At 36.9% G+C, this 72,089-nt stretch overlaps 2 non-coding genes and 3 pseudogenes across 2 annotated transcripts; all 5 read right to left on the reverse strand.

Moving 5' to 3' along the window:
• Positions 1-32,535: 32,535 nt before the first annotated feature.
• On the reverse strand, positions 32,536-32,637 carry LOC127676153 (U6 spliceosomal RNA). The gene has a single exon (XR_007975686.1). It is a non-coding gene; the product is annotated as a U6 spliceosomal RNA (small nuclear RNA).
• A 4-nt stretch (positions 32,638-32,641) lies between these two features.
• LOC127676150 (uncharacterized) lies at positions 32,642-32,741 on the reverse strand (annotated as a pseudogene).
• Positions 32,742-32,797: 56 nt separating this feature from the next.
• Positions 32,798-32,897, reverse strand: LOC127676151 (uncharacterized; annotated as a pseudogene).
• Positions 32,898-32,901: 4 nt separating this feature from the next.
• Positions 32,902-33,001, reverse strand: LOC127676149 (uncharacterized; annotated as a pseudogene).
• A 4-nt stretch (positions 33,002-33,005) lies between these two features.
• Positions 33,006-33,114, reverse strand: LOC127676152 (U6 spliceosomal RNA). The gene has a single exon (XR_007975685.1). It is a non-coding gene; the product is annotated as a U6 spliceosomal RNA (small nuclear RNA).
• Between the last annotated feature and the right edge of the window lie 38,975 nt (positions 33,115-72,089).

The raw sequence follows: 72,089 nt of genomic DNA on the forward strand, positions 1-72,089 counted from the left end.
AAAGGCAAACGCAGGAACGTCACTAACAGAAATCAAGGCAATATGGCAACATCTGAACCCAATTCTCCTCTACCAACATGTCCTGGATACCCCATCACACCAGTAAAACAAGATTTGGATTTAAAATCACTGGTCATGATGCTGGTACAGGAACACATGAAGGACATACTTAAAGAAATTCAGGAGAAAATGGATCAAAAGTTAGAAGCCCTTGCAAGGGAAACACAAAAATCATTGAAAGAAATCCAGGAGAATACAAAAGCCAACAAGGAGGAAATGCAAAAAACACTTAAAGAAATACAGGAGAACTTTGGTCAACAGGCTGAGGTCATGAAAGACGAAACACAAAAATCTCTTAATGAAATGCAGGAGAACTTTGGTCAACAGGCTGAGCTCATGAAAGAGGAAACACAAAAATCTCTTAAAGAATTACAGGAAAACACAAACATGCAAGTGAAGGAGCTAAGCAAAACCATCCAGGATCTAAAATCAGAAGTAGAAACAACTAAGAAAACTCAAAGGGAGACAACTTTGGAGATAGAAAGCCTTGGGAAGAAATCAGGGGACAGAGATGCAAATATCAACAACAGAATACACGAGATAGAAGAAAGAATCTCAGATGCTGAAGATTCCATAGAAACCATGGACTCAACAGTTAAAGAAAATGCAAAATGCAAAAAGCTTGTAACCCAAAATATCCAGGAAATCCAGGACACAATGAGAAGACCAAACCTAAGGATTATAGGCATAGATGAGAGTGAAGATTTACAACTTAAAGGGCCAGCAAATATCTTCAATAAAATTATGGAAGAAAACTTCCCTAACCTAAAGAGAGAGATGCCCATGAATATACAAGAAGCCTACAGAACTCCAAACAGACTTGACCAGAAGAGAAATACTTCCCGTCACATAATAATCAAAACACCAAATGTTCTAAACAAAGAAAGAATACTAAAGGCAGTAAGAGAAAAAGGCCAAGTAACATGTAAAGGAAGACCTATCAGAATCACAGCAGACTTTTCACCGGAGACTATGAAGGCTAGAAGGTCCTGGGCAGATCTCATGCAGACTCTAAGAGAACACAAATGCCAACAAAAACAACTATATCCAGCAAAACTCTCAATCACCATAGATGGAGAAACTAAGATATTTCATGACAAAACCAAGTTTACCCAATATCTATCCACAAACCCGGCCCTAAAAAGGATAATAGGAAGACAACACCAATACAAGGAGGGAAACTTCACCCTGGAAAAAGCAAGATAGTAACCTTTCATCAAACCCAAAAGAAGTTAAGCATTAAAATTTAAAAAATAACGTCAAAAATGATAGGAAGTAACAATCACTATTCCTTAATATCTCTTAACATCAATGGACTTAATGCCCCAACAAAAAGACACAGACTAACTGAATGGATACGTAAACAGGACCCTACATTTTGCTGCTTACAGGAAACACACCTCAGGTTCAAAGACAATCACTACCTTAGAGTAAAAGGCTGGAAGACAATTTTACAAGCAAATGGTCTCAGGAAACAAGCTGGAGTAGCCATTTTAATATCAGATAAAATTGACTTTCAACCCAAAGTCATCAAAAGAGACCCTGAGGGACACTTCTTGCTGGTCAAAGGAAAAATACAAAAAGAAGAACTGTCAATCCTGAACATCTATGCCCCAAATGCAAGGGCACCCTCTTTCGTAAAAGAAACTGTATTAAAACTAAAAGCACACATTGTACCTAACACAATAATTGTGGGTGACTTCAACACTGCACTTTCCTCAATGGACCGATCAGGAAAACAGAAACTAAACAGGGACACAATGAAACTAATTGAAGCTTTGGACCAATTAGATTTAACAGATATATATAGAACATTCTATCCTAAAACAAAAGAATATACCTTTTTCTCAGCACCTCATGGTACCTTCTCCAAAATCGACCATATAATTGGTCACAAGACAGACCTCAACAAATATAAGAAGATAGAACTAATACCATGCCTCCTATCTGATCACTATGGAGTAAAAGTAGTCTTCAATAGCAACAGAAACAACAGAAAACCCACATACACGTGGAAACTGAACAATACTCTACTCAATGATACCTTGGTCAAGGAAGAAATAAAGAAAGAAATTAAAGACTTTTTAGAACACAATAAAAATGAAAACACAACATACCCAAATCAATGGGACACAATGAAAGCAGTGCTAAGAGGAAAACTCATAGCCCTGAGTGCCTCCAAAAAGAAAATGGAGAGAGCATACATTACCAGCTTAATGACACACCTGAAAGCCCTAGAACAAAAAGAAGCTATTTCACCCAGGAGGAGTAGAAGGCAGGAAATCATCAAACTCAGGGCCGAAATCAATCAAGTAGAAACAAAGAGAACCATACAAAAAATCAACAAAACCAGGAGCTGGTTCTTTGAGAAAATCAACAAGAGAGATAAACCCTTAGCCAGACTGACCAAAGGGCACAGAGAAAGTATCCAAATTAACAAACTTAGAAATGAAAAGGGAGATATAACAACGGAAACTGAGGAAATCCAAAAAATCATCAGATCCTACTACAAGAGCCTGTACTCAACACAACTGGAGAATCTGGAGGAAATGGACAATTTCCTTGACAGATACCAAATACCAAAATTAAATCAGGACCAACTAGACCATCTAAACAGTCCCATAATGCCTAAAGATATAGAAGGAGTCATAGAAAGTCTTCCAACCAAAAAAAGCACAGGACCAGATGGCTTCTGTACAGAATTCTACAAGACCTTCAAAGAAGAGTTAACACCAATACTCTTCAAACTATTCCACAAAATAGAAACAGAAGGAACACTACCCAATTCCTTCTACGAAGCCACAATTACGCTGACACCAAAGCCACAAAAAGATCCAACAAAGAAAGAGAACTTCAGACCAATTTCCCTTATGAACATCGATGCAAAAATACTCAATAAAATTCTTGCTAACCGAATCCAAGAACACATCAAAACGATCATCCACCATGATCAAGTAGGCTTTATCCCGGGAATGCAGGGTTGGTTCAATATACGGAAATCCATCAATACAATCCACTACATAAACAAACTCAAATAACAAAACCACATGGTCATTTCATTGGATGCTGAAAAAGCATTTGACAAAATTCAGCATCCCTTCATGCTTAAAGTCTTGGAGAGAACAGGAATTCAAGGCCCATACCTAAACATAGTAAAAGCAGTATACAGCAAACCGGTAGCCAGCATCAAACTAAATGGAGAGAAACTTGAAGCAATCCCACTGAAATCAAGGACCAGACAAGGCTGCCCCCTTTCTCCTTATCTTTTCAATATTGTACTTGAGGTACTAGATCGGGCAATTCGACAACATAAGGAGGTCAAAGGGATACAAATTGGAAAGGAAGAAGTCAAACTATCATTATTTACAGACGACATGATCGTCTACCTAAGTGACCCAAAGAACTCCACTAGAGAGCTCCTACAGCTGATAAACAACTTCAGCAAAGTGGCAGGTTATAAAATCAACTCAAGCAAATCAGTGGCCTTCCTATACTCAAAGGATAAGCAGGCTGAGAAAGAAATTAGGGAAATGACCCCCTTCACTATAGCCTCAAACAGTATAAAGTATCTTGGGGTGACCCTTACCAAACATGTGAAAGATCTGTATGACAAGAACTTCAAGACTCTGAAGAAGGAAATGGAAGAAGACCTCAAAAAATGGGAAAACCTCCCATGCTCATGGATCGGTAGAACCAATATAGTTAAAATGGCCATTCTGCCTAAAGCACTATACAGATTCAATGCAATACCCATCAAAATCCCAACTCAATTCTTCACAGAGTTAGAAAGAGCAATTATCAAATTCATCTGGAACAACAAAAAACCCAGGATAGCTAAAACTATTCTCAGCACAAAAGAAAATCTGGGGGAATCAGTATCCCTGACCTCAAGCAATACTACAGAGCAATAGTGTTAAAAACTGCATGGTGTTGGTACAGTGACAGACAGGAGGATCAATGGAACAGGATTGAAGATCTAGAAATGAACCCACACACCTATGGCCACTTGATCCTTGACAAAGAGGCTGAAAACATCCAATGGAAAAAAGATAGCCTTTTCAACAAATGGTGCTGGTTCAACTGGAGGTCAGCATGCAGAAGAATGCGAATTGATCCATCCTTGTCTCCTTGTACTAAGCTCAAATCCAAATGGATCAAGGACCTCCACATAAAGCCAGACACTCTGAAGCTAATAGAAAAGAAACTGGGGAAGAACCTTGAGGACATCGGTACAGGGAGAAAGTTTCTGAACAGAACACCAATAGCGTATGCTCTAAGAGCAAGAATTGACAAATGGGACCTCATGAAATTACAAAGTTTCTGTAAGGCAAAGGACACCATCAAGAGGAAAAATCGGCAACCAACAAATTGGGAAAAGATCTTCACCAATCCTACATCATATAGAGGGCTAATATCCAATATATATAAAGAACTCAAGAAGTTAGACTCCAGAAAACCAAACAACCCTATTAAAAAATGGGGTACAGAGTTAAACAAAGAATTCTCACCTGAAGAACTTCGGATGGCGGAGAAGCATCTTAAAAAATGCTCAACTTCATTAGTCATCAGGGAAATGCAAATCAAAACAACCCTAAGATTTCATCTTACACCAGTCAGAATGGCTAAGATTAAAAATTCAGGAGACAGCAGGTGTTGGAGAGGGTGTGGAGAAAGAGGAACACTCCTCCACTGCTGGTGGGGTTGCAAATTGGTACAACCACTCTGGAAATCAGTCTGGCGGTTCCTCCGAAAACTGGGCACCTCACTTCCAGAAGATCCTGCTATACCACTCCTGGGCATATACCCAGAAGACTCCCCTCCATGTAATAAGGATACATGTTCTACTATGTTCATAGCAGCCCTATTTATAATTGCCAGATGCTGGAAAGAACCCAGGTATCCCTCAACAGAAGAGTGGATGCAAAAAATGTGGTATATCTACACAATGTAGCACTATTCTGCCATTAGAAACAATGAATTCATGAAATTCTTAGGCAAATGGATGGAGCTAGACAATATCATACTAAGTGAGGTAACCCAGACTCAAAAGGTGAATCATGGTATGCACTCACTAATAAGTGGATATTAACCTAGAAAACTGGAATACCCAAAACATAATCCACACATCAAATGAGGAACAAGAAGAAAGGAGGAGTGGCCCCTGGTTCTGGAAAGACTCAGTGAAACAGTATTTAGCAAAACCAGAACGGGGAAGTGGGAAGGGGTGGATGGGAGGACAGGGGAAGAGAAGGGGGCTTTCGGGACTTTCGGGGAGTGGGGGGGCTAGAAAAGGGGAAATCATTTGAAATGTAAATAAATTATATCGAATAAAAAAAAGTTAACACTAAAAAAAAATAAGACAAAAAAAAAAAAGGAGTGGGAGTGGATGGGTTGGTGAGCAGGGAGAAGGGGTTATGGGATAGTGTGTTTTCAGAGGGGAAACCAGGAATGCAGATAATATTTAAAATGTAAATAAAGAAAATATTTAATTTAAAAAACGTAAAACAAAAAAAAAAGAAAGAAAGAAAATTCTCCTGTGGGTTCTCTTTTGAGGCTACACGTTTAGACGTACACGTCACACCAAATCTTTTCGAGTTACAACATGTTGTTTAGGAGATACAAGCTAATTTTTTACGATGCATTCTTTCTTCTCGTAAAGTGTTTCCACTCTGTACTTATTTGTCTTTAATCTGCAAAATTGTATTTCCTTATAACGTGGGATTCTTACATATTCTTTCGAGAGAAAACTCTCCTGTGCCTTCTCTTTTGAGGCTCCACGCTTACACATACACGCAACACCAAAGCTTTTCGAGTTACAACATGTTGTTTAGGAAAAAGAAGATGATTTCGCACGATGGGGGATTTCCTTAAAACGTGGTTTTCTGAAAAATTTGGACGAAAGAAAATTCTCCTGTGGGTTCTCTTTTGAGGCTACATGTTTAGAAGTACACGCCACGCCAAACCTTTTCGAGTTACAACGTGTTGTTTAGGAGATACAAGCTAATTTTGTACGATGCTTTAATTCTTCTCGTAAAGTGTTTCCAAAACGTACGTATTTGTCTTTACTCTGCAACACTGTATTTCCTTATAACATGGTATTCTTACATATTCTTTCGAGAGAAAACTATCCTTTGCATTCCCTTTTGAGGCTACACATTTAGACATACAGGCAACACCAATGCTTTTCGAATTACAACGTGTTGTTTATGAAAAACAAGATAATTTCGCACAATGCGGGATTTCCTTAAACCATTGTGTTCTGACAAATTTTGAGGAAAGAAAATTCTCCTGTGGGTTCTCTTTTGATGCTACACGTTTAGACGTGCACGCCACACCAAATCCTTTCCAGTTACCAAGTGTTTAGGAGATACAAGCTAATTTTGTACTATGTGTTATTTCTTCTCTTAAAGTGTTTCCAATAAGTACGCATTTGTCTTTACTCTGCAACACTCTATTTCCTTATAACATTGTATTCTTACATGTTCTTTCAAGAGAAAACTCTCCTGGGAGTTCTCTTTAGAGGCTACACGCTTAGACATACACGCAACACCAAAGCTTTTCGAGTTACAACGTGTTGTTTAGGAAAAACAAGATAATTTCGCACGATGCGGGATTTCCTTAAAACGTGGTTTTCTGACAAATTTTGACGAAAGAAAATTCTACTGTGTCTTCTCTTTTGAGGCTACAGGTTTAGACGTACACGCCACACTGAATCTTTTCGAGTTACCACGTGTTGTTTAGGAGATACAAGCTAATTTTTTACGATGTGTTATTTCTTCTCGTAAAGTGTTTCCCATACATACGTATTTGTCTTTACTCTGCAACACTGTATTTCCTTATAACGTGGTATTCTTATATATTCTTTCGAGAGAAAACTCTCCTGTCCATTCTCTTTTGAGGCCACACGTTTAGACATACACGCAACACCAAAACTTTTCGAGTTATAACGTGTTGTTTAGGAAAAACAAGATAATTTCGCACAATGCGGGATTTCCTTAAAACGTGGTTTTCTGACAAATATTGACAAAAGAAAATTCTCCTGTGGGTTCTCTTTTGAGGCTACAAGTTTCAAATTACATGCCACACCAAATCCTTCGAGTTACAACGTGTTGTTTAGGAAATACAAGCTAATTTTGTACTATGTATTATTCCTTCTCGTAAAGTGTTTCCAATAAGTAAGTATCTGTCTTTACTCTGCAACACTGTATTTCCTTATAACGTGGTATTCTTACATATTCTTTCGAGAGAATACACTACTGTGCCTTCTCTTTTGAGGCTACACGCTTAGACATACACGCAACACCAAAGCTTTTCGAGTTACAGCGTGTTGTTTAGGAAAAACAAGATGATTTCGCACGATGCAGGACTTCCTTAAAACGTGGTTTTCTGAAAAAAATTTGACGAAAGAAAATTCTCTTGTGGGTTTTCTTTTGAGGCTACACGTTTAGATGTAAACATCACACCAAATCTTTTCGAGTTACAACGTGTTGTTTAGGAGATACAAGCTAATTTTGTACCATGCGTTATTTCTTCTCATTAAGTGTTTCCAATACATAAGTATTTGTCTTTTCTCTGCAACACCGTATCCTTATTACGTGGTATTCTTACATATTCTTTCGAGAGAAAACTCTCCTGTGGGTTCTCTTTTGAGGCTACATGCTTAGACATACAAGTAACACCAAAGCTTTTCGAGTTACAACGTGTTGTTTAGGAAAAACAAGATAATTTCGCACAATGCGGGATTTCCTAAAAACGTGATTTCTGAAAAATTTTGACGAAAGAAAATTCTCCTGTGGGTTCTCTTTTGAGGCTACACATTTAGACGTACACGCCACACCAAATCTTTTCGAGTTACAAAGTGTTGTTTAGGAGATACAAGCTAATTTTGAACGATGCGTTATTTCAACTCTAAAAGTGTTTCCAATAAGTACCTATTTGTCTTTAGTCTGCAACGCTGTATTTCCTTAGAACGTGGTATTCTTACATCTTATTTCGAGAGAAAACACTCCTGTACGTTCGCTTTTGAGGATACACGCTTAGACATACACGCAACACCAAAGCTTTTCAAGTTACAACGTGTTGTTTAGGAAAAACAAGATAATTTCACACGATGCGGGATTACCGTAAAACGTGGTTTTCTGACATATTTTGACGAAAGAAAATTCTCCTGTGGGTTCTCTTTTGAGGCTACACATTTAGACGTACATGCCACACCAACTCTTTTCGAGTTACAATGTGTTGTTTAGGAGATACAAGCTAATTTTGTACGATGCGTTATTTCTTCTCATAAAGTGTTTCCAATATGTACGTATTTGTCTTTATTCTGCAACACTGTATTTCCTTATAACGTGGTATTCTTAAATATTCTTTCGAGAGAAAACTCTCCTGTGCGTTCTCTTTTGAGGCTACACCCTTAGACATACACGCCACACCAAATCTTTTCGAGTTACAACGTGTTGTTTAGGAGATACAAACTAATTTTGAACGATGTTTTATTTCTTCTCGTAAAGTGTTTCCAATACATACGTATTTGTCTTTATTCCGCAATACTGTATTTCCTTATAACGTGGTGTTCTTACATATTCTTTCGAGAGATAACTCTCCTCTGCGTTCTCTTTTGAGACTACACGCTTAGACATACACGTAACACCAAAGCTTTTCGAGTTACAACGTGTTGTTTAGGAAAATCAAGATAATTTCGCACAATGCAGGATTTCCTAAAAACGTGATTTCTGAAACATTTTGAAGAAAGAAAATTCTCCTCTGGGTTCTCTTTTGAGACTACACGTTTAGTCGTACACGCCACACCAAATCGTTTCGAGTTACAACGTGTTGTTAAGGAGATACAAGCTAATTTTGAACGATGCATTATTTCATCTCTAAAAGTGTTTCCAATACGTACGTATTTGTCTTTAGTCTACAACACTGTATTTCCTAGAACGTGGTATTCTTACATCTTCTTTCGAGAGAAAACTCTCCTGTGCATTCGCTTTTGAGGCTACATGCTTAGACATACACGCAACACCAAATCTTTTCAAGTTACAACGTGTTGTTTAAGAAAAACAAGATAATTTCACACGATGCGGGATTTCCTTAAAACGTGGTTTTCTGACATATTTTGACGAACAAAAATTCTCCTGTGGGTTCTCTTTTGAGGCTACACATTTAGACGTACATGCCACACCAAATCTTTTCGAGTTACAACGTGTTGTTTAGGAGATACAAGCTAATTTTGTATGATGCGTTATTTCTTCTCGTAAAGTGTTTACAATGTGTACATATTTGTCTTTATTCTGCAACACTGTATTTCCTTATAACGTGGTATTCTTACATGTTCTCTCGAGAGAAAACTCTCCTGTGGGTTCTCTTTTGAGGCTACACGTTTAGATGTACACGCCACACCAAATCTTTTTGAGTTACAACGTGTTGTTTAGGAGATACAAGCTAATTTTGAACGATGCATTATTTCTTCGTGTAGCCTCAAAAGAGAACCCACAGGAGAATTTTCTTTCATCAAAATTTGTCAGAAACCACGTTTTAAGGAAATCTCGCATCCTGCGAAATTATCTTGTTTTTCACAAACAAAATGTTGTAACACGAAAAGCTTTGGTGTGGCGTGTATATCTACGCGTGTAGCCTCAAAAGAGAATGCAGAGGAGAGTTTTCTCTCGAAAGAATATGTAAGAATACCACGTTATAAGTAAATACAGTGTTGCAGAGTAAAGATAAATAGGTACAGATTGTAAATACTTTATGAGAAGAATTAATGCATGTTACAAAATTAGCTTGTATCTCCTAAACCACACCTTGTAACTCGAAAGGATTTGGTGTGGCGTGTAGGTCTAAATGCTTAGCTTCATAAGAGAACCCACAGGAGAATTTTCTTTCCTTAAAACTTGTCAGAAAACCACGTCTTAAGGAAATCCCGCATCGTACGAATAAAAAAAATAACAATAAAAAAAAATTCTAAAGAAAAGCAAATAAATTGTATCAAGCCTAAAAAAAAAAGAAAAAGAAAAAAAAAAGAAAAAAAAAGAAAGAATATGTAAGAATACCACGTTATAAGGAAATAAAGTGTTGCAGATTAAAGATAAATAGGTACGTATTGTAAATACTTTATGAGAAGAAATAACGCATGGTACAAAATTAGCTTGTATCTCCTAAACAACACCTGGTAACTCAAAAGAATTTGGTGTGGCGTGTACGTGTAAACGTGTAGCCTCATAAGAGAACCCACAGGAGAACTTTCTTACGGCAAAATTTTTTCAGAAAACCACGTTTTATGGACATCTCGCATCCTGAGAAATTATCTTGTTTTTCCTAAACAGCACGTTGTAACTCGAAAAGATTTGGTGTGGCTCGTACGTCTAAACGTGTAGCCTCCAAAGTGAACCCACAGGAGAATTTTCTTTCATCAAAATTTGTCAGAAACCACGTTTTAAGGAAATCTCACATCGTGTGAAATTATCTTGTTTTTCCTAAACAACACGTTGTAATTCGAAAAGCTTTGGTGTTGCGTGTTTGTCTAAGCATGTAGCCTCAAAAGAGAATGCACAGGAGAGTTTTCTCTCAAAAGAATATGTAAGAATACCACGTTATAAGGAAATACAGTGTTGCAGAGTAAAGACAAATAAGTACGTATTGGAAACACTTTACAAGAAGAAATAATGCATCGTACAAAATTTTTCCTAAACTACATGTTGTAACTTGAATAGCTTTGGTGTTGCCTGTATGTCTAAGTGTGTAGCCACAAAAGGGAATGCACAGGACAGTTTTCTATCGAAAGAATATGTAAGAATACCACGTTATAAGGAAATACAATGTTGCAGAGTAAAGACAAATACGTACGTATTGGAAACACTTTATGAGAAGAATTAACACATTGTAAAATATTAGCTTGTATCTCCTAAACAACACGTTGTAACTCGAACAGATTTGGTGTGGCGTGTACGTCTAAACATTTAGCCTCAAAAGAGAACCCACAGGAGAACTTTCTATTGTCAAATTTTTCAGAAAACCACGTTTATGGAAATCTCGCATCCTGCGAAATCATCTAGTTTTTCCTAAACAACACGGTGTAACTCGAAAAGCTTTGGTGTTGCTTGTATGTCTAAACATGTAGCCTCAAAAGAGAACGCTCAGGAGAGTTTTCCCTCGAAAGAATATGTAAGAATACCACGTTATAAGGAAATACAGTGTTGCAGAGAAAGACAAATACGTACGTATTGGAAACAATTTACGAGAAGAAATAACACATCGTACAAAATTAGCCTGTATCTCCTAAACAACACGTGGTAACTCGAAAGGATTTGGTGTGGCGTGCATGTCTAAACGTGTAGCATCATAAGAGAACCCACAGGAGAATTTTCTTTCGTCAAAATTTGTCAGAACACAACGGTTTAAGGAAATCCGAGAACGCACAGGAGAGTTTTCTCTCGAAATAATATGTAAGAATACCACGTTATAAGGAAATACAGTGTTGCAGAGTAGAGGCAAATACATACTTATTGGAAAAACTTAAACTTTACAAGAAGAAATAATGCATCGTAAAAAAATTAGTTTGTATCTCCTAAACAACATGTTGTAACTTAAAAAGATTTGGTGTGGCCTGTACGTCTAAAGGTGTAGTCTCAAATGAGAACCCATAGGAGAATTTTCTTTGGTCAAAATTTGTCAGAAAATCACGTATTAAGGAAATCCCTCTTCGTGCGAAATTATCTTGTTTTTCCTAAACAACACGTTGTAACGTGAAAATCTTTGGTATTACGTGTATGTCTAAGCGTGTAGCCTCAAAAGAGGACGCACAGGAAAGTTTTCTCTCGAAAGAATATGTAAGAATACCACGTTATAAGGAAATACAGTGTTGCAGACTAAAGGCAAATACGTACCTATTGGAAACACCTTACAAGAAGAAATAAAGCATCGTAAAAAATTAGCTTGTATCTCCTAAACAACAGTTTGTAACTCGAAAAGATTTGGTGTGGCATGCACGTCTAAACGTGTAGCCTCAAAAGATAACCCACAGGAGAATTTTTTTTCGTTAATATTTCTCAGAAAACCATGTTTTAAGGAAGTCACTCATCGTGCGAAATTATCTTGCTTTTCCTAAACAACACGTTGTAACTCGAAAAGCTTTGATGTTGCGTTTCCAATACATATGTATTTTCCTTTACTCTGCAACACTGTATTTCCTTACAACGTGGTATTCTTACATATTCTTTCGAGAGAAAACTCTCCTGTGCGTTCTCTTTTGGGGCTACACGCTTAGACACACACGCAACACCAAAGCTTTTCGAGTTAAAACGTTTTGTTTAGGAAAAACAAGATAATTTCGCATGATGCGGTATTTCCTTCATACGTGGTTTTCTGACAAATTTTGACCAAAGAAAATTCTCCTATGGTTTCTCTTTTGAGGCTACACGATTAGACGTACAGGCCACACCAAATCTTTTTAAGTTACAACGTGTTGTTTAGGAGATACAAGCTAATTTTGTAAGATGCGTTATTTCTTCTCGTAAAGTTTTTCCAATACGTAAATATTTGTCTTTACTCTGCAACACTGTATTTCCTAATAACGTGGTATTCTTATATATTCTTTCGAGAAAAAAACTCTCCTTTGCCTTCTCTTTTGAGGCTACACGCTTAGACATACACGCAACACCAAAGGTTTTCGCGTTACAATGTGTTGCTTAGGAAAAACAAGATAATTTCGCACGATGCAGGATTTCCTTAAAACGTGGTTTTCTGACAAATTTTGATGAACGAAAATTCTCCTGTGGGTTCTCGATTGAGGCTACACGTTTAGACGTACACACCACACCAAATCTTTTCGAGTTATAACGTGATGTTTAGGAGATACATACTAATTTTTTACGATGCCTTATTTCTTCTCGTAAAGTTTAAGGGTTTCCAATAAGTACGTATTTGTCTTTACTCTGCAACACTGTATTTCCTTATAACGTGGTATTCTTACATATTCTTTCGAGAGAAAACTCTCCTGTGCGTTCTCTTTTGAGGCTACATGCTTTGACATACACGCAACACCAAAGCTTTTCGAGTTACAATGTGTTGTTTAGGAAAAACAAGATAATTTAGCAAGATGCGGGATTTCCTTAAAACGTGGTTTTCTGACAAATTTTGACGAAAGAAAATACTCCTGTGGGTTCTCTTTGGAGGCTACACATTTAGACGTACACACCACATCAAATCATTTCGAGTTACATCGTGTTGTTTAGGAGATACAAGCTAATTTTTTTACGAAGCGTTATTTCTTCTCATAAAGTTTAAGTGTTTCCATTACGTAAATATTTGCCTTTACTCTGCAACACTGTATTTCCTTATAACGTGGCATTCTTGCATATTCTTTCGAGAGAAAACTCACCTGTGCATTCTCCTTTGAGGCTACGTGCTTAGATATACACACAACACCAAAGCTTTTCGAGTTACAACGTGTTATTTAGGAAAAACAACATAATTTCGCACGATGCGGGATTTCCTTAAAACGTGGTTTTCTGACAAATTTTGAAGAAATAAAACTCTCCTGTGGGTACTCTTTTGAGGCTACACGTTTAGACGTACATGCCACACCAAATCTTTTCGAGTTCCAACGTGTTGTTTAGGACATACAAGCTAATTTTGCAAGATGCGTTATTTCTCTCATAAAGTGTTTCCAATACATATGTATTAGTCTTTACTCTGCAACACTGTATTTCCTTGTAATGTGGTATCCTTACATATTCTTTCGAGAGAAAACTCTACTGTGCGTTCTCTTTTGAGGCTACACGCAGGGAAAACTCTCCTGTTCCTTCTCTTTTGAGGCTCCATCCTTACACATACACGCAACACCAAAGCTTTTCGAGTTACAACATGTTGTTTAGGAAAAAGGAGATGATTTTGCACGATGCGGGATTAGCTTAAAACGTGGTTTTCTGAAAAATTTTGACGAAAGAAAATTCTCCTGTGTGTTCTCTTTTGAGGCTACATATTTAGACGTACATGCCACACCAAATCTTTTCGAATTACAACGTGTTGTTTAGGAGATACAAGCTAATTTTGTACAATGCGTTAATTCTTCTTGTAAAGTGTTTCCGATATGTACGTATTTGTCTTTACTCTGCAACACTGTATTTCCTTAAAACGTGGTTTTCTTACATATTCTTTCGAGAGAAAACTATCCAGTGCGTTCCCTTTTGAGGCTACACACTTAGACATACAGGTAACACCAAAGCTTTTCGAGTTACAATGTGTTGTTTATGAAAAACAAGATAATTTCGCACGATGCGGGATTTCCTTAAAACGTGGTTTTCTGACAAATTTTGTCGAAAGAAAATTCTCCTGTGGGTTATCTTTTGAGGCTTCACGTTTAGACGTGCACACCACACCAAATAAGACAAATAAGTACATATTGGAAACACTTTACAAAAAGAAATAATGCATCCTACAAAATTAGCTTGTATCTCCTAAACAACAGGTTATAATTCGAAAAGATTTGGTGTGGCTCGTACCTCTACACGTGTTGCCTCAAAAGAGAACCCACAGGAGAACTTTCTTTCGTCAAAATTTGTCAGAAAACCATGTTTTATGGAAATCTCGCATCCTGCGAAATTATCTTGTTTTTCCTAAACAACACGTTGTAACTCGAAAAGCTTTGGCGTTCCTTGTTTGTCTAAGCGTGTAGCCTCAAAAGAGAATGCACAGGAGAGTTTTCCCTAGAAAGAATATGTAAGAATACCACGTTATAAGAAAATACAGTGTTGCAGAGTAAAGACAAATAAGTACATATTGGAAACACTTTAGGGAAGAAATAATGCATCGTACAATATTTGCTTGTATCTCCTAAACAACACGTTCTAACTCGAAAATATTTGGTGTGGCTCGTACGTCTACACGTGTAGCCTCAAAACAGAAACCACAGGAGCATTTTCTTTCGTCAAAATGTGTCAAAAAACCACGTTTTAAGGAAATCCCGCATCGTGCAAAATTATCTTGTTTTTCCTAAACAACACGTTTTAACTCGAAAAGCTTTGGTGTTGCGTGTATGTCTGAGCATGTTGCCTCTAAAGACAATGCACAAGAGAGTTTTCTCTCGAAAGAACATGTAAGAATACAACGTTATAAGGAAATACAGTGTTGCAGAGTAAAGACAAATACGTACATATTGGAAACACTTTACGAGAAGAAATAACGCATTGTACAAAATTAGCGTGTATCTCCTAAACAACACGTGGTAACTCGAAAGGATTTGGTGTGTCGTGTATGTCTAAACGTGTAGCCTCAAAAGAGAACCGACAGGAGAATTTTCTTTCTTCAAAATTTGTCAGAAAACCACGTTTTAAGGAAATCCTGCATCGTGCGAAATTATCTTGTTTTTCATAAACAACAGGTTGTAACTCGAAAAGCTTTGGTGTTGCCTGTATGTCTCAGTGTGTAGGCTCAAAAGGGAACGCACAGGATAGTTTTCTCTCTAAAGAATATTTAAAAATACCACGTTATAAGGAAATACAATGTTGCAGAGTAAAGACAAATATGTACGTATTGGAAACACTTTATGAAAAGAACACATCGTAGAAAATTAGCTTGTATCTCCTAAACAAAAGGTTGTACCTAGAAAAGATTTGGTGTGGCATGTACGTCTAAATGTGTTGCATCAAAAGAGAACCCACAGGAGAATTTTCTTCCTTCAAAATGTTTCAGAAAACCACGTTTTAAGGAAATCCCTCATCGTACGAAATCATCTTTTTCCTAAACAACATGTTGTAACTCGAAAAGCTTTGGTGTTGCGTGTATGTGTAAGCGTGGAGCCTCCAAAGAGAAGGCACAGGAGAGTTTTCTTTCGAAAGAATATGTAAGAATACCACGTTAAAAGGAAATACAATTTTGCAGAGTAAAGACAAATAAGTACATATTGGAAACACTTTACGAGAAGAAATAACGCATCTTAAAAAAGTAGCTTGTATCTCCTAAACAACATGTTGTAACTCGAAAAGATTTGGTGTGACATGTACGTCTAAAAGTGTAGCCTCAAACGAGAACCGACAGGAGAATATTCTTTCATCAAAATTTGTCAGAAACCACGTTTTAAGGAAATCTCGCATCGTGCGAAATTATCTTGTTTTTCCTAAACAACATGTTGTAACTCGAAAAGCTTTGGCGTTCCTTGTTTGTCTAAGCGTGTAGCCTCAAAAGAGAATGCACAGGAGAGTTTTCCCTAGAAAGAATATGTAAGAATACCACATTATAAGAAAATACAGTGTTGCAGAGTAAAGACAAATAAGTACATATTGGAAACACTTTAGGGAAGAAATAACGCATCGTACAATATTTGCTTGTATCTCCTAAACAACACGTTGTAACTCGAAAATATTTGGTGTGGCTTGTACGTCTACACGTGTAGCCTCAAAACAGAAACCACAGGAGAATTTTCTTTTGTCAAAATTTGTCAAAAAACCACGTTTTAAGGAAATCCCGCATCGTGCAAAATTATCTTGTTTTTCTTAAACAACACGTTGTAACTCGAAAGCTTTGTTGTTGCGTGTATGACTGAGCATGTTTCCTCTAAAGACAATGCACAAGAGAGTTTTCTCTCGAAAGACATGTAAGAATACAACGTTATAAGGAAATACAGTGTTGCAGAGTAAAGACAAATACGTACATATTGGAAACACTTTACGAGAAGAAATAACGCATCGTACAAAATTAGCGTGTATCTCCTAAACAACACGTGGTAACTCGAAAGGATTTGGTGTGGCATGTACGTCTAAACGTGTAGCCTCAAAAGAGTACACACAGGAGAGTTTTATTTGGTCAAAATTTGTCAGAAAACCACATATTAAGGAAATCCCGCATCGTGCGAAATTATCTTGTTTTTCCTAAACAACGCATTGTAACTCGAAAAGCTTTGGTGTTGCGTGTATGTCTAAGCGTGTAGCCTCATAAGAGAACACACAGGAGACTTTTCTCTCGAAAGAATATGTGAGAATACCACGTTATAAGGAAGTCCACTGTTGCAGAATAATGACAAATACTTACGTATTGGAAACCCTTAAACTTTACGAGATGAAATAAAGCATCGTACAAAATTAGCTTGTATCTCCTAAACAACACGTTGTAACTCGAAAAGATTTGGTGTGGCGTGTACGTCTAAACGTGTAGCCTCAAAAAGAACCCAGAGAAGAATTTTCTTTCGTTAAAATTTTTCAGAACACCACGTTTTAAGGAAATCCCACATCGTGAGAAATCATCTTCTTTTTCCTAAATAACATGTTGTAACTCGAAAAGCTTTGGTGTTGCGTGTATGTCTAAGCGTGGAGCCTCAAAAGAGAAGGCACAGGAGAGTTTTCTCTCGAAGGAATATGTAAGAATACCACGTTATAAAGAAATACAATTTTGTAGACTAAAGGCAAATAAGTACATATTGGAAACACTTTACGAGAAGAAATAATGCATCGTACAAAATTAGCTTGTATCTCCTAAACAACACGTTGTAACTCGAAAAGATTTGGTGTGACGTGTACGTCTATACGTGTAGCCTCAAAGGAAAGCCCACAGAAGAATTTTCCTTTGTCAAATTTTTCAGAAAACCACGTTTTAAATAAATCCTGCATCGTGCGAAATTATCTTTTTATTCATTAACAACACCTTGTAACTCGAAAAGCTTTGGTGTTGCCTGTATGTCTAAGTGTGTAGCCTCAAAACGGAACGCACAAGATAGTTTTCTCTCGAAAGAATATGTAAGAATACCACGTTATAAGGAAATACAGTGTTTCAGAGTAAAGACAAATACTTACATATTGGGAACATTTTACGAGAAGAAATAACGCATCGAACAAAATTAGCTTGTATCTCCTAAACAACACATGGTAAGTCGAAAAGATTTGGTTTGGCGTGTATGTCTAAACGTGTAGCCTCAAAGGAGAACACAAAGGAGAATTTTCTTTCGTCAAAATTTGTCAGAAAACCACGTTTTAAGGAAATACTGCATCGTGGGAAATTATCTTGTTTTTCCTAAACAACAAGTGGTAACTCGAAAAGCTTTGGTGTTGCGTGTATGTCTAAGCGTGTAGCCTCAAAAGAGAATGCACAGGAGAGTTTTCTCTCTTTAGAACATGTAAGAATTCAACGTTATAAGGAAATACAGTGTTGCAGAGTAAAGACAAATACGTACATATTGGAAACACATTGCGAGAAGAAATTAAGCATCACACAATATTAGCTTGTATCTCCTAAACAACAAGTGGAAACTCGAAAACATTTAGTTTGGCGTGTATGTCTAAAAGTTTAGCCTCAAAAGAGAACCCACTGGAGAATTTTCTTTCGTCAAAATTGGTCAGAAAACAAGGTTTTAACGAAATCCCGCATCCTGCGAAATTATCTTGTTTTTCCTAAACAACACGTTGTAACTCAAAAAGCTTGGGTGTTGCGTGTATTTCTCAGTGTGTAGCCTCAAAAGAGAACACACAGGAGAGTTTTCACTCAAAAGAATAAGTAAGAATACCAGGTTATAAGGAAATACAGTGTTGCAGAGTAAAGACAAATACGTACGTATTGGAAACACTTTACGTGAAGAAATAACGCATCATAAAAAATTAGCTTGTATCTCCTAAACAACACGTGGTAACTCGAAAATGTTTGGTGTGGCAGGTACGTCTAAACGTGTAGCCTCAAAAAGAGAACACACAGGAGAATTTTCTTTGGTCAAATTTGTCACAAAACCACGTATTAAGGAAATCCTACATCGTGCGAAATTATCTTGTTTTTCCTAAACAACACGTTGTAACTCGAAAACCTTTGGTGTTGAGTGTATGTCTCAGCGTGTAGCCTTAAAAGAGAACACACAGGGGAGTTCTCTCTCAAAAGAATATGTAAGAATACCACGTTATAAGGAAATACAGTGTTGCAGAGTAAAGAAAAATACGTACGTATTGGAAACCCTTAAACTTTACGAGATGAAATACAGCATCGTACAAAATTAGCTCGTATCTCCTAAACAACACTTTGTAACTCGAAAAGATTTGGTGTGGCGTGTACGTCTAAACTTGTAGCCTCAAAAGAGAACCCATAGGAGAATTTTCTTTCGTCAAAGTTTCAGAAAAGCACGTTTTAAGGAAATCCAGCATCGTGCGAAATTATCTTGTTTTTCCTAAACAGCACGTAGTAACTCAAAAATCTTTGGTGATGCGTGTATGTCTAAGCGTGTAGCCTCAAAAGAGAACACACAGCAGAGTTTTCTCTCGAAAGAATATGTGAGAATACCACGTTATAAGGAAGTACAGTGTTGCAGAATAAAGACAAATACTTACGTATTGGAAACCCTTAAACTTTACGAGATGAAATAAAGCATCGTACAAAATTAGCTTGTATCTCCTAAACAACACGTTGTAATTCGAAAAGATTTGGTGTGGCGTGTACGTCTAAAGGTGTAGCCTCCAAAGAGAACCACAGGACAATTTTCGTTCGTCAAAATTTGTCAGAAAACCACGTTTTAAGGAAATTCCGCATCGTGAGAAATTATCTTGTTCTTCATAAACAACACATTGTAATTCGAAAAGCTTTGGTGTTGCGTGTATGTTTAAGCGTGTACCCTCAAAAGAGAACGCACAGGAGAGTTTTCTCTCGAAACAATATGTAAGAAATCCACGTATTAAGGAAATACCGTGTTGCAGAGTAAAGACAAATACGTACTTATTGGAAACACTTTACGAGAAGAAATAACGCATCGTAAAAAATTAGCTTGTATCTCCTAAACAACAGGTTGTAACTCGAAAAGATTTGGTGTGGCGTGTACGTCTAAAAGTGTAGCCTCAAAATAGTACACACAGGAGAGTTTTATTTGGTCAAAATTTGTCAGAAAACCACGTTTTAAGGAAATCCCGCATCGTGCGAAATTATGTTGTTTTTCCTAAACAACATGTTGTAACTCGAAAAGCTTTGGAGTTGAGTGTATGTCTAAGCATGTAGCCTCAAAGGAGACCGCACAGGAGAGTTTTCTCTCGAAAGAATATGCAAGAATACCTCGTTATAAGGAAATACAGTGTTGCAGAGTAAAGCCAAATATTTACATAATGGAAACACTTAAACTTTATGAGAAGAAATAATGCATCGTAAAAAAATTAGCTTGTATCTCCTAAACAACACGTTGTAACTCGACAAGATTTAGTGTCTCGGGCACGTCTAAATGTGTAGCCTCAAAAGAGAACCCACAGGAGTATTTTCTTTCGTCAAAATTTGTCAGAAAACCACGTTTTAAGGAAATCACGCATCATGCTAAATTATCTAGTTTTTCCTAAACAACACATTGTAACTCGAAAAACTTTGGTGTTGAGTGTATGTCAAAGCGTATAGCCTCAAAAGAGAACGCACAGGAGAGTTTTCTCTCGAAAGAATGTGTAAGAATACCACGTTATAAGGAAATACAGTGTTGCAGAGTAAAGACAAATACGTACATATTGGAAAATCTTAAACTTTACGAGAAGAAATAAGGCATCTTACAAAATTAGTTTGTATCTCCTAAACAACACGTTATAACTCGAAAAGATTTGGTGTGGTGTGTACGTCTAAACGTGTACCCTAAAAAGAGAACCCACAGGATAATTTTCTTTCGTCAAAATTTGTCAGAAAACCACGTTTTAAGGAAATCCCGCATCTTGTGAAATTATCTTGTTTTTCCTAAAAAACACGTTGTAACTCGAAAAGCTTTGGTGTTGCGTGTATGTCTAAGCATGTAGCCTCAAAGGGGAACGCACAGGAGAGTTTTCTCTCGAAAGAATATGCAAGAATACCACGTTATAAGGAAATACAGTGTTGCAGAGTAAAGGCAAATATGTACGTAATGGAAACACTTAAACTTTATGAAAGAAATAACGCATCATAAAAAAATTAGCTTGTATCTCCTGAACAACACGTTGTAATTCGAAAAGATTTGGTGTTGCGTGAATGTCTAAGCATGTAGCCTCAAAGGAGAACACACAGGAGAGTTTTCTCTCGAAAGAATATGCAAGAATACCACGTTATAAGGAAATACAGTGTTGCAGAGTAAAGGCAAATATGTACGTAATGGAAACGCTTAAACTTTATGAGAAGAAATAACGCATCTTAAAAAAATTAGCTTGTTTCTCCTAAACAACACGTTGTAACTCGAAAAGATTTGCTGTGGCATGTACGTCTAAATGTGTAGCCTCAAAAGAGAACCCACAGGAGTATTTTCTTTCGTCAAAATTTGTCAGACAACCACGTTTTAAGGAAATCCCGCATCGTGCGAAATTATCTTGTTTTTCCTAAACAACACGTTGTAACTCGAAAAGCTTTGGTTTTGCTTGTATGTCTAAGCGTGTAGCCTCAAAAGAGAACGCAAAGGAGAGTTTTTTCTCGAAAGAATATGTAAGAATACCACGTTATTAGGAAATACAATGTTGCAGAGTAAAGACAAATACTTACGTCTTGGAAAAACTTTACGAGAAGAAATAACGCATCGTAAGAAATTAGCTTGTATCTCCTAAACAACACGTTGTAACTCGAAAAGCTTTGGTGTTGCGTGTATGTGTAAGCGTGTAGCCTCAAAGGAGAACGCAAAGGAGAGTTTTTTCTCGAAAGAATATGTAAGAATACCACGTTATTAGGAAATACAGTGTTGCAGAGTAAAGACAAATACTTATGTATTGGAAAAACTTTACGAGAAGAAATAACGCATAGTACAAAATTAGCTTGTATCTACTAAACAACACGTTGCAACTTAAAAAGATTTGGTGTGACCTGTACGTCTAAACGTGTAGCCTGAAGAAAGAAGCTATAGGAGAATTTTCTTAGGTCAAAATTTGTCAGAAAACCACGTATTAAGGAAATCCCGCATCGTGCGAAATTATCTTGTTTTTCCTAAACAAAACGTTTTAAATCGAAATGCTTTGGTGTTGCGTGTATGTCTAAGCGTGTAGCCTCAAAAGAGAACGTACAGGAGAGTTTTCTCTCGAAAGAATATGTAAGAATACCACGTTATAAGGAAATACAGTGTTGCAGAGTAAAGACAAATACGTACTTATTGGAAAAACTTAAACTTTACGAGAAGAAATAACGCATCGTACAAAATTAGCTTGTATCTCCTAAACAACACGTTGTAACTTGAAAAGATTTTGTGTGGCTTGTACGTCTAAACGTGTAGCCTCAAAAGAGTACCCACAGGAGAGTTTTATTTCGTCAAAATTTGTCAGAAAACCACGTTTTAAGGAAATCCCGCATCTTGCGAAATTATCTTGTTTTTCCTAAACAACACGTTGTAACTCGAAAAGCTTTGGTGTCGCGTGAATGTCTAAGCATGTAGCCTCAAAGGAGAACGCACAGGAGAGTTTTCTCTCGAAAGAATATGGAAGAATACCACGTTATAAGGAAATACAGTGTTGCAGAGTAAAGGCAAATATGTACGTAATGGAAACACTTAAACTTTATGAGAAGAAATAACGCATAGTAAAAAATTAGCTTGTTTCTCCTAAACAACACGTTGTAACTCGAAAAGATTTGCTGTGGCATGTACGTCTAAATGTGTAGCCTCAAAAGAGAACCCACAGGAGTATTTTCTTTCGTCAAAATTTGTCAGAAAACCACGTTTTAAGGAAATCCCGCATCGTGCAAAAATATCTTGTTTTTCCTAAACAACACGTTGTAACTCGAAAAGCTTTGGTGTTGCGTGTATGTCTAAGCGTGTAGCCTCAAAAGAGAACGCAAAGGAGAGTTTTTTCTCGAAAGAATATGTAAGAATACCACGTTATTAGGAAATACAGTGTTGTAGAGTAAAGACAAATACTTACGTCTTGGAAAAATATTACGAGAAGAAATAACGCATCGTACAAAATTAGCTTGTATCTCCTAAACAACACGTTGTAACTTAAAAAGATTTGGTGTGGCCTGTACGTCTAAACGTGTAGCCTCAAAAGAGAACCCATAGGAGAATTTTCTTTGGTCAAAATTTGTCAGAAAACCATGTATTAAGGAAATTCCGCATCGTGCGAAATTATCTTGTTTTTCCTAAACAACACGTTTTAACTCGAAAAGCTTTGGTGTTGCGTGTATGTCTAAGCCTGTAACCTCAAAGGAGAATGCCCAGGAGAGTTTTCTCTCGAAAGAATATGTAAGAATACCACGTTATAAGGAAATACAGTGTTGCAGAGTAAAGACAAATACGTACTTATTGGAAAAACTTAAACTTTACGAGAAGAAATAAGGCATCTTACAAAATTAGTTTCTATCTCCTAAACAGCACGTTATAACTTGAATAGATTTGGTGTGGTGTGTACGTCTAAACTTGTAGCCTCAAAAGAGAACCCACAGGATAATTTTCTTTCGTCAAAATTTGTCAGAAAACCACGTTTTAAGGAAGTCCCGCATCTTGCGAAATTATCTTGTTTTTCCTAAACAACACGTTGTAACTCGAAAGCTTTGGTGTTGCGTGTATGTCTAAGCGTGTAGCCTCAAAAGAGAACGCACAGGAGAGTTTTCTCTCGAAAGAATACTTAAGGATACCACGTTATAAGGAAATACAGTGTTGCAGAATAAAGACAAATACATACGTATTGGAAACACTTTATGAGAGAAAAAACGCATCTGGCAAAATTAGATTTTATGTCCTAAACAACTCGTTGTAACTCGAAAAGATTTGGTGTGGGGTGCACGTCTAAACGTGTAGCCTCAAAAGAGTACCCACAGGAGAGTTTTATTTCGTCAAAATTTGTCAGAAAACCACGTTTTAAGGAAATCCCGCATCTTGCGAAATTATCTTGTTTTTCCTAAACAACACGTTGTAAATCGAAAAGGTTTGGTGTTGCGTGAATGTTTAAGCATGTAGCCTCAAAGGAGAACGCACAGGAGAGTTTTCTCTCGAAAGAATATGCAAGAATACCACGTTATAAGGAAATACAGTGTTGCAGAGTAAAGGCAAATATGTACGTAATGGAAACACTAAAACTTTATGAGAAGAAATAACGCATCGTAAAAAATTAGCTTGTTTCTCCTAAACAACACGTTGTAACTCGAAATGATTTGTTGTGGCATGTACGTCTAAATGTGTAGCCTCAAAAGAGAACCCACAGGAGTATTTTCTTTCGTCAAAATTTGTCAGAAAACCACGTTTTAAGGAAATCCCGCATCGTGCGAAATTATCTTGTTTTTCCTAAACAACACGTTGTAACTCGAAAAGCTTTGGTGTTGCGTGTATGTCTAAGCGTGTAGCCTCAAAAGAGAACGCAAAGGAGAGTTTTTTCTCGAAAGAATGTGTAAGAATACCATGTTTTTTGGAAATACAGTGTTGCAGAGTAAAGACAAATACTTACGTATTGGAAAAAACTTTACGAGAAGAAATAACGCATCGTAAGAAATTAGCTTGTATCTCCTAAACAACACGTTGTAGCTTAAAAAGATTTGGTGTGGCCTGTACGTCTAAACGTGTAGCCTGAAAAGAGAACCCATAGATGAATTTTCTTTGGTCAAAATATGTCAGAAAACCACGTATTAAGGAAATCACGCATAGTGCGACATTATCTTGTTTTTCCTAAACCAAACGTTTTAACTCGAAAAGCTTTCGTGTTGCGTGTATGTCTAAGCGTGTAGCCTCAAAAGAGAACGCACAGGAGAGTTTTCTCTCGAAAGAATATGTAAGAATACCACGTTATAAGGAAATACAGTGTTGCAGAGTAAAGACAAATACGTACTTATTGGAAAAACTTAAACCTTACGAGAAGAAATAAGGCATCTTAAAAATTAGTTTGTATCTCCTAAACAACACATTATAACTCGAAAAGATTTGGTGTGGTATGTATGTCTAAACGAATAGCCTCAAAAGAGAACCCACAGGAAAATTTTCTTTCGTCAAAATTTGTCAGAAAACCACGTTTTAAGGAAATCCCGCATTCTGCGAAATTATCTTGTTTTTCTTAAACAAAACGTTTAAACTCGAAAAGCTTTGGTGTTGCATGTATATCTAAGCGTGTAGCCTCAAAAGAGAATGCACAGGAGAGTTTTCTCTCGAAAGAATATGTAAGAATATCACGTTATAAGGAAATACAGTGTTGCAGAGTAAAGAGAAATACTTACTTATTGGAAAAACTTAAACTTAAGAGAAGAAATAACGCATCGTACAAAATTAGCTTGTATCTCCTAAACAACACGTTGTAACTTAAAAAGATTTGGTGTGGCCTGTACGTCTAAACGTGTAGCCTCAAAAGAGAACCCATAGGAGAATTTTCTTTGGTCAAAATTTGTCAGAAAACCACGTATTAAGGAAATTCCGCATCGTGCGAAATTATCTTGTTTTTCCTAAACAAAACGTTTTACCTCGAAAACCTTTGGTGTTGCGTGTATGTCTAAGCCTGTAACCTCAAAGGAGAATGCCCAGGAGAGTTTTCTCTCGAAAGAATATGTAAGAATACCACTTTATAAGGAAATACAGTGTTGCAGAGTAAAGACAAATACGTACTTATTGGAAAAACTTAAACTTACGAGAAGAAATAAGGCATCTTACAAAATTAGTTTCTATCTCCTAAACAACACGTTATAACTTGAATAGATTTGGTGTGGTGTGTACGTCTAAACTTGTAGCCTCAAAAGAGAACCCACAGGATAATTTTCTTTCGTCAAAATTTGTCAGAAAACCACGTTTTAAGGAAATCCCGCATCTTGCGAAATTATCTTGTTTTTCCTAAACAACACATTGTAACTCGAAAGCTTTGGTGTTGCTTGTATGTCTATGCGTGTAGCCTCAAAAGAGAACGCACAGGAGAGTTTTCTCTCGAAAGAATATGTAAGGATACCACATTATAAGGAAATACAGTGTTGCAGAGTAAAGACAAATACGTACGTATTGGAAACACTTTATGAGAGAAATAACGCATCTGGCATAATTAGCTTGTATGTCCTAAACAACTCGTTGTAACTCGAAAAGATTTGGTGTGGGGTGCACGTCTAAACGTGTAGCCTCAAAAGAGTACCCACAGGAGAGTTTTATTTCGTCAAAATTTGTCAGAAAACCACGTTTTAAGGAAATCCCGCATCTTGCGAAATTATCTTGTTTTCCTAAACAACACGTAGTAACTCGAAAATCTTTGGTGATGCGTGTATGTCTAAGCATGTAGCCTCAAAAGAGAACACACAGGAGAGTTTTCTCTCGAAAGAATATGTGAGAATACCACGTTATAAGGAAGTACAGTGTTGCAGAATAAAGACAAATAATTACATATTGGAAACCCTTAAACTTTACGAGATGAAATAAAGCATCGTACAAAATTAGCTTGTATCTCCTAAACAACACGTTGTAACTCGAAAAGATTTGGTGTGGCGTGTACGTCTAAAGGTGTAGCCTCAAAAGAGAACCACAGGACAATTTTCGCTCGTCAAAATTTGTCAGAAAACCACCTTTTAAGGAAATCCCGCATTTTGAGAAATTATCTTGTTCTTCATAAACAACACATTGTAACTCGAAAAGCTTTGGTGTTGCGTGTATGTTTAAGCGTGTACCCACAAAAGAGAACGCACAGGAGAGTTTTCTCTAGAAAGAATATGTAAGAATACCACGTATTAAGGAAATACCCTGTTGCAGAGTAAAGACAAATACGTACTTATTGGAAACACTTTACGAGAAGAAATAACGCATCGTAAAAAATTAGGTTGTATCTCCTAAACAACAGGTTGTAACTCGAAAAGATTTGGTGTGGCGTGTACGTCTAAACGTGTAGCCTGAAAAGAGTACACACAGGAGAGTTTTATTTGGTCAAAATTTGTCAGAAAACCACGTTTTAAGGAAATCCCGCATCGTGCGAAATTATGTTGTTTTTCCTAAACAACATGTTGTAATTCGAAAAGCTTTGGAGTTGAGTGTATGGCTAAGCATGTAGCCTCAAAGGAGACCGCACAGGAGAGTTTTCTCTCAAAAGAATATGCAAGAATACCTCGTTATAAGGAAATACAGTGTTGCAGAGTAAAGCCAAATTTTTACATAATGGAAACACTTAAACTTTATGAGAAGAAATAATGCATCGTAAAAAAATTAGCTTGTATCTCCTAAACAACACGTTGTAACTCGACAAGATTTAGTGTCTCAGGCACGTCTAATTGTGTAGCCTCAAAAGAGAACCCACAGGAGTATTTTCTTTCGTCAAAATTTGTCAGAAAACCACGTTTTAAGGAAATCCCGCATCATGCTAAATTATCTTGTTTTTCCTAAACAACACATTGTAACTCGAAAACTTTGGTGTTGCGTGTATGTCAAAGCGTATAGCCTCAAAAGAGAACGCACAGGAGAGTTTTCTCTCGAAAGAATATGTAAGAATACCACGTTATAAGGAAATACAGTGTTGCAGAGTAAAGACAAATACGTACTTATTGGAAAAACTTAAACTTTACGAGAAGAAATAAGGCATCTTACAAAATTAGTTTTTATCTCCTAAACAACACGTTATAACTCGAAAAGATTTGGTGTGGTATGTACGCCTAAACGTGTAGCCTAAAAAGAGAACCCACAGGATAATTTTCTTTCGTCAAAATTTGTCAGAAAACCACGTTTTAAGGAAATCCCGCATCGTGTGAAATTATCTTGTTTTTCCTAAAAAACACGTTGTAACTCGAAAAGCTTTGGTGTTGCGTGTATGTCTAAGCATGTAGCCTCAAAGGGGAACGCACAGGAGAGTTTTCTCTCGAAAGAATATGCAAGAATACCACGTTATAAGGAAATACAGTGTTGCAGAGTAAAGGCAAATATGTACGTAATGGAAACACTTAAACTTTATGAGAAGAAATAACGCATCGTAAAAAAATTAGCTTGTATCTCCTAAACAACACGTTGCAACTCGAAAAGATCTGGTGTTGCGTGAATGTCTAAGCATGTAGCCTCAAAGGAGAACGCACAGGAGAGTTTTCTCTCGAAAGAATATGCAAGAATACCACGTTATAAGGAAATACAGTGTTGCAGAGTAAAGGCAAATATGTACGTAATGGAAACACTTAAACTTTATGAGAAGAAATAACGCATCGTAAAAAAAATTAGCTTGTTTCTCCTAAACAACACGTTGTAACTCGAAAAGATTTGGTGTGGCGTGTACGTCTAAATGTGTAGCCTCAAAAGAGAACCCACAGGAGTATTTTCTTTCGTCAAAATTTGTCAGAAAACCACGTTTTAAGGAAATCCCGCATCATGCGAAATTATCTTGTTTTTCCTAAACAACACGTTGTAAGTCGAAAAGCTTTGGTGTTGCGTGTATGTCTAAGCGTGTAGCCTCAAAAGAGAACGCAAAGGAGAGTTTTTTCTCGAAAGAATATGTAAGAATACCACGTTATTAGGAAATACAGTGTTGCAGAGTAAAGACAAATACTTACGTCTTGGAAAAACTTTACAAGAAGAAATAACGCATCGTAAGAAATTAGCTTGTATCTCCTAAACAACACGTTGTAACTCGAAAAGCTTTGGTGTTGCGTGTATGTGTAAGCGTGTAGCCTCAAAGGAGAACGCAAAGGAGAGTTTTTTCTCGAAAGAATATGTAAGAATACCACGTTATTAGGAAATACAGTGTTGCAGAGTAAAGACAAATACTTATGTATTGGAAAAACTTTACGAGAAGAAATATCGCATCGTACAAAATTAGCTTGTATCTACTAAACAACACGTTGCAACTTAAAAAGATTTGGTGTGGCCTGTACGTTTAAACGTGTAGCCTGAAAAAAGAAGCTATAGGAGAATTTTCTTTGGTCAAAATTTGTCAGAAAACCACGTATTAAGGAAATCCCGCATCGTGCGAAATTATCTTGTTTTTCCTAAACAAAACGTTTTAACTCGAAATGCTTTGGTGTTGCGTGTATGTCTAAGCGTGTAGCCTCAAAAGAGAACGCTCAGGAGAGTTTTCTCTCGAAAGAATATGTAAGAATACCACGTTATAAGGAAATACAGTGTTGCAGAGTAAAGACAAATACGTACTTATTGGAAAAACTTAAACTTTACGAGAAGAAATAACGCATCGTACAAAATTAGCTTGTATCTCCTAAACAACACGTTGTAACTTAAAAAGATTTGGTGTGGCCTGTACGTCTAAACGTGTAGCCTCAAAAGAGAACCCATAGGAGAATTTTCTTTGGTCAAAATTTGTCAGAAAACCACGTATTAAGGAAATTCCGCATCGTGCGAAATTATCTTGTTTTTCCTAAACAAAACGTTTTAACTCGAAAAGCTTTGGTGTTGCGTGTATGTCTAAGCCTGTAACCTCAAAGGAGAATGCCCAGGAGAGTTTTCTCTCGAAAGAATATGTAAGAATACCACGTTAAAGGAAATACAGTGTTGCAGAGTAAAGACAAATACGTACTTATTGGAAAAACTTAAACTTTACGAGAAGAAATAAGGCATGTTCCAAAATTAGTTTGTATCTCCTAAACAACACGTTATAACTTGAAAAGATTTGGTGTGGTGTGTACGTCTAAACTTGTAGCCTCAAAAGAGAACCCACAGGATAATTTTCTTTCGTCAAAATTTGCCAGAAAACCACGTTTTAAGGAAATCCCGCATCTTGCGAAATTATCTTGTTTTTCCTAAACAACACGTTGTAACTCGAAAGCTTTGGTGTTGCGTGTATGTCTAAGCGTGTAGCCTCAAAAGAGAACGCACAGGAGAGTTTTCTCTCGAAAGAATATGTAAGGATACCACGTTATAAGGAAATACAGTGTTGCAGAGTAAAGACAAATACGTACGTATTGGAAACACTTTATGAGAGAAATAACGCATCTGGCAAAATTGGCTTGTATGTCCTAAACAACTCGTTGTAACTCGAAAAGATTTGGTGTGGGATGCACGTCTAAACGTGTAGCCTCAAAAGAGTACCCACAGGAGAGTTTTATTTCGTCAAAATTTGTCAGAAAACCACGTTTTAAGGAAATCCCGCATCTTGCGAAATTATCTTGTTTTTCCTAAACAACACGTTGTAAATCGAAAAGCTTTGGTGTTGCGTGAATGTTTAAGCATGTAGCCTCAAAGGAGAACGCACAGGAGAGTTTTCTCTCGAAAGAATATGCAAGAATACCACGTTATAAGGAAATACAGTGTTGCAGAGTAAAGGCAAATATGTACGTAATGGAAACACTAAAACTTTATGAGAAGAAATAACGCATCGTAAAAAATTAGCTTGTTTCTCCTAAACAACAGGTTGTAACTTGAAATGATTTGGTGTGGCATGTACGTCTAAACGTGTAGCCTCAAAAGAGAACCCACAGGAGTATTTTCTTTCGTAAAAATTTGTCAGAAAACCACGTTTTAAGGAAATCCCGCATCATGCGAAATTATCTTGTTTTTCCTAAACAACACGTTGTAACTCGAAAAGCTTTGGTGTTGCGTGTATGTCTACGCGTGTAGCCTCAAAAGAGAACACACAGGAGAGTTTTTTCTCGAAAGGATGTGTAAGAATACCACGTTTTTAGGAAATACAGTGTTGCAGAGTAAAGACAAATACTTACATATTGGAAAAAACTTTACGAGAAGAAATAATGCATCGTAAGATATTAGCTTGTATCTCCTAAACAACACGTTGTAGCTTAAAAAGATTTGGTGTGGCCTGTACGTCTAAACGTGTAGCCTGAAAAGAGAACCCATAGATGAATTTTCATTGCTCAAAATATGTCAGAAAACCACGCATTAAGGAAATCCCGCATAGTGCGAAATGATCTTGTTTTTTCTAAACCAAACGTTTTAACTCGAAAAGCTTTGGTGTTGCATGTATGTCTAAGCGTGTAGCCTCAAAAGAGAACGCACAGGAGAGTTTTCTCTCGAAAGAATATGTAAGAATACCACGTTATAAGGAAATACAGTGTTGCACAGTAAAGACAAATACGTACTTATTGGAAAAACTTAAACCTTACGAGAAGAAATAAGGCATCTTAAAAAATTAGTTTGTATCTCCTAAACAACACATTATAACTCGAAAAGATTTGGTGTGGTGTTTATGTCTAAACGTGTAGCCTCAAAAGAGAACCCACAGGAAAATTTTCTTTCGTCAAAATTTGTCAGAAAACCACGTTTTAAGGAAATCCCGCATTCTGCGAAATTATCTTGTTTTTCTTAAACAAAACGTTTTAACTCGAAAAGCTTTGGTGTTGCTTGTATGTCTAAGCGTGTAGCCTCAAAAGAGAACGCACAGGAGAGTTTTCTCTCGAAAGAATATGTAAGAATACAACGTTATAAGGAAATACAGTGGTGCAGAGTAAAGACAAATATGTACTTATTGGAAAAACTTAAACTTAAGAGAAGAAATAACGCATCGTACAAAATTAGCTTGTATCTCCTAAACAACACGTTGTAACTTAAAAAGATTTGGTGTGGCCTGTACGTCTAAACGTGTAGCCTCAAAAGAGAACCCATAGGCGAATTTTCTTTGGTCAAAATTTGTCAGAAAACCACGTATTATGGAAATTCCGCATCGTGCGAAATTATCTTGTTTTTCCTAAACAAAACGTTTTAACTCGAAAAGCTTTGGTGTTGCGTGTATGTCTAAGCCTGTAACCTCAAAGGAGAATGCCCAGGAGAGTTTTCTCTCGAAAGAATATGTAAGAATACCACGTTATAAGGAAATACAGTGTTGCAGAGTAAAGACAAATACGTACTTATTGGAAAAACTTAAACTTTACGAGAAGAAATAAGGCATCTTACAAAATTAGTTTGTATCTCCTAAACAACACGTTATAACTTGAAAAGATTTGGTGTGGTGTGTACGTCTAAACTTGTAGCCTCAAAAGAGAACCCACAGGATAATTTTCTTTCGTCAAAATTTGTCAGAAAACCACGTTTTAAGGAAATCCCGCATCTTGCGAAATTATCTTGTTTTTCCTAAACAACACGTTGTAACTCGAAAGCTTTGGTGTTGCGTGTATGTCTAAGCGTGTAGCCTCAAAAGAGAACGCACAGGAGAATTTTCTCTCGAAAGAATATGTAAGGATACCACGTTATAAGGAAATACAGTGTTGCAGAGTAAAGACAAATACGTACGTATTGGAAACACTTTATGAGAGAAATAACGCATCTGGCAAAATTAGCTTGTATGTCCTAAACAACTCGTTGTAACTCGAAAAGATTTGGTGTGGGGTGCACGTCTAAACGTGTAGCCTCAAAAGAGTACCCACAGGAGAGTTTTATTTCGTCAAAATTTGTCAGAAAACCACGTTTTAAGGAAATCCCTCATCTTGCGAAATTATCTTGTTTTCCTAAACAACACGTAGTAACTCGAAAATCTTTGGTGATGCGTGTATGTCTAAGCGTGTAGCCTCAAAAGAGAACACACAGGAGAGTTTTCTCTCGAAAGAATATGTGAGAATACCACGTTATAAGGAAGAACAGTGTTGCAGAATAAAGACAAATAATTACGTATTGGAAACCCTTAAACTTTACGAGATGAAATAAAGCATCGTACAAAATTAGCTTGTATCTCCTAAACAACACGTTGTAACTCGAAAAGATTTGGTGTGGCGTGTACGTCTAAAGGTGTAGCCTCTGTATCACGAATTTGCGTGTCATCCTTGCGCAGGGGCCAAGCTAATCTTCTCTGTATCACGAATTTGCGTGTCATCCTTGCGCAGGGGCCATGCTAATCTTCTCTGTATCACGAATTTGCGTGTCATCCTTGCGCAGGGGCCATGCTAATCTTCTCTGTATCACGAATTTGCGTGTCATCCTTGCGCAGGGGCCATGCTAATCTTCTCTGTATCACGAATTTGCGTGTCATCCTTGCGCAGGGGCCATGCTAATCTTCTCTGTATCACGAATTTGCGTGTCATCCTTGCGCAGGGGCCATGCTAATCTTCTCTGTATCACGAATTTGCGTGTCATCCTTGCGCAGGGGCCATGCTAATCTTCTCTGTATCACGAATTTGCGTGTCATCCTTGCGCAGGGGCCATGCTAATCTTCTCTGTATCACGAATTTGCGTGTCATCCTTGCGCAGGGGCCATGCTAATCTTCTCTGTATCAAGAATTTGCTTGTCATCCTTGCGCAGGGGCCATGCTAATCTTCTCTGTATCACGAATTTGCGTGAAGGTGTAGCCTCAAAAGAGAACCACAGGACAATTTTCGTTCGTCAAAATTTGTCAGAAAACCACGTTTTAAGGAAATCCCGCATTGTGAGAAATTATCTTGTTCTTCATAAACAACAAATTGTAACTCGAAAAGCTTTGGTGTTGCGTGTATGTTTAAGCGTGTACCCTCAAAAGAGAACGCACAGGAGAGTTTTCTCTCGAAAGAATATGTAAGAATACCACGTATTAAGGAAATACCGTGTTGCAGAGTAAAGACAAATACGTACTTATTGGAAACACTTTACGAGAAGAAATAACGCTTCGTAAAAAATTAGCTTGTATCTCCTAAACAACAGGTTGTAACTCGAAAAGATTCGGTGTGGCGTGTACGTCTAAACGTGTAGCCTCAAAAGAGTACACACAGGAGAGTTTTATTTGGTCAAAATTTGTCAGAAAACCACGTTTTAAGGAAATCCCGCATCGTGCGAAATTATGCTGTTTTTCCTAAACAACATGTTGTAATTCGAAAAGCTTTGGAGTTGAGTGTATGTCTAAGCATGTAGCCTCAAAGGAGACCGCACAGGAGAGTTTTCTCTCAAAAGAATATGCAAGAATACCTCGTTATAAGGAAATACAGTGTTGCAGAGTAAAGCCAAATTTTTACATAATGGAAACACTTAAACTTTATGAGAAGAAATAATGCATCGTAAAAAAATTAGCTTGTATCTCCTAAACAACACGTTGTAACTCGATAAGATTTAGTGTCTCGGGCACGTCTAAATGTGTAGCCTCAACAGAGAACCCACAGGAGTATTTTCTTTCGTCAAAATTTGTCAGAAAACCACGTTTTAAGGAAATCCCGCATCATGCTAAATTATCTTGTTTTTCCTAAACAACACATTGTAACTCGAAAAACTTTGGTGTTGCGTGTATGTCAAAGGGTATAGCCTCAAAAGAGAACGCACAGGAGAGTTTTCTCTCGAAAGAATATGTAAGAATACCACGTTATAAGGAAATACAGTGTTGCAGAGTAAAGACAAATACGTACTTATTGGAAAAACTTAAACTTTACGAGAAGAAATTAGGCATCTTACAAAATTAGTTTCTATCCCCTAAACAACACCTTATAACTCGAAAAGATTTGGTGTGGTATGTACGTCTAAACGTGTAGCCTAAAAAGAGAACCCACAGGATAATTTTCTTTCGTCAAAATTTGTCAGAAAACCACGTTTTAAGGAAATCCCGCATCGTGTGAAATTATCTTGTTTTTCCTAAAAAACACGTTGTAACTCGAAAAGCTTTGGTGTTGCGTGTATGTCTAAGCATGTAGCCTCAAAGGGGAACGCACAGGAGAGTTTTCTCTCGAAAGAATATGCAAGAATACCACGTTATAAGGAAATACAGTGTTGCAGAGTAAAGGCAAATATGTACGTAATGGAAACACTTAAACTTTATGAGAAGAAATAACGCATCGTAAAAAAATTAGTTTGTATCTCCTAAACAACACGTTGCAACTCGAAAAGATCTGGTGTTGCGTGAATGTCTAAGCATGTAGCCTCAAAGGAGAACGCACAGGAGAGTTTTCTCTCGAAAGAATATGCAAGAATACCACGTTATAAGGAAATACAGTGTTGCAGAGTAAAGGCAAATATGTACGTAATGGAAACACTTAAACTTTATGAGAAGAAATAACGCATCGTAAAAAAATTAGCTTGTTTCTCCTAAACAACACGTTGTAACTCGAAAAGATTTGGTGTGGCGTGTACGTCTAAATGTGTAGCCTCAAAAGAGAACCCACAGGAGTATTTTCTTTCGTCAAAATTTGTCAGAAAACCACGTTTTAAGGAAATCCCGCATCATGCGAAATTATCTTGTTTTTCCTAAACAACACGTTGTAAGTCGAAAAGCTTTGGTGTTGCGTGTATGTCTAAGCGTGTAGCCTCAAAAGAGAACGCAAAGGAGAGTTTTTTCTCAAAAGAATATGTAAGAATACCACGTTATTAGGAAATACAGTGTTGCAGAGTAAAGACAAATACTTACGTCTTGGAAAAACTTTACAAGAAGAAATAACGCATCGTAAGAAATTAGCTTGTACCTCCTAAACAACACGTTGTAACTCGAAAAGCTTTGGTGTTGCGTGTATGTGTAAGCGTGTAGCCTCAAAGGAGAACGCAAAGGAGAGTTTTTTCTTGAAAGAATATGTAAGAATACCACGTTATTAGGAAATACAGTGTTGCAGAGTAAAGACAAATACTTAAGTATTGGAAAAACTTAACGAGAAGAAATAACGCATCGTACAAAATTAGCTTGTATCTACTAAACAACACGTTGCAACTTAAAAAGATTTGGTGTGGCCTGTACGTCTAAACGTGTAGCCTGAAAAAAGAAGCTATAGGAGAATTTTCTTTGGTCAATAAGGGAATACAGTGTTGCAGAGTAAAGACAAATACGTATGTATTGGAAACCCATAAACTTTACGAGATGAAATAAAGCATCGTACAAAATTAGCTTGTATCTCCTAAACAACACGTTGTAACTCGAAAAGATTTGGTGTGGTATGTAGTCTAAACGTGTAGCCTCAAAAGAGAACCCACAGGACAATTTTCTTTCATCAAATTTTGTCAGAAAACCACGTTTTAAGGAAATCACGCAACGTGAGAAATTATCTAGTTCTTCCTAAACAACACGTTTTAACTCGAAAAGCTTTGGTGTTGGGTGTATGTCTAAGCATGTAGCCCCAAAAGAGAACGCAGAGGAGAGTTTTCTCTCGAAAGAATATGCAAGAATGCCACGTTATAAGGAAATACAGTGTTGCAGAGTAAAGACAAATATTTATTGGAAAAACTTTACAAAAAGAAATAACGCATCGTACAAAATTAGCTTGTATCGCCTAAACAACACGTTGTAACTTAAAAAGATTTGGAGTGGCCTGTACGTCTAAACGTGTAGTCTCAAAAGAGAACCCATAGGAGAATTTTCTTTGGTCAAAATATATCAGAAAACCACGTATTAAGGAAATCCCTCATTGTGCGAAATTATCTTGCTTTTCCTAAACAACACGTTGTAACGCGAAAAGCTTTGGTGTTGCGTGTATGTCTAAGCGTGTAGCCTCAAAAGAGGATGCACAGGAGAGTTTTTTCTCGAAAGAATATGTAAGAATACCACGTTATAAGAAAATACAGTGTTGCAGACTAAAGGCAAATACGTACGTATTGGAAACACTTTACTAGAAGAAATAACGCATCGTACAAAATTAGCTTGTATCTCCTAAACAACACGTTGTAACTCGAAAGGATTTGGTGTGGCATGTACGTCTAAACGTGTAGCCTCAAAAGAGAACCCACAGGAGAATTTTCTTTCGTCAAAATTTTTCAGAAACCACGTTTTAAATACATCCCGCATCGTGCGAAATTATCTTGTTTTTCCTAAACAACACATTGTAACTTGAAAAGCTTTGGTGTTGCGTGTATGTCTAAGCGTGTAGCCTCAAAAGAGAACGCACAGGAGAGTTTTTTCTCGATAGAATTTGTAAGGATACCACGTTATAAGGAAATACAGTGTTGCAGAATAAAGACAAATACGTATGTATTGGAAACCCATAAACTTTACGAGATGAAATAAAGCATCGTACAAAATTAGCTTGTATCTCCTAAACAACACGTTGTAACTCGAAAAGATTTGGTGTGGCGTGTACGTCTAAACGTGTAGCCTCAAAAGAGAACCTACAGGACAATTTTCTTTCGTCAAAATTTGTCAGAAAACCACGTTTTAAGGAAATCCCGCATCGTGAGAAATTATCTTGTTCTTCCTAAACAGCTCGTTTTAACTCGAAAAGCTTTGGTGTAGGGTGTATTTCGAAGCGTGTAGCCCCAAAAGAGAACGCACAGGAGAGTTTTCTCTCGAAAGAATATGTAAGAATACCACGTTATAAGGAAATACAGTGTGGCAGAGTAAAGACAAATACGTCCGTATAGGAAGCACTTTATGAGAAAAATAACGAATCTTGCAAAATTAGCTTGTATGTCCTAAACAACATGTTGTAACTCAAAAGGATTTGGTGTGGCATATACGTCTAAACGTGTAGCCTCAAAAGAGAACCCACAGGAGAGTTTTCTTTTGTCAAAATTTGTCAGAAAACCACGTTTTAAGGAAATCCCGCATCCTGCGAAATTATCTTGTTTTTCCTAAGCAACACGTTGTAACTAGAAAAGCTTTGGTGTTGCGTGTATGTCTAAGCGTGCAGCCTCAAAAGAGAATGCACAGGAGAGTTTTCTCTCGAAAGAATATGTAAGAATACCACGTTATAAGGAAATATATTGCTGTAGAGTAAAGACATATACGTTCTTATTGGAAACACATTATGAGAAGAAATAACGCATGGTACAAAATTAGCTTGAATCTCCAAAACAACACGTGGTAACTCAAAAAGATTTGGTGTGGCATGTACGTCTGAACGTGTAGCCTCAAAAGAGAACACACAGGAGAATTTTCTTTGGTCAAATTTGTCAGAAAACCACGTATTAAGGAAATCCCGCATCGGGCGAAATTATCTTGTTTTTCCTAATCAACACGTTGTAACTCGAAAAGCTTTGGTGTTGCGTGTATGTCTAAGCGTGTAGCCTCCAAAGAGAATGCACAGGATAGTTTTCTCTCGAAAGAATATGTAAGAATACCATGTGATAAGGAAATACAGTGTTGCAGAGTAAAGACAAATACGTACTTATTGGAAACACTTTACGAGAAGAAATAACGCATCATGGAAAATTAGCTTGTATCTCCTAAACAACACGCTGTAACTCGAAAAGATTTGGTGTGGCGTGTACGTCTAAACGTGTAGCCTCAAAGAGAACCCACAGGAGATTTTTCTTTCCTCAAAATTTGTCAAAAACCACGTTTTAAGGAAATCCCGCATCGTGCATAATTATCTTGTTTTTCCTAAACAACATGTTGTAACTCGAAAAGCTTTGGTTTTGCGTGTATGTCTAAGCGTGTAGCCTTAAAAGAGAACGCACAGGAGAGTTTTTTCCCGAAAGAATATGTAGGAATACCACGTTATAAGGAAATACAGTGTTGCAGAGTAAAGACAAGTACATACTTATTGGAAACACTTAAACTTTACGAGTAGAAATAACACATAGTACAAAATTAGCTTGTATCTCCTAAACAACACGTTATAACTGGAAAGGATTTGGTGAGGCTTGTACGTCTAAACGTATATCCTCAAAAGAGAACCCACAGGAGAATTTTCTTTCGTCAAAATTTGTCAGATAACCACGTTTTTAGGAAATCCCGTATCATGCGAAATTATCTTGTTTTTCCTAAACAACACGTTGTAACTCGAAAAGCTTTGGTTTTGCGTGTATGTCTAAGCATGTAGCCTCCAAAGAGAACGCACAGGAGAGTTTTCTCTCGAAAGAATATGTAAGAATACCACGTTATAAGGAAATACAAAGTTGCAGAGTAAAGGCAAATACATACGTATTGGAAACACTTAAACTTTACGAGAAGAAATAATGCATCGTAAAAAAAATTAGCATGTATCTCCTAAACAACACGTTGAAACTCAAAAAGATTTGGTGTGGCGTGTACATCTAAACGTGTAGCCTCAAAAGAGAACCCACAGGAGAATTTTCTTTCGTCAAAAATTGTCAGAAAACCACGTTTTAAGGAAATCCCGCATCGTGGGAAATTATCTTGTTCTTCCTAAACAACACGTTGTAACTCGAAAAGCTTTGGTGTTGCGTATATGTCTAAGCGTGTAGCCTCAAATGAGAACGCACAGGAGAGTTTTCTCTTGAAAGAATACGTAAGAATACCACGTTATAAGGAAATACAGTGTTGCAGAATAAAGACATATACTTACTTATTGGAAAAACTTTAGGAGAAGAAATAACGCATCTTACAAAATTAGCTTGTATCTCCTAAACAACACGTTGTAACTTAAAAAGATTTGGTGTGGCCTGCACGTCTAAACGTGTAGCCTCAAAAGAGAACCCATAGAGGAATTTTCCTTGGTCAAAATTTGTCAGAAAACCACTTATTAAGGAAATCCCGCATCGTGCGTAATTATCTTGTTTTTCCTAAACAACACGTTGTAACTCGAAAAGCTTTGGTGTTGCGTGTATGTCTAAGTGCGTAGCCTCAAAGGGGAACGCCCAGGAGAGTTTTCTCTCGAAAGAATATGTAAGAATGCCACGTTATAAGGAAATACAGTGTTGCAGAGTATAGACAAATACGTACTTATTTGAAACACTTTACGAGAAGAAATAAAGCATCATGCAAAATTAGCTTGTATCTCCTAAACAATACATTGTAACTGGAAAAGATTTTGTGTGGTGTGTACGTCTAAACGTGTAGCCTCAAAAGAGAACCCACAGGAGAGTTTTCTTTGGTCAAAATTTGTCAAAAACCACGTTTTACGGAAATCCCGCATCGTGCGAAAATATCTTGTTTTTCCTAAACAACACGTTGTAACTCGAAAAGCTTTGGTGTTGCGTGTATTTCTAAGCGTGTAGCCTCAAAAGAGAACGCACAGGAGAGTTTTCTCCCGAAAGAATATGTAAGAATACCACGTTATAAGGAAATACAGTGTTGCAGAGTAAAGACAAATACATACTTATTGGAAACACTTAAACTTTACGAGAAGAAATAACACATAGTACAAAATTAGATTGTATCTCCTAAACAACACGTTATAACTCGAAAGGATTTGGTGTGGCGTGTACGTCGAAACGTGTACCCTCAAAAGAGAACCCACAGGAGAATTTTCTTTCATCAAAATTCGTCAGAAAACCACGTTTAATGAAATCCCGCATCATGCGAAATTATCTTGTTTTTCCTAAACAACACGTTGTAACTCGAAAAGCTTTGGTGTTGCGTGTATGTCTAAGCATGTTGCCTCCAAAGAAAATGCACAGGAGAGTTTACTGTCGAAAGAATATGTAAGAATACCACGTAATAAGGAAATACAGTGTTGCAGAGTAAAGGCAAATACATACGTATTGGAAACACTTAAACTTTACGAGAAGGAATAAGGCATCATAAAAAAATTAGCTTGTATCTCCTAAACAACACGTTGTAACTCAAAAAGATTTGGTGTGGTGTGTACATCTAAACGTGTAGCCTCAATAGAGAACCCACAGGAGAATTTTCTTTCGTCAAAATTTGTCAGAAAACCACGTTTTAAGGAAATCCCACATCGTCGGAAATTATCTTGTTCTTCCTAAACAACACATTGTAACTCGAAAAGCTTTGGTGTTGCGTGTTTGTCTAAGCGTGTAGCCTCAAATTAGAACGCACAGGAGAGTTTTCTCTCGAAAGAATATGTAAGAATACCACATTATAAGGAAATACAGTGTTGCAGAGTAAAGACATATTCTTACTTATTAGAAAAACTTTACGAGAAGAAATAAACTATCGTACAAAATTAGCTTGTATCACCTAAACAACACGTTGTAACTTAAAAAGATTAGGTGTGGCCTGTACGTCTAAACGTGTAGCCTCAAAAGAGAACCCATAGGAAAATTTTCCTTGGTCAAAATTTGTCAGAAAACCACTTATTAAGGAAATCCCGCATCGCGCGAAATTATATTGTTTTTCCTAAACAGCACGTTGTAACGCGAAAAACTTTGGTGTTGCCTGTATGTCTAAGCTTGTAGCCTCAAAGGGGAACACACAGGAGAGTTTTCTCTCGAAAGAATATGTAAGAATACCACGTTATAAGGAAATACAGTGTGGCAGACTAAAGGCAAATACGTACGTATTGGAAACACTTTACGAGAAGAAATAACGCATCATACAAAATTAGCTTGTATCTCCTAAACAACACGTTGTAACTTGAAAGGATTTGGTGTGGCGTGTACGTCTAAACGTGTAGCCTCAAAAGAGAACCCACAGGACAATTTTCTTTCGTCAAAAATTTTCAGAAATCCACGTTTTAAGGAAATCCCGCATCGTGTGAAATTATCTTGTTTTTCCTAAACAACACATTGTAACTCGAAAAGCTTTGGTGTTGCGTGTATGTCTAAGCGTGTAGCCTCAAAAGAGAACGCACAGGAGAGTTTTCTCTCGAAAGAATATGTAAGAATACCACGTTATAAGGGAATACAGTGTTGCAGAGTAAAGACAAATACGTATGTATTGGAAACCCATAAACTTTACGAGATGAAATAAAGCATCGTACAAAATTAGCTTGTATCTCCTAAACAACACGTTGTAACTCGAAAAGATTTGGTGTGGTATGTAGTCTAAACGTGTAGCCTCAGAAGAGAACCCACAGGACAATTTTCTTTCATCAAATTTTGTCAGAAAACCACGTTTTAAGGAAATCACGCAACGTGAGAAATTATCTAGTTCTTCCTAAACAACACGTTTTAACTCGAAAAGCTTTGGTGTTGGGTGTATGTCTAAGCATGTAGCCCCAAAAGAAAACGCAGAGGAGAGTTTTCTCTCGAAAGAATATGCAAGAATGCCACGTTATAAGGAAATACAGTGTTGCAGAGTAAAGACAAATATTTATTGGAAAAACTTTACAAGAAGAAATAACGCATCGTACAAAATTAGCTTGTATCGCCTAAACAACACGTTGTAACTTAAAAAGATTTGGAGTGGCCTGTACGTCTAAACGTGTAGTCTCAAAAGAGAACCCATAGGAGAATTTTCTTTGGTCAAAATATATCAGAAAACCACGTATTAAGGAAATCCCTCATTCTGCGAAATTATCTTGTTTTTCCTAAACAACACGTTGTAACGCGAAAAGCTTTGGTGTTGCGTGTATGTCTAAGCGTGTAGCCTCAAAAGAGGATGCACAGGAGAGTTTTTTTCTCGAAAGAATATGTACGAATACCACGTTATAAGAAAATACAGTGTTGCAGACTAAAGGCAAATACGTACTTATTGGAAACACTTTACTAGAAGAAATAACGCATCGTACAAAATTAGCTTGTATCTCCTAAACAACACGTTGTAACTCGAAAAGATTTGGTGTGGCATGTACGTCTAAACGTGTAGCCTCAAAAGAGAACCCACAGGAGAATTTTCTTTCGTCAAAATTTTTCAGAAACCACGTTTTAAATACATCCCGCATCGTGCGAAATTATCTTGTTTTTCCTAAACAACACATTGTAACTCGAAAAGCTTTGGTGTTGCGTGTATGTCTAAGCGTGTAGCCTCAAAAGAGAACGCACAGGAGAGTTTTTTCTCGATAGAATTTATAAGGATACCACGTTATAAGGAAATACAGTGTTGCAGAATAAAGACAAATACGTATGTATTGGAAACCCATAAACTTTACGAGATGAAATAAAGTATCGTACAAAATTAGCTTGTATCTCCTAAACAACACGTTTTAACTCGAAAAGATTTGGTGTGGCGTGTACCTCTAAACGTGTAGCCTCAAAAGAGAACCTACAGGACAATTTTCTTTCGTCAAAATTTGTCAGAAAACCACGTTTTAAGGAAATCCCGCATTGTGAGAAATTATCTTGTTCTTCCTAAACATCTCGTTTTAACTCGAAAAGCTTTGGTGTAGGGTGTATTTCGAAGCGTGTAGCCCCAAAAGAGAACGCACAGGAGAGTTTTCTCTCGAAAGAATATGTAAGAATACCACGTTATAAGGAAATACAGTGTGGCAGAGTAAAGACAAATAGGTCCGTATTGGAAGCACTTTATGAGAAAAATAACGAATCTTGCAAAATTAGATTGTATGTCCTAAACAACACGTTGTAACTCAAAAGGATTTGGTGTGGCATGTACGTCTAAACGTGTAGCCTCAAAAGAGAACCCACAGGAGAGTTTTCTTTCATCAAAATTTGTCAGAAAACCACGTTTTAAGGAAATCCCGCATCGTGCGAAATTATCTTGTTTTTCCTAAGCAACACGTTGTAACTAGAAAAGCTTTGGTGTTGCATGTATGTCTAAGCGTGCAACCTCAAAAGAGAATGAACAGGAGAGTTTTCTCTCGAAAGAATATGTAAGAATACCACGTTATAAGGAATTATATTGCTGGAGAGTAAAGACATATACGTACATATTGGAAACACATTATGAGAAGAAATAACGCATGGTACAAAATTAGCTTGAATCTCCAAAACAACACGTGGTAACTCAAAAAGATTTGGTGTGGCATGTACGTCTGAACGTGTAGCCTCAAAAGAGAACCCACAGGAGAATTTTCTTTGGTCAAATTTGTCAGAAAACCACGTATTAAGGAAATCCCGCATCGGGCGAAATTATCTTGTTTTTCCTAATCAACACGTTGTAACTCGAAAAGCTTTGGTGTTGCGTGTATGTCTAAGCGTGTAGCCTACAAAGAGAATGCACAGGATAGTTTTCTCTCGAAAGAATATGAAAGAATACCATGTGATAAAGAAATATTGTGTTGCAGAGTAAAGACAAATACGTACTTATTGCAAACACTTTACGAGAAAAAATAACGCATCATGCAAAATTAGCTTGTATCTCCTAAACAACACGCGGTAACTCGAAAAGATTTGGTGTGGCGTGTACGTCTAAACGTGTAGCCTCAAAGAGAACCCACAGGAGATTTTTCTTTCGTCAAAATTTGTCAAAAACCAAGTTTTAAGGAAATCCAGCATCGTGCATAATTATCTTGTTTTTCCTAAACAACATGTTGTAACTCGAAAACATTTGGTGTTGCGTGTATGTCTAAGCGTGTAGCCTCAAAAGAGAACGTACAGGAGAGTTTTTTCCCGAAAGAATATGTAGGAATACCACGTTATAAGGAAATACAGTGTTGCAGAGTAAAGACAAATACATACTTATTGGAAACACTTAAACTTTACGAGTAGAAATAACACATAGTACAAAATTAACTTGTATCTCCTAAACAACACGTTATAATTCGAAAGGATTTGGTGTGGCTTGTACGTCTAAACGTGTACCCTCAAAAGAGAACCCACAGGAGAATTTTCTTTCGTCAAAATTTGTCAGAAAACCACGTTTTAAGGAAATCCCGCATCATGCGAAATTATCTTGTTTTTCCTAAACAACACGTTGTAACTCGAAAAGCTTTGGTTGTGCGTGTATGTCTAAGCATGTAGCCTCCAAAGAGAACGCACAGGAGAGTTGTCTCTCGAAAGAATATGTAAGAATACAACGTTATAAGGAAATACAGTGTTGCAGAGTAAAGGCAAATACATACGTATTGGAAACACTTAAACTTTAGGAGAAGAAATAACGCATCGTAAAAAAATTAGCTTGTATCTCCTAAACAACACGTTGAAACTCAAAAAGATTTGGTGTGGCGTGTACATCTAAACATGTAGCCTCAAAAGGGAACCCACAGGAGAATTTTCTTTCGTCAAAATTTGTCAGAAAACCACGTTTTAAGGAAATCCCGCATCGTGGGAAATTATCTTGTTCTTCCTAAACGACACGTTGTAACTCGAAAAGCTTTGGTGTTGCGTATATGTCTAAGCGTGTAGCCTCAAATGAGAACGCACAGGAGAGTTTTCTCTTGAAAGAATATGTAAGAATACCACGTTATAAGGAAATACAGTGTTGCAGAATAAAGACATATACTTACTTATTGGAAAAACTTTAGGAGAAGAAATAACGCATCGTACAAAATTAGCTTGTATCTCCTAATCAACACGTTGTAACTTAAAAAGATTTGGTGTGGCCTGTACGTCTAAACGTGTAGCCTCAAAAGAGAACCCATAGAGGAATTTTCCTTGGTCAATATTTGTCAGAAAACCACTTATTAAGGAAATCCCGCATCGTGCATAATTATCTTGTTTTTCCTAAACAACATGTTTTAACTCGAAAAGCTTTGGTGTTGCGTGTATGTCTAAGTGCGTAGCCTCAAAGGGGAACGCCCAGGAGAGTTTTCTCTCGAAAGAATATGTAAGAATACCACGGTATAAGGAAATACAGTGTTGCAGAGTATACACAAATACGTACTTATTGGAAATACTTTACGAGAAGAAATAAAGCATCATGAAAAATTAGCTTGTATCTCCTAAACAACACGTTGTAACTGGAAAAGATTTGGTGTGGTGTGGACGTCTAAACGTGTAGCCTCAAAAGAGAACCCACAGGAGAGTTTTCTTTGGTCAAAATTTGTCAAAAACCACGTTTTACGGAAATCCCGCATCGTGTGAAAATATCTTGTTTTTCCTAAACAACACGTTGTAACTTGAAAAGCATTGGTGTTGCGTGTATTTCTAAGCGTGTAGCCTCAAAAGAGAACGCACAGGAGAGTTTTCTCCCGAAAGAATATGTAGGAATACCACGTTATAAGGAAATACAGTGTTGCAGAGTAAAGACAAATACATACTTATTGGAAACACTTAAACTTTACGAGAAGAAATAACACATAGTACAAAATTAGCTTGTATCTCCTAAACAACACGTTATAACTCGAAAGGATTTGGTGTGGCGTGTATGTCTAAACGTGTACCCTCAAAAGAGAACCCACCGGAGAATTTTCTTTCATCAAAATTTGTCAGAAAACCACGTTTTAAGGAAATCCCGCATCATGCGAAATTATCTTGTTTTTCCTAAACAACACGTTGTAACTCGAAAAGCTTTGGTGTTGCGTGTATGTCTAAGCGTGTAGCCTCCAAAGAGAACGCACAGGAGAGTTTACTGTTGAAAGAATATGTAAGAATACCACGTAATAAGGGAATACAGTGTTGCAGAGTAAAGGCAAATACATACATATTGGAAACACTTAAACTTTACGAGAAGAATAAGGCATCATAAAAAAATTAGCTTGTATCTCCAAACAACACGTTGTAACTCAAAAAGATTTGGTGTGGTGTGTACGTCTAAACGTGTAGCCTCAATAGAGACCCCACAGAAGAATTTTCTTTCGTCAAAATTTGTCAGAAAACCACGTTTTAAGGAAATCCCGCATCGTGGGAAATTATCTTGTTCTTCCTAAACAACACATTGTAACTCGAAAAGCTTTGGTGTTGCGTGTATGTCTAAGCATGTAGCCTCAAATGAGAACGCACAGGAGAGTTTTCTCTCGAAAGAATATGTAAGAATACCACATTATAAGGAAATACAGTGTTGCAGAGTAAAGACATATTCTTATTTATTAGAAAAACTTTACGAGAAGAAATAACCTATCGTTCAAAATTAGCTTGTATCTCCTAAACAACACGTTGTAACTTAAAAAGATTAGGTGTGGCCTATACGTCTAAACGTGTAGCCTCAAAAGAGAACCCATAGGAGAATTTTCCTTGGTCAAAATTTGTCAGAAAACCACTTATTAAGGAAATCCCGCATCGCGCGAAATTATATTGTTTTTCCTAAACAACACGTTGCAACGCGAAAAGCTTTGGTGTTGCCTGTATGTCTAAGCGTGTAGCCTCAAAGGGGAACACACAGGAGAGTTTTCTCTCCAAAGAATATGTAAGAATACCACGTTATAAGGAAATACAGTGTTGCAGACTAAAGGCAAATACGTACCTATTGGAAACACTTTACGAGAAGAAATAACGCATCGTACAAAATTAGCTTGTATCTCCTAAACAACACGTTGTAACTCGAAAGGATTTGGTGTGGCGTATACGTCTAAACGTGTAGCCTCAAAAGAGAACCCACAGGACAATTTTCTTTGGTCAAAAATTTTCAGAAATCCACGTTTTATGGAAATCCCGCATCGTGCGAAATTATCTTGTTTTTCCTAAACAACACATTGTAACTCGAAAAGCTTTGGTGTTGCGTGTATGTCTAAGCGTGTAGCCTCAAAAGAGAACGCACAGGAGAGTTTCTCTCGAAAGAATATGTAAGAATACCAAGTTATAAGGGAATACAGTGTTGCAGAGTAAAGACAAATACGTATGTATTGGAAACCCATAAACTTTACGAGATGAAATAAAACATCGTACAAAATTAGCTTGTATCTCCTAAACAACACGTTGTAACTCGAAAAGATTTGGTGTGGCATGTACGTCAAAACGTGTAGCCTCAAAAGAGAACCCACTGAACAATTTACTTTCATCAAATGTTGTCAGAAAACCACGTTTTAAGGAAATCACGCAACGTGAGAAATTATCTAGTTCTTCCTAAACAACACGTTTTAACTCGAAAAGCTTTGGTGTTGGGTGTATGTCTAAGCATGTAGCCCCAAAAGAGAACGCAGAGGAGAGTTTTCTCTCGAAAGAATATGTAAGAATGCCACGTTATAAGGAAATACAGTGTTGCAGAGTAAAGACAAATATTTATTGGAAAAACTTTACAAGAAGAAATAACGCATCGTACAAAATTAGCTTGTATCGCCTAAACAACACGTTGTAACTTAAAAAGATTTGGAGTGGCCTGTACGTCTAAACGTGTAGTCTCAAAAGAGAACCCATAGGAGAATTTTCTTTGGTCAAAATATATCAGAAAACCACGTATTAAGGAAATCCCTCATTCTGCGAAATTATCTTGTTTTTCCTAAACAACACGTTGTAACGCGAAAAGCTTTGGTGTTGCGTGTAAGTCTAAGTGTGTAGCCTCAAAAGAGGATGCACAGGAGAGTTTTTTCTCGAAAGAATATGTAAGAATACCACGTTATAAGGAAATACAGTGTTGCAGACTAAAGGCAAATACGTACGTATTGGAAACACTTTACTAGAAGAAATAACGCATCGTACAAAATTAGCTTGTATCTCCTAAACAACACGTTGTAACTCGAAAAGATTTGGTGTGGCATGTACGTCTAAACGTGTAGCCTCAAAAGAGAACCCACAGGAGAATTATCTTTCGTCAAAATTTTTTCAGAAACCACGTTTTAAATAAATCCTGCATCGTGCGAAATTATCTTGTTTTTCCTAAACAACACATTGTAACTCGAAAAGCTTTGGTGTTGCGTGTATGTCTAAGCGTGTAGCCTTAAAAGAGAACGCACAGGAGAGTTTTTTCCCGAAAGAATATGTAGGAATACCACGTTATAAGGAAATACAGTGTTGCAGAGTAAAGACAAATACATACTTATTGGAAACACTTAAACTTTACGAGAAGAAATAACACATAGTACAAAATTAGCTTGTATCTCCTAAACAACACGTTATAACTTGAAAGGATTTGGTGTGGCTTGTACGTCTAAACGTGTACCCTCAAAATAGAACCCACAGGAGAATTTTCTTTCGTCAAAATTTGTCAGATATCCACGTTTTAAGGAAATCCCGCATCATGCGAAATTGTCTTGTTTTTCCTAAACAACACGTTGTAACTCGAAAACTTTGGTTTTGCGTGTATGTCTAAGCGTGTAGCCTCAAAAGAGAACGCACAGGAGAGTTTTTTCTCGATAGAATTTGTAAGGATACCACGTTATAAGGAAATACAGTGTTGCTGAATAAAGACAAATACGTATGTATTGGAAACCCATAAACTTTACGAGATGAAATAAAGCATCGTACAAAATTAGCTTGTATCTCCTAAACAACACGTTGTAACTCGAAAAGATTTGGTGTGGCGTGTACGTCTAAACGTGTAGCCTCAAAAGAGAACCCACAGGATAATTTTCTTTCGTCAAAATTTTTCAGAAAACCACGTTTTACGGAAATCCCGCATCGTGAGAAATTATCTTGTTCTTCCTAAACAGCACGTTTTAACTCGAAAAGCTTTGGTGTAGGGTATATTTGTAAGCGTGTAGCCCCAAAAGAGAACGCACAGGAGAGTTTTCTCTCGAAAGAATATGTAAGAATACCACGTTATAAGGAAATACAGTGTGACAGAGTAAAGACAAATACGTCTGTATTGGAAGCACTTTATGAGAGAAATAACGAATCTTGCAAAATTAGCTTGTATGTCCTAAACAACACGTTGTAACTCAAAAGGATTTGGTGTGGCATGTACGTCTAAACGTGTAGCCTCAAAAGAGAACCCACAGGAGAGTTTTCTTTCGTCAAAATTTGTCAGAAAACCACGTTTTAAGGAAATCCCGCATCGTGCAAAATTATCTTGTTTTTCCTAAGCAACACGTTGTAACTAGAAAAGCTTTGGTGTTGCGTGTATGTCTAAGCGTGCAGCCTCAAAAGAGAATGCACAGGAGAGTTTTCTCTCGAAAGAATATGTAAGAATACCACGTTATAAGGAAATATATTGCTGCAGAGTAAAGACATATACGTACTTATTGGAAACACATTATGAGAAGAAATAACGCATGGTACAAAATTAGCTTGAATCTCCAAAACAACACGTGGTAACTCAAAAAGATTAGGTGTGGCATGTACGTCTGAACGTGTAGCCTCAAAAGAGAACCCACAGGAGAATTTTCTTTGGTCAAATTTGTCAGAAAACCACGTATTAAGGAAATCCCACATCGGGCGAAATTATCTTGTTTTTCCTAATCAACACGTTGTAACTCGAAAAGCTTTGGTGTTGCGTGTATGTCTAAGCGTGTAGCCTCCAAAGAGAATGCACAGGATAGTTTTCTCTCGAAAGAATATGTAAGAATACCATGTGATAAGGAAATACAGTGTTGCAGAGGAAAGACAAATACGTACTTATTGGAAACACTTTACGAGAAGAAATAACGCATCAAGCAAAATTAGCTTGTATCTCCTAAACAACACGCTGTAACTCGAAAAGATTTGGTGTGGCGTGTACGTCTAAACGTGTAGCCTCAAAGAGAACCCACAGGAGATTTTTCTTTCATCAAAATTTGTCAAAAACCACGTTTTAAGGATATCCCGCATCGTGCATAATTATCTTGTTTTTCCTAAACAACATGTTGTAACTCGAAAAGCTTTGGTGTTGCGTGTATGTCTAAGCCTGTAGCCTTAAAAGGGAACGCACAGGAGATTTTTTTCCCGAAAGAATATGTAGGAATACCACGTTATAAGGAAATACAGTGTTGCAGAGTAAAGACAAATACATACTTATTGGAAACACTTAAACTTTACGAGTAGAAATAACACATAGTACAAAATTAGCTTGTATCTCCTAAACAACACGTTATAACTCGAAAGGATTTGGTGTGGCTTGTACGTCTAAACGTGTACCCTCAAAAGAGAACCCACAGGAGAATTTTCTTTCGTCAAAATTTGTCAGATAACCTCGTTTTAAGGAAATCCCGCATCATGCGAAATTATCTTGTTTTTCCTAAACAACACGTTGTAACTCGAAAAGTTTTGGTTTTGCGTGTATGTCTAAGCATGTAGCCTCCAAAGAGAACGTAGAGGAGAGTTTTCTCTCGAAAGAATATGTAACAATACCACGTTATAAGGAAATACAGTGTTGCAGAGTAAAGGCAAATACATATGTATTGGAAACACTTAGACTTTACGAAAAGAAATAACGCATCGTAAAAAAATTAGCTTGTATCTCCTAAACAACACGTTGAAACTCAAAAAGATTTGGTGTGGCGTGTACATCTAAACGTGTAGCCTCAAACGAGAACCCACAGGAGAATTTTCTTTCTTCAAAATTTGTCAGAAAACCACGTTTTAAGGAAATCCCGCATCGTGGGAAATTATCTTGTTCTTCCTAAACAACACGTTGTAACTCGAAAAACTTTGGTGTTGCGTATATGTCTAAGCGTGTAGCCTCAAATGAGAACACACAGGAGAATTTTCTCTTGAAAGAATATGTAAGAATACCACGTTATAAGGAAATACAGTGTTGCAGAATAAAGACATATACTTATTTATTGGAAAAACTTTAGGAGAAGAAATAAAGCATCGTACAAAATTAGCTTGTATCTCCTAAACAACACGTTGTAACTTAAAAAGATTTGGTGTGGCCTGTACGTCTAAACGTGTAGCCTCAAAAGAGAACCCATAGAGGAATTTTCCTTGGTCAAAATTTGTCAGAAAACCACTTATTAAGGAAATCACGCATCGTGCATAATTATCTTCTTTTTCCTAAACAACACGTTTTAACTCGAAAAGCTTTGGTGTTGCGTGTATGTCTAAGTGCATAGCCTCAAAGGGGAACGCTCAGGAGAGTTTTCTCTCGAAAGAATATGTAAGAATACCAGGTTATAAGGAAATACAGTGTTGCAGAGTATAGACAAATACGTACTTATTGGAAACACTTTACGAGAAGAAATAAAGCATCATGCAAAATTAGCTTGTATCTCCTAAACAACACGTTGTAACTGGAAAAGATTTGGTGTGCTGTGTACGTCTAAACGTGTAGCCTCAAAAGAGAACCCACAGGAGAGTTTTCTTTGGTCAAAATTTGTCAAAAACCACGTTTTACGGAAATCCCGCATCGTGCGAAAATATCTTGTTTTTCCTAAACAACACGTTGTAATTCGAAAAGCTTTGGTGTTGCATGTATTTCTAAGCGTGTAGCCTCAAAAGAGAACGCACAGGAGAGTTTTCTCCCGAAAGAATATGTAGGAATATCACGTTATAAGGAAATACAGTGTTGCAGAGTAAAGACAAATACATACTTATTGGAAACACTTAAACTTTACGAGAAGAAATAACACATAGTACAAAATTAGCTTGTATCTCCTAAACAACACGTTATAACTCGAAAGTATTTGGTGTGGCGTGTACTTCTAAACGTGTACCCTCAAAAGATTACCCACAGGAGAATTTTCTTTCATCAAAATTTGTCAGAAAACCACGTTTTAAGGAAATCCCGCATCATGCGAAATTATCTTGTTTTTCCTAAACAACACGTTGTAACTCGAAAAGCTTTGGTGTTGCGTGTATGTCTAAACGTGTAGCCTCCAAAGAGAAAGCACAGGAGAGTTTACTGTCGAAAGAATATGTAAGAATACCACGCAATAAGGAAATACAGTGTTAGAGAGTAAAGGCAAATACATACGTCTTGGAAACTCTTAAACTTTACGAGAAGAAATAAGGCATCATAAAAAAATTAGCTTGTATCTCCTAAACAACACGTTGTAACTCAAAAAGATTTGGTGTGGTGTGTATATCTAAACGTGTAGCCTCAATGGAGAAACAACTGGAGAATTTTCTTTCGTCAAAATTTATCAGAAAACCACGTTTTAAGGAAATCCCGCATCGTGGGAAATTATCTTGTTCTTCCTAAACAACACATTGTAACTAGAAAAGCTTTGGTGTTGCGTGTATGTCTAAGCGTGTAGCCTCAAATGAGAACGCACAGGAGAGTTTTCTCTCGAAAGAATATGTATGAATACCACATTATACGGAAATACAGTGTTGCAGAGTAAAGACATATTCTTACTTATTAGAAAAACTGTACGAGAAGAAATAAGGCATCATAAAAAAATTAGTTTGTATCTACTAAACAACACGTTGTAACTCAAAAAGATTTGGTGTGGTGTGTATGTCTAAACGTGTAGCCTCAATAGAGAAGCCACAGAATTTTCTTTCGTCAAAATTTGTCAAAAAACCACGTTTTAAGGAAATCCCGCATCGTGGGAAATTATCTTGTTCTTCCTAAACAACACATTGTAACTCGAAAAGCTTTGGTGTTGCGTGTATGTCTAACGTGTAGCCTCAAATGAGAACGTACAGGAGAGTTTTCTCTCCAAAGAATATGTAAGAATACCACGTTATAAGGAAATACAGTGTTGCAGAGTAAAGACATATTCTTACTTATTAGAAAACTTTACGAGAAGAAATAACCTATCGTACAAAATTAGCTTGTATCTCCTAAACAACACGTTGTAACTTAAAAAGATTAGGTGTAGCGTGTACGTCTAAACGTGTAGCCTCAAAAGAGAACCCATAGAGGAATTTTCCTTGGTCAAAATTTGTCAGAAAACCACTTATTAAGGAAATCCCGCATCGCGCGAAATTATATTGTTTTTCCTAAACAATATTCTCTCGAAAGAATATGTAAGAATACCATGTTATAAGGAAATACAGTGTTGCAGACTAAAGGCAAATACGTACGTATTGGAAACACTTTACGAGAAGAAATAACGCATCGTACAAAATTAGCTTGTGTCTCCTAAACAACATGTTGTAACTTGAAAGGATTTGGTGTGGCGTGTACGTCTAAACGTGTAGCCTCAAAACAGAACCCACAGGACAATTTTCTTTCGTCAAAAATTTTCAGAAATCCACGTTTTAAGGAAATCCCGCATTGTGCGAAATTATCTTGTTTTTCCTATACAACACATTATAACTCGAATAGCTTTGGTGTTGCGTGTATGTCTAAGGGTGTAGCCTCAAAAGAGAACACACAGGAGAGTTTTTTCTCGAAAGAATATGTAAGAATATCACGTTATAAGGGAATACAGTGTTGCAGAGTAAAGACAAAAACGTATGTATTGGAAACCCATAAACTTTATGAGATGAAATAAAGCATCGTACAAAATTAGCTTGTATCTCCTAAACAACAAGTTGTAACTCGAAAAGATTTGGTGTGGCGTGTATGTCTAAACGTGTAGCCTCAAAAGAGAACCCACAGGACAATTTTCTTTCATCAAATTTTGTCAGAAAACCACGTTTAAAGGAAATCCCGCATCGTGAGAAATTATCTAGTTCTTCCTAAACAACATGTTTTAACTCGAAAAACTTTGGTGTTGGGTGTATGTCTAAGCATGTAGCCCCAAAAGAGAACGCAGAGGAGAGTTTTCTCTCAAAAGAATATGTAAGAATGCCACGTTATAAGTAAATACAGTGTTGCAGAGTAGAGACAAATACTTATTTATTGGAAAAACTTTACAAGAAGAAATAACGCATCATACAAAATTAGCTTGTATCGCCTAAACAACACGTTGTAACTTAAAAAGATTTGGAGTGGCCTGTACGTCTAAACGTGTAGTCTCAAAAGAGAACCCATAGGAGAATTTTCTTTGGTCAAAATATGTCAGAAAACCACGTATTAAGGAAATCCCTCATTGTGCGAAATTATCTTGTTTTTCCTAAACAACACGTTGTAACGCGAAAAGCTTTGGTGTTGCGTGTAAGTCTAAGCGTGTAGCCTCAAAAGAGGAAGCACAGGAGAGTTTTCTCTCTAAAGAATATGTAAGAATACCACGTTATAAGGAAATACAGTGTTGCAGACTAAAGGCAAATACGTACATATTGGAAACACTTTACTAGAAGAAATAACGCATCTTACAAAATTAGCTTGTATCTCCTAAACAACACGTTGTAACTCGAAAAGATTTGGTGTGGCGTGTACGTCTAAACGTGTAGCCTCAAAAGAGAACCCACAGGAGAATTTTCTTTCGTCAAAATTTTTCAGAAACCACGTTTTAAGGAAATCCCGCATCGTGTGAAATTATCTTGTTTTTCCTAAACATCACATTGTAACTCGAAAAGCTTTGGTGTTGCGTGTATGTCTAAGTGTGTAGCCTCAAAGAAGAACGCACAGGAGAGTTTTCTCTCGAAAGAATATGTAAGAATACCACGTTATAAAGAAATACAGTGTTGCAGAGTAAAGACAAATACGTATGTATTGGAAACCCATAAACTTTACGAGATGAAATAAAGCATCGTACAAAATTAGCTTGTATCTCCTAAACAACACGTTGTAACTCGAAAAGATTTGGTGTGGCATGTACGTCTAAACATGTAGCCTCAAAAGAGAACCCACAGGACACTTTTCTTTCATCAAATTTTGTCAGAAAACCACGTTTTAAGGAAATCACGCAACTTGAGAAATTATCTAGTTCTTCCTAAACAACACGTTTTAACTCGAAAAGCTTTGGTGTTGGGTGTATGTCTAAGCATGTAGCCCCAAAAGAGAACGCAGAGGAGAGTTTTCCCTCGAAAGAATATGTAAGAATGCCACGTTATAAGGAAATACAGTGTTGCAGAGTAAAGACAAATATTTATTGGAAAAACTTTACAAGAAGAAATAATGCATCGTACAAAATTAGCTTGTATCGCCTAAACAACACGTTGTAACTTAAAAAGATTTGGAGTGGCCTGTACGTCTAAACATGTAGTCTCAAAAGAGAACCCATAGGAGAATTTTCTTTGGTCAAAATATGTCAGAAAACCACGTATTAAGGAAATCCCTCATTGTGCGAAATTATCTTGTTTTTCCTAAACAACACGTTGTAACGCGAAAAGCTTTGGTGTTGCGTGTATGTCTAAGCGTGTAGCCTCAAAAGAGGATGCACAGGAGAGTTTTTTCTCGAAAGAATATGTAAGAACACCACGTTATAAGGAAATACAGTGTTGCAGACTAAAGGCAAATACGTACGTATTGGAAACACTTTACTAGAAGAAATAACGCATCGTACAAAATTAGCTTGTATCTCCTAAACAACACGTTGTAACTCAAAAAGATTTGGTGTGGCGTGTACGTCTAAACGTGTAGCCTCAAAAGAGAACCCACAGGAGAATTTTCTTTCGTCAAAATTTTTCAGAAACCACGTTTTAAGTAAATCCCGCATCGTGTGAAATTATCTTGTTTTTCCTAAACATCACATTGTAACTCGAAAAGCTTTGGTGTTGCGTGTATGTCTAAGTGTGTAGCCTCAAAGGAGAACGCACAGGAGAGTTTTCTCTCGAAAGAATATGTAAGAATACCACGTTATAACGAAATACAGTGTTGCAGAGTAAAGACAAATACGTATGTATTGGAAACCCATAAACTTTACGAGATGAAATAAAGCATCGTACAAAATTAGCTTGTATCTCCTAAACAACACGTTGTAACTCGAAAAGATTTGGTGTGCCTTGTACGCCTAAACGTGTAGCCTCAAAAGAGAACCCACAGGACAATTTTCTTTCGTCAAAATTTGTCAGAAAACCACGTTTTAAGGAAATCCCGCATCGTGAGAAATTATCTTGTTCTTCCTAAACAACACGTTTTAACTCGAAAAGCTTTGGTGTTGGGTGTATGTCTAAGCGTGTAGCCCCAAAGGAGAACGCAGAGGAGAGTATTCTCTCGAAAGAATATGTAAGAATACCACGTTATAAGGAAATACAGTGTTGCAGAGTTAAGACAAATACTTACTTATTGGAAAAACTTTACGAGAAGAAGTAACGCATCGTACAAAATTAGCTTGTATCTCCTAAACAACACGTTGTAACTTAAAAAGATTTGGTGTGGCCTGTACGTCTAAACGTGTAGTCTCAAAAGAGAACCCATAGGAGAATTTTCTTTGGTCAAAATTTGTCAGAAAACCACGTATTAAGGAAATTCCTCATCGTGCGAAATTATCTAGTTTTTCCTAAAAAACACGTTGTAACTCGAAAAGCTTTGGTGTTGCGTGTATGTCTAAGTGTGTAGCCTCAAAAGAGGATGCACAGGAGAGTTTTCTCTCGAAAGAATATGTAAGAATACCACGTTATAAGGAAATACAGTGTTGCAGACTAAAGGCAAATACATATGTATTGGAAACACTTTACGAGAAGAAATAACGCATCATACAAAATTAGCTTGTATCTCCTAAACAACACGTTGTAACTCTAAAAGATTTGGTGTGGCGTGTACGTCTAAACGTGTAGCCTCAAAAGAGAACCCACAGGAGAATTTTCTTTCGTCAAAATTTGTCAGAAAACCACTTATTAAGGAAATCCTGCATCGTGCGAAACTGTGTTGTTTTTCCTAATCAACACATTGTAACTCGAAAATCTTTGCTGTTGTGTGTATGTGTAAGCATGTAGCCTCAAAGGTGAACGCACAGGAGAGATTTCTCTCGAACGAGTATGTAAGAATACCACGTTATAAGGAAATACATTGTGGCAAATTAAAGATAAATACGTACCTTTTGGAAACACTTAAAATTTACAAGAAGATATAAAGCATCATAAAAAATTAGCTTGTATCTCCTAAACAACACGTTGTAACTCGAAAAGATTTGGTGTGGCGTGTACGTCTAAACGTGGAGCCTCAAATGAAAACCCACAGGAGAATTTTCTTTCGTCAAAATTTTTCAGAAAACCACGTTTTAGGGAAATCCAGCATCGTGCGAATTATCTTGTTTTTCCTAAACAACACGTTGTAACTCGAAAAGCTTTAGTAGTGCGTGTATATCTAAGCATGTAGCCTCGAAAGAGAACGCACAGGAGAGTTTTCTATCGAAAGAATATGTAAGAATACCACGTTGTAAGGAAATACAGTGTTGCAGAGTAAAGACATATAAGAATGGATTAGAAACCTATAAACTTTACGAGATGAAATAAAGCATCGTACAAAATTAGCTTGTATCTCCTAAACAATACGTTGTAACTCGAAAAGATTTGGTGTGGCCTGTACGTCTAAACGTGTAGCCTCAAAAGAGAACCCACAGGACAATTTCCTTTTGTCAAAATTTTTCAGAAAACCACGTTTTAAGGAAATCCCGGATCGTGAGAAATTATCTAGTTCTTCCTAAACAACACATTTTAACTCGCAAAGCTTTGATGTTGGGTGTATGTCTAAGTACGTAGCCCCAAAAGAGAATGCACAGGAGAGTTTTCTCTCGAAAGAATATGTAAGAATACCACGTTATAAGGAAATACAGTGTTGCAATAACGTGGTATTCTTACATATTCTTTCGAGAGAAAACTCTCCTGGGCATTCTCCATTGAGGTTACAGGCTTAGACATACACGCAACAGCAAAGCTTTTCGAGTTAAAACGTTTTGTTTAGGAAAAACAAGATAATTTCGCACGATGCGGAATTTCCTTAATACGTGGTTTTCTGACAAATTTTGACCAAAGAAAATTCTCCTATGGGTTCTCTTTTGAGGCTACACGTTTAACCGTACAGGCCACACCAAATCTTTTTAAGTTACAACGTGTTGTTTGGGAGATACAAGCTAATTTTGTACGATGCGTTATTTCTTCTCTTAAGTTTAAGTTTTTCCAATAAGTACGTATTTGTCTTTACTCTGCAACACTGTATTTCCTTATAACGTGGTATTCTTACATATTCTTTCGAGAGAAAACTGTCCTGGGCATTCTCCTTTGAGGTTACAGGCTTAGACATACACGCAACACCAAAGCTTTTCGAGTTACAACGTGTTGTTTAGGAAAAACAAGATAATTTCGCAAGATGCGGGATTTCCTTAATACGTGGTTTTCTGACAAATTTTGACCAAAGAAAATTCTCCTATGGGTTCTCTTTTGAGGCTACACGTTTAGACGTACAGGCCACACCAAATCTTTTTAAGTTACAACGTGTTGTTTGGGAGATACAAGCTAATTTTGTACGATGCGTTATTTCTTCTCTTAAGTTTAAGTTTTTCCAATAAGTACGTATTTGCCTTTACTCTGCAACACTGTATTTCCTTATAACGTGGTACTCTTACATATTCTTTTGAGAGAAAACTCTCCTGTGCATTCTCTTTTGAGGCTACACGCTTAGACATACACGCAACACCAAAGCTTTTCGAGTTAAAATGTTTTGTTTAAGAAAAACAAGATAATTTCGCAGAATGCGGGATTTCCTTAAAACGTGGTTTTCTGACAAATTTTGACGAAAGAAAATTTTCCTGTGGGTTCTCTTTTGAGGCTACACGTTTAGACATACACACCACACCAAATCTTTTCGAGTTATAATGTGTTGTTTAGGAGATACAAACTAATTTTGTAAGATGCCTTATTTCTTCTCGTAAGGTTTAAGTTTTTCCAATAAGTACGTATTTGTCTTTACTCTGCAACACTGTATTTCCTTATAACGTGGTATTCTTACATATTCTTTCGAGAGAAAACTCTCCCGTGTGTTCTCTTTTGAGGCTACACGCTTAGACATACACGCAACACCAAAGCTTTTCGAGTTAAAACGTTTGGTTTAGGAAAAACAAGATAATGTCGCACTATGTGGGATTTCCTTAATACATGGTTTTCTGACAAATTTTGACCAAAGAAAATTCTCCTATGGGTTCTCTTTTCAGGCTACACGTTTAGACGTACAGGCCACACCAAATCTTTTTATGTTACAACGTGTTGTTTAGGAGATACAAGCTAATTTCTTACGATGCGTTATTTCTTCTCGCAAAGTTTTTCCAAGACGTAAGTATTTGTCTTTACTCTGCAACACTGTATTTCCTAATAACGTGGTATTCTTACATATTCTTTCGAGAAAAAACTCTCCTTTGCGTTCTCTTTTGAGGCTACACGCTTAGACATACACGCAACACCAAAGCTTTTCGAGTTACAACGTGTTGTTTAGGAAAAACAAGATATTTTTACACGATGCGGGATTTCCTTAAAACGTGGTTTTCTGACAAATTTTGACGAAAGAAAATACTCCTGTCGGTTCTCTTTTGAGGCTACACATTTAGACGTACACGCCACACCAAATCTTTTCGAGTTACAACGTGTTGTTTAGGAGCAACAAGGTAATTTTTCTACGATGCGTTATTTCTTCTCATAAAGTTTAAGTGTTTCCATTACGTACATATTTGCCTTTACTCTGCAACACTGTATTTCCTTATAACGTGGTATTCTTGCATATTCTTTCGAGAGAAAACTCTCCTGTGCGTTCTCCTTTGAGGCTACATGCTTAGACATTCACGCAACACCAAAGCTTTTCGATTTACAACGTGTTGTTTAGGAAAAACAAGATAATTTCGCATGATGCGGGATTTCCTTAAAACGTGGTTTTCTGACAAATTTTGACAAAATAAAACTCTCCTGTGGGTACTCTTTTGAGGCTACACGTTTAGCCGTACAAGCCACACCAAATCTTTTCAAGTTACAACGTGTTGTTTAGGAGATACAAGCTAATTTTGTACGATGCGTTATTTCTTCTCGTAAAGTTTAAGTTTTTCCAATAAGTACGTATTTGTCTTTACTCTGCAACACTGTATTTCCTTATAACGTGGTATTCTTACATATTCTTTCGAGAGAAAACTCTCCTGTGCGTTCTCTTTTGAGGCTACACGATTAGACATACACGCAACACCAAAGCATTTCGAGTTAAAACGTTTTGTTTAGGAAAAACAAGATAATTTCGCACGATGCGGGATTTCCTTAATACGTGGTTTTCTGACAAGTTTTGACCAAAGAAAATTCTCCTATGGCTTCTTTTTTCAGGCTACACGTTTAAACGTACAGGCCACACCAAATCTTTTTAAGTTGCAACGTGTTGTTTAGTAGATACAAGCTAATTTTGTACGATGCGTTATTTCTTCTCATAAAGTTTTTCCAATACATAAGTATTTGTCTTTGATCTGCAACACTGTATTTCCTAATAACGTGGTATTCTTACATATTCTTTCGAGAAAAAACTCTCCTTTGCGTTCTCCTTTGAGGCTACACGCTTACACATACACGCAACACCAAAGCTTTTCGAGTTACAACGTGTTGTTTAGGAGATACAAGCTAATTTCTTACGATGCGTTATTTCTTCTCCTAAACTTTTTCCAAGACGTAAGTATTTGTCTTTATTCTGCAACACTGTATTTCCTAATAACGTGGTATTCTTACATATTCTTTCGAGAAAAAACTCTCCTTTGCGTTCTCTTTTGAGGCTACACGCTTAGACATACACGCAACACCAAAGCTTTTCGAGTTACAACGTGTTGTTTAGGAAAAACAAGATAATTTCGCACGATGCGGGATTTCCTTAAAACGTGGTTTTCTGACAAATTTTGACGAAAGAAAATACTCCTGTGGGTTCTCTTTTGAGGCTACACATTTAGACGTACACGCCACACCAAATCTTTCCGAGTTACAACGTGTTGTTTAGGAGAAACAAGCTAATTTTTTTTACGATGCGTTATTTCTTCTCATAAAGTTTAAGTGTTTCCATTACGTACATATTTGCCTTTACTCTGCAACACTGTATTTCCTTATAACGTGGTATTCTTGCATATTCTTTCGAGAGAAAACTCTCCTGTGCGTTCTCCTTTGAGGCTACATGCTTAGACATTCACGCAACACCAGATCTTTTCGAGTTACAACGTGTTGTTTAGGAGATACAAGCTAATTTTTTTACGATGCGTTATTTCTTCTCATAAAGTTTAAGTGTTTCCATTATGTACATATTTGCCTTTACTCTGCAACACTGTATTTCCTTATAACGTGGTATTCTTGCATATTCTTTCGAGAGAAAACTCTCCTGTGCGTTCCCCTTTGAGGCTACATGCTTAGACATACACGCAACACCAAAGCTTTTTGAGTTACAACGTGTTTTTTAGGAAAAACAAGATAATTTCACACGATGCGGGATTTCCTTAAAACGTGGTTTTCTGACAAATTTTGACGAAAGAAAATTATCCTGTGGGTTCTCTTTTTAGGCTACACGTTTAGACGTACACACCACACCAAATCTTTTCGAGTTATAACGTGTTGTTTAGGAGATACAAACTAATTTTGTAAGATGCCTTATTTATTCTCGTAAACTTTAAGTTTTTCCAATATGTACATATTTGTCTTTACTCTGCAACACTGTATTTCCTTATAACGTGGTATTCTTACACATTCTTTCGAGAGAAAACTCTCCTGTGCGTTCTCTTTTGAGGCTATACGCTTTGACATACACGCAACACCAAAGTTTTTCGAGTTACAATGTGTTGTTTAGGAAAAACAAGATAATTTAGCATGATGCGGGATTTCCTTAAAACGTGGTTTTCTGACAAATTTTGACGAAAGAAAATAATCCTGTGGGTTCTCTTTTGAGGCTACACATTTAGACGTGCCCGAGACACTAAATCTTGTCGAGTTACAACGTGTTATTTAGGAGATACAAGCTAATTTTTTTACGATGCATTATTTCTTCTCATAAAGTTTAAGTGTTTCCATTATGTAAATATTTGGCTTTACTCTGCAACACTGTATTTCCTTATAACGAGGTATTCTTGCATATTCTTTCGAGAGAAAACTCTCCTGTGCGGTCTCCTTTGAGGCTACATTGTTAGACATACACTCAACTCCAAAGCTTTTCGAATTACAACATGTTGTTTAGGAAAAACAACATAATTTCGCACGATGCGGGATTTCCTTAAAACGTGGTTTTCTGACAAATTTTGACCAAATAAAACTCTCCTGTGTGTACTATTTTGAGGCTACACTTTTAGACGTACACGCCACACCAAATCTTTTCGAGTTACAACCTGTTGTTTAGGAGATACAAGCTATTTTTTTACGATGCGTTATTTCTTCTCGTAAAGTGTTTCCAATAAGTACGTATTTGTCTTTACTCTGCAACACGGTATTTCCTTAATACGTGGATTTCTTACATATTCTTTCGAGAGAAAACTCTCCTGTGCGTTCTCTTTTGAGGGTACACGCTTAAACATACACGCAACACCAAAGCTTTTCGAGTTACAATGTGTTGTTTATGAAGAACAAGATAATTTCTCACGATGCGGGATTTCCTTAAAACGTGGTTTTCTGACAAATTTTGACGAAAGAAAATTGTCCTGTGGTTCTCTTTTGAGGCTACACCTTTAGACGTACACGCCACACCAAACCTTTTCGAGTTACAACGTGTTGTTTAGGAGATACAAGCTAATTTTGTACGATGCTTTATTTCATCTCGTAAAGTTTAAGGGTTTCCAATACGTAAGTATTTGTCTTTATTCTGCAACACTGTACTTCCTTATAACGTGGTATTCTCACATATTCTTTTGAGAGAAAACTCTCCTGTGTGTTCTCTTTTGAGGCTACACGCTTAGTCATACACGCATCACCAAAGATTTTCGAGTTACAACGTGTTGTTTAGGAAAAACAAGATAATTTCGCACGATGCTGGATTTCCTTAAAACGTGCTTTTCTAAAACTTTGACGAAAGAAAATTCTCCTATGGGTTCTCTTTTGAGGCTACAAGTTTAGACGTACACGCCACACCAAATCTTTTCGAGTTACAAAGTGTTGTTTAGGAGATACGAGCTAATTTTGTACGATGCTGTATTTCATCTCGTAAACTTTAAGGGTTTCCAATACGTACGTATTTTTCTTTACTCTGCAACACTGTATGTCCTTATAACGTGGTATTCTTACATATTCTTTTGAGAGAAAACTCCCCTGTGTGTTCTCTTTTAAGGCTACACGCTGATACATACACGCAACACCAAAGGTTTTCGAGTTACAACGTGTTGTTTAGGAAAAACAAGATAATTTCGCACGATGTAGGATTTCCTTAATACGTGGTTTTGTGACAAATTTGACCAAAGAAAATTCTCCTGTGTGTTCTCTTTTTGAGGCTACACGTTTAGACGTACCTGCCACACCAAACATTTTCGAGTTACAACGTGTTGTTTAGGAGATACAAGCTAATTTTTTATGATGCGTTATTTCTTCACGTAAAGTGTTTCCAATACGTACATATTTGTCTTTACTCTGCAACACTGTATTTCCTTATAACCTGGTATTCTTACTTATTCTTTTGAGTGAAAACTCTCCTGTGTGTTCTCTTTTGAGGCTACACACTGAGACATACACGCAACACCCAAGCTTTTTGAGTTACAACGTGTTGTTTAGGAAAAACAAGATAATTTCGCAGGATGCGGGATTTCGTTAAAACCTTGTTTTCTGACCAATTTTGACGAAAGAAAATTCTCCAGTGGGTTCTCTTTTGAGGCTAAACTTTTAGACATACACGCCAAACTAAATGTTTTCGAGTTTCCACTTGTTGTTTAGGAGATACAAGCTAATATTGTGTGATGCTTAATTTCTTCTCGTAATGTGTTTCCAATATGTACGTATTTGTCTTTACTCTGCAACACTGTATTTCCTTATAACGTTGAATTCTTACATGTTCTAATGAGAGAAAACTCTCCTGTGCATTCTCTTTTGAGGCTACACGCTTAGACATACACGCAACACCAAAGCTTTTCGAGTTACCACTTGTTGTTTAGGAAAAACAAGATAATTTCCCACGATGCGGTATTTCCTTAAAACGTGGTTTTCTGACAAATTTTGACGAAAGAAAATTCTCCTTTGTGTTCTCCTTTGAGGCTACACGTTTAGACATACACGCCAAACCAAATCTTTTCGACTTACCATGTGTTGTTTAGGAGATACAAGCTAATTTTGTTCGATGCGTATTTCTTCTCGTAAAATATTCCCAATATGTAAGTATTTGTCTTTACTCTGAAACACTGTATTTCCTTATAACGTGGTATTCTTACATATTCTTTCGAGAGAAAACTATCTTGTGCGTTCCGTTTTGAGGCTACACACTTAGACATACAGGCAACACCAAAGCTTTTCGAGTTACAACGTGTTGTTAATGAATAAAAAGATAATTTCGCACGATGCGGGATTTATTTAAAACGTGGTTTTCTGAAAAATTTGACAAAGGAAAATTCTTCTGTGGGATTTCCTTTGAGGCTACACGTATAGACGTACACGTCACACCAAATCTTTTCGAGTTACAACGTGTTGTTTAGGAGATACAAGCTAATTTTGTACGATGCATTATTTCTTCTCGTAAAGTGTTTCCAATATGTACTTATTTGCCTTTAGTCTACAAAATTGTATTTCTTTATAACGTGGTATTCTTACATATTCCTTCGAGAGAAAACTCTCCTGTGCCTTCTCTTTTGAGGCTCCACGCTTAGACATACACGCAACACCAAAGCTTTTCGAGTTACAACATGTTATTTAGGAAAAAGAAGATGATTTCGCACGATGCGGGATTTCCTTAAAACGTGGTGTTCTGAAAAATTTTAACGAAAGAAAATTCTTCTCTGGGTTCTTTTTGAGGCTACACGTTTAGACGTACACGCCACACCAAATCTTTTCGAGTTACAACGTGTTGTTTAGGAGATACAAGCTAATTTTGTACGATGCTTTATTTCATCTCGTAAAGTTTAAGGGTTTCCAATACGTAAGTATTTGTCATTATTCTGCAACAGTGGACTTCCTTATAACGTGGTATTCTCACATATTCTTTCGAGAGAAAAGTCTCCTGTGTGTTCTCTTATGAGGCTACACGCTTAGACATACACGCAACACCAAAGCTTTTCGAGTTACAATGCCTTGTTTAGGAAAAACAAGATAATTTCGCACGATGCGGGATTTCCTTAATATGTGGTTTTCTGACAAATTTTGACCAAATAAAACTCTCCTGTGTGTACTCTTTTGAGGCTACACGTTTAGACGTACATGCCACACCAAATCCTTTCGAGTTACCACGTGTTGTTTAGGAGATACACGCCAATTTTGTATGATGCGTTATTTCTTCTCGTAAAGTGTTTCCAATATGTACGTATTTGTCTTTACTCTGCAACACTGTATTTCCTTATAACGTTGTATTCTTACATGTCTTTCGAGAGAAAACTCTCTTGTGCATTGTCTTTAGAGGAAACATGCTCAGTCATACACGCAACAACAAAGCTTTCAAGTTACAATGTGTTGTTTAGGAAAAACAAGATAATTTTGCACGATGCGGGATTTCATTTAAAACGTGGTTTTTTGACAAATTTTGACGAAAGAAAATTCTCCTGTGGTTTCTGTTTTGAGGCTACACGTGTAGACGTACAAGCCACACAAAATATTTTCGAGTTACAACGTGTTGTTTAGGAGATACAAGCAAATATTATACGATGCGTTATTTCTTCCCTAAAGTGTTTCCAATATGTACTTATTTGTCTTTACTCTGCAACACTGTATTTTCTTATAACGTGGTATTCTTACATATTCTTTCTAGGGAAAACTCTCCTGTGGATTCTCTTTTGAGGCTACACGCTTAGACAAAAAAGGAACGCCAAAGCTTTTCGAGTTACAACGTGTTGTTTAGGAAAAACAAGATAATTTCGCACAATGCGAGATTTCCATAAAACGTGGATTTCTGACAAATTTTGACGAAAGAAAGTTCTCCTGTGGGTTCTCTTTTGAGGCTACACGTGTAGAGGTACGAGCCACACCAAATCTTTTCGAGTTAAAACCTGTTGTTTAGGAGATACAAGCTAATTTTGTATTATGCTTTATTTCTTCTCTTAAAGTGTTTCCAATACGTACGTATTTGTCTTTACTCTGCAACACTGTATTTCCTTATAACGTGGTATTCTTACATATTCTTTCGTGAGAAAACTCTCCTGTGCATTCTCTTTTGAGGCTACACACTTAGATATACACGCAACACCAAAGCTTTTCGAGTTACAACTTGTTGTTTAGGAAAAACAAGATAATTTCGCACGATGCGAGATTTCCTTAAAACGTGGTTTCTGACAAATTTTGATGAAAAAATATTCTCCTGTCGGTTCTCGTTTGAGGCTACACTTTTAGACGTACATGTCACACCAAATCTTTTCGAGTTACAACGTGTTGTTTAGGAGATACAAGCTACATTTTTAAGATGCGTTATTTCTTCTCGTAAAGTGTTTCCAATATGTACTTATTTGTCTTTACTCTGCTAAATTGTATTTCCTTTTAACGTGGTATTCTTACATATTCTTTCGAGAGAAAACTCTCCTGTGCCTTCTCTTTGGAGGCTCCACGCTTACACATACACGCAACACCAAAGCTTTTCGAGTTACAACATGTTGTTTAGGAAAAAGATGATTTCGTACGATGAGGGATTTCCTTAAAACATGGTTTTCTGAAAAATTTTGAAGGAAGAAAATTCTCCTGTGGGTTCTCTTTTGATGCTACACATTTAGACGTACCTGCCACACCAAATCTTTTCTAGGTACAACCTTTTGTTTAGGAGATACAAGCTAATTTTCTACGATGTGTTCTTTTCATAAAGTGTTTCCAATACGTACATATTTGTCTTTACTCTGCAACACTGTATTTCCTTATAATGTGGTATTCTTACATATTCTTTCGAGAGAAAACTCTCCTGTGCATTCTCTTTTGAGGCTACACGCTTAGACATACACGCAACACCAAAGCTTTTCGTGTTGCAATGTGTTGTTTAGGAAAAACAAGATAATTTTTCACGATGCGAGATTTCCTTAAAACGTGGTTTCTGACAAATTTTGATGAAAGAATATTCTCCTGTGGGTTCTCGTTTGAGGCTACACTTTTAGACGTACACGTCACACTGAATCTTTTCGAGTTACAACGTGTTGTTTAGGAGATACAAGCTAATTTTGTAGGATGCATTATTTCTTTTTGTAAAGTGTTTCCAATATATACTTATTTGTCTTTACTCTGCAACACTGTATTTCCTCATAACGTGGTATTCTTACATATTCTTTCGAGAGAAAACTCTCCTGTGCCTTCCCTTTTGAGGCTCCACGCTTACACATACACGCAATACCAAAGCTTTTGGAGTTACAACATTTTGTTTAGAAAAAAGAAGATGATTTCGCATGATGCGGGATATCCTTAAAATGTGGTTTTCTGAAAAAAATTGACAAAAGAAAATTCTCCTGTGGGTTCTCTTTTGAGGCTCCACGTTAAGACGTACACGCTGCACCAAATATTTTCCAGTTACAACGTTTGGTTTAGGAGATACAAGCTAATTTTGTACGATGCATTACTTCTTCTCATAAAGTGTTTCCAATATGTAGGTATTTGTCTTTACTCTGCAACACTGTATTTCCTTATAACGTGGTACTCTTACATATTCTTTCGAGAGAAAACTATCCTGTGCGTTCCCTTTTGAGGCTACACACTGAGACATACAGACAACACCAAAGCTTTTCGAGTTACAACATGTTGTTTACGAAAAACAAGATAATTTCACACGATGCAGGATTTCCTTAAAACGTGGTTTTCTGACAAATTTTGAAGAAAGAAAATTCTCCTGTCGGTTCTCCTTTGAGGCTACACGTTTAGATGTACATGCCACACCAAATCCTTTCGAGTTACCACGTGTTGTTTAGGAGATACACGCTAATTTTGTACGATGCGTTATTTCTTCTCGTAAAGTGTTTCCAATATGTACGTATTTGTCTTTACTCTGCAACACTGTATTTCCTTATAACGTTGTATTCTTACATGTTCTTTCGAGAGAAAACTCTCTTGTGCATTGTCTTTAGAGGAAACATGCTCAGACATACACGCAACAACAAAGCTTTTCCAGTTACAATGTGTTGTTTAGGAAAAACAAGATAATTTTGCACGATGCGGGATTTCCTTAAAACGTGGATTTTTGACAAATTTTGACGAAAGAAAATTCTCCTGTGGTTTCTGTTTTGAGGCTACACGTGTAGACGTACGAGCCACACCAAATATTTTCGAGTTACAACGTGTTGTTTAGGAGATACAAGCAAATATTGTACGATGCGTTATTTCTTCCCTAAAGTGTTTCCAATATGTACTTATTTGTCTTTACTCTGCAATACTGTATTTTCTTATAACGTGGTATTCTTACATATTCTTTCTAGGGAAAACTCTCCTGTGCATTCTCTTTTGAGGCTACATGCTTAGACAAACAAGCAACGCAAAAGCTTTTCGAGTTACAACGTGTTGTTTAGGAAAAACAAGATAATTTCGCACGATGCGAGATTTCCAAAAAAACGTGGTGTTCTGACAAATTTTGATGAAAGAAAGTTCTCCTGTGGGTTCTCTTTTGAGGCTACGTGTGTAGAGGTATGAGCCACACCAAATCTTTTCGAGTTATAACCTGTTGTTTAGGAGATACATGCTAATTTTGTATTATGCTTTATTTCTTCTCTTAAAGTGTTTCCAATACGTACGTATTTGTCTTTACTCTGCAACACTGTATTTCCTTATAACGTGGTATTCTTACATATTCTTTCGAGAGAAAACTCTCCTGTGCATTCTCTTTTGAGGCTACACGCTTAGACATACACGCAACACCAAAGCTTTTCGAGTTAGAACTTGTTGTTTAGGAAAAACAAAATAATTTTGCACGATGCGAAATTTCCTTAAAACGTGGTTTCTGACAAATTTTGATGAAAGAATATTCTCCTGTCGGTTCTCGTTTGAGGCTACACTTTTAGACGTACATGTCACACCAAATCTTTTCGAGTTACAACGTGTTGTTTAGGAGATACAAACTACTTTTTTAAGATGCGTTATTTCTTCTCGTAAAGTGTTTCCAATATGTACTTATTTGTCTTTACTCTGCAAAATTGTATTTCCTTTTAACGTGGTATTCTTACATATTCTTTCGAGAGAAAACTCTCCTGTGCCTTCTCTTTGGAGGCTCCACGCTTACACATACACGCAACACCAAAGCTTTTCGAGTTACAACATGTTGTTTAGGAAAAAGATGATTTCGTACGATGAGGAATTTCCTTAAAACGTGGTTTTCTGAAAAATTTTGAAGGAAGAAAATTCTCCTGTGGGTTCTCTTTTGATGCTACACATTTACACGTACATGCCACACCAAATCTTTTCGAGGTACAACATTTTGTTTAGGAGATACAAGCTAATTTTCTAAGATGTGTTCTTTTCGTAAAGTGTTTCCAATACGTACTTATTTGTCTTTATCTGCAACATTGTATTTCCTTATAACGTGGTATTCTTACATATTCTTTCGAGAGAAAACTATCCTGTCCGTTCCCTTTTGAGCCTACACACTGAGACATACAGACAACACCAAAGCTTTTCGAGTTACAACGTGTTGTTTACGAAAAACAAGATAATTTCGCACGATGCAGGATTTCCTTAAAACGTGGTTTTCTGACAAATTTTGAAGAAAGAAAATTCTCCTGTCGGTTCTCCTTTGAGGCTACACGTTTAGACGTACATGCCACACCAAATCCTTTCGAGTTACCACGTGTTGTTTAGGAGATACACGCTAATTTTGTACAATGCGTTATTTCTTCTCGTAAAGTGTTTCCAATATGTACGTATTTGTCTTTACTCTGCAACACTGTATTTCCTTATAACGTTGTATTCTTACATGTTCTTTCGAGAGAAAACTCTCTTGTGCATTGACTTTAGAGGAAACATGCTCAGACATACACGCAACAACAAAGCTTTTCGAGTTACAATGTGTTGTTTAGGAAAAACAAGATAATTTTGCACGATGCGGGATTTCCTTAAAACGGGGTTTTTTGACAAATTTTGACGAAAGAAAATTCTCCTGTGGTTTCTGTTTTGAGGCTACACGTGTTGACGTATGAGCCACACCAAATATTTTCGAGTTACAACGTGTTGTTTAGGAGATACAAGCAAATATTGTACGATGCGTTATTTCTTCCCTAAAGTGTTTCCAATATGTACTTATTTGTCTTTACTCTGCAATACTGTATTTTCTTATAACGTGGTATTCTTACATATTCTTTCTAGGGAAAACTCTCCTGTGCATTCTCTTTTGAGGCTACACGCTTAGACAAACAAGCAACGCCAAAGCTTTTCGAGTTACAACGTGTTGTTTAGGAAAAACAAGATAATTTCGCAGGATGCGAGATTTCCATAAAACGTGGTTTTCTGACAAATTTTGACGAAAGAAATTTCTCCTGTGGGTTCTCTTTTGAAGCAACACGTGTAGAGGTACGAGCCACACCAAATCTTTTCGAATTATAACCTGTTGTTTAGGAGATACAAGCTAATTTTGTATTATGCTTTATTTCTTCTCTTAAAGTGTTTCCAATACGTACGTAGTTGTCTTTACTCTGCAACACTGTATTTCCTTATAATGTGGTATTCTTACATATTCTTTCGAGAGAAAACTCTCCTGTGCATTCTCTTTTGAGGCTACACGTGTAGAGGTACAAGCCACACCAAATCTTTTCGAGTTACAAAGTGTTGTTTAGGCGATACAAGCTAATTTTTTACGATGCGTTACTTCTTCTCTTAAAGTGTTTCCAATAGTATTTGTCTTTACTCTGCAACCCTGTATTTCCTTATAACGTGGTATTCTTACATATTCTTTCGAGAAAAAAGTCTCCTGTGCCTTCTCTTTTGAGGCTACACGCTTAGACATACACGCAACACCAAAGCTTTCGAGTTACAACGTGTTGTTTAGGAAAAACAAGATAATTTCGCACGATGCGATATTTCCTTAAAACGTGGTTTCTGACAAATTTTGATGAAAGAAAATTCTCCTGTGGGTTCTCGTTTGAGGCTACACTTTTAGACGTATACGTCACACCAAATCTTTTCGAGTTACAACGTGTTGTTTAGGAGATACAAGGTAATTTTGAACGATGCGTTATTTCTTCTCGTAAAGTGTTTCCAATATGTACTTATTTGTCTTTACTCTGCAAAATTGTATTTCCTTATAACATGGTATTCTTACATATTCTTTTGAGAGAAAACTCTCCTGTGCCTTCTCTTTTCAGGCTACACACTTACACATACAGGGAACACCAATGCTTTTCGAGTTACAACATGTTGTTTAGGAAAAAGAAGATGATTTCACACGATGCGGGATTTCCTTAAAACGTGGTGTTCTGAAAAATTTTGAAAAAAATAAATTCTCCTGTGTGTTCTCTTTTGAGGCTACACGTTTAGATATACACGCCACACCAAATCCTTTCGAGTTACCTCGTAAAGTTTAGGAGATACAAGCTAATTTTGTACGATGCATTATTTCTTCTGGTAAAGTGTTTCCAATATGTACTTATTTGTCTTTACTCTGCAAAATTGTATTTCCTTATAACGTGGTATTCTTACATATTCTTTCGAGAGAAAACTCTCCTGTGCCTTCTCTTTTGAGGCTCCACGCTTACATATACACGCAACACCAAAGCTTTTTGAGTTACAACATGTTGTTTAGAAAATGAAGATGATTTCCCACGATGCGGGATTTCCTTAAAACGTGGTTTTCTGAAAAATTTTGAAGAAAGAAAATTCTCCTGTAGGTTCTCTTTTGAGGCTACACGTTTAGACGTGCATGCCACACCAAATCTTGTCGAGTTACAACGTGTTGTTTAGGAGATAAAACCTAATTTTTTACGATGCGTTAATTCTTCTCGTAATGTGTTTCCAATACATACGCATTTGTCTTTACTCTGCAACATTGTATTTCCTTATAACGTGGTATTCTTACATATTCTTTCGAGAGAAAACTATCCTGTGCGTTCTCTTTTGAGGTTACACACTTAGACATTGACGCAACACCAAACCTTTTCGAGTAAGAACATGTTATTTAGGAAAAACAATATAATTTCGCACGATGCGAGATTTCCTTAAAACGTGGTTTCTGACAAATTTTGATGAAAGAAAATTCACCTGTGGGTTCTCTTTTGAGGCTATACATTTAGACGTACACGTCACACCAAATCCTTTTGAGTTACAACGTGTTGTTTAGGAGATACAAGCTAATTTTGTATGATGCGTTATTTCTTCTTGTAAAGAGTTTCCAATATGTACTTATTTGTCTTTATTCTGAAAAATTGTATTTCCTTATAACGTGGTATTCTTACATATTCTTTCGAGAGAAAACTCTCCTGTGCC

The sequence above is a fragment of the Apodemus sylvaticus genome, unplaced genomic scaffold (assembly GCF_947179515.1).
Source record: "Apodemus sylvaticus unplaced genomic scaffold, mApoSyl1.1 scaffold_33, whole genome shotgun sequence".
Classification (NCBI taxonomy): Eukaryota; Metazoa; Chordata; class Mammalia; order Rodentia; family Muridae; genus Apodemus; species Apodemus sylvaticus.